Source organism: Hibiscus syriacus, unplaced genomic scaffold (assembly GCF_006381635.1).
Source record: "Hibiscus syriacus cultivar Baekdansim isolate YM2019G1 unplaced genomic scaffold, ASM638163v2 tig00000991_pilon, whole genome shotgun sequence".
In the NCBI taxonomy this organism is placed as follows: Eukaryota; Viridiplantae; Streptophyta; class Magnoliopsida; order Malvales; family Malvaceae; genus Hibiscus; species Hibiscus syriacus.
This window is the reverse complement of record NW_024061840.1, coordinates 1,416,145-1,488,233: the sequence shown is the minus strand read 5'-3', so window position 1 is coordinate 1,488,233 and position 72,089 is coordinate 1,416,145. Positions and strand designations below refer to the sequence as shown.

At 32.7% G+C, this 72,089-nt stretch overlaps 3 protein-coding genes and 1 pseudogene across 3 annotated transcripts; all 4 read left to right on the top strand.

Moving 5' to 3' along the window:
* The first annotated feature begins 4,227 nt into the window (after window positions 1-4,227).
* LOC120119438 (la-related protein 1A-like) lies at window positions 4,228-11,787 on the top strand. The gene is made up of 15 exons (XM_039139256.1): window positions 4,228-4,561; window positions 5,568-6,087; window positions 6,295-6,454; window positions 6,955-7,045; window positions 7,250-7,321; window positions 7,695-7,980; window positions 8,059-8,248; window positions 8,388-8,454; window positions 9,100-9,225; window positions 9,289-9,632; window positions 9,806-9,943; window positions 10,179-10,242; window positions 10,716-10,861; window positions 11,005-11,109; window positions 11,260-11,787. Exons 1-15 carry the CDS (start codon window positions 4,340-4,342, stop codon window positions 11,399-11,401), a joined length of 2,673 nt encoding a protein of 890 aa, XP_038995187.1. The 5' UTR covers window positions 4,228-4,339; the 3' UTR covers window positions 11,402-11,787.
* Window positions 11,788-19,699: 7,912 nt separating this feature from the next.
* LOC120118806 (leucine-rich repeat protein 1-like) lies at window positions 19,700-52,712 on the top strand. Its single transcript, XM_039138779.1, has 7 exons — window positions 19,700-19,771; window positions 34,649-34,767; window positions 50,936-51,014; window positions 51,140-51,269; window positions 51,776-51,845; window positions 51,959-52,030; window positions 52,391-52,712. The coding sequence occupies exons 1-7, from the start codon at window positions 19,700-19,702 to the stop codon at window positions 52,455-52,457; spliced, it is 609 nt and encodes a 202-aa protein (XP_038994710.1). The 3' UTR covers window positions 52,458-52,712.
* A 3,857-nt stretch (window positions 52,713-56,569) lies between these two features.
* On the top strand, window positions 56,570-59,418 carry LOC120119430 (annotated as a pseudogene).
* Window positions 59,419-62,324: 2,906 nt separating this feature from the next.
* On the top strand, window positions 62,325-63,165 carry LOC120119421 (NDR1/HIN1-like protein 13). The gene has a single exon (XM_039139235.1). It carries the CDS (start codon window positions 62,345-62,347, stop codon window positions 63,125-63,127), a length of 783 nt encoding a protein of 260 aa, XP_038995166.1. The 5' UTR covers window positions 62,325-62,344; the 3' UTR covers window positions 63,128-63,165.
* The last annotated feature ends 8,924 nt before the right edge of the window (window positions 63,166-72,089 follow it).

Here is a 72,089-nt window from a genome sequence, read left to right as displayed (position 1 = left end):
CAGGTTCAAGAATGGCAACAAGAAACCACTTTTCGATTTTTCTTACGATTTCAACTTCACAACGAAGAATACCGTACCCAAAATATTAACCCAACTTCACGACGAAGGAGTCATTTGTAACACGACAACACCGAAGTCTTCAGGTCAAGTTTCAGCCTCACAACGTAGTGTCTTGGGCTAGAAGACGATCCAAGAACTACTTGTCAAAGCTTTGAGTTTAGTTTTAACTTCGCGACGAAGGATATCGTGCTCAGAATTTTCCAGTTTAACTCAACCTCACATCGAGGGAGTCATTCCGTGATTTAATCTGACAAACCAGCCCTAACATTAGATTTCAACTTTATGACGGAGGATATTAGATTTCAACTGTAGACACATCATTTCGTCCCGATAATATACATTACACATCTATAATATTAATATATATAATATATATATATATATATATATATATATATATATATATATATTAAACATTTATATATGTATATCTATTATTTATGTTGTTTGTTTACATTTTACAGGTCCAATAACAGACCAGGCCCAAAGTCAGCAGCCTTGCAATACACCCATCACCCCACAAATCCAGCAGCCCAGAAGCCAAATCATCGAACCAACACGCGACCCAGTTCAAAACCGAACCGACCCAAAAGACACTACCCGAACTAATAAGCTAGGGTTTTCAGAACCCTAGCCTTTTCTCTATAGTGCCACAACCCCACCGAAGAGCCCTCCTCATGCCTCACGTAACCAACGCAGATTTCCTCGGCACCACGGACACAAAATCAACCAACAAACAAGTTTAGTGCAACTAGAACTCCTAAAAATAGGATCTTTTTGTACTATAAATCAATGTAAATCGAACACAATAGGACACGACTTACACGAGCAAACACGAAACACATAAAAATTTTAGGATAAATTAACGAGCAATCGGAGCAAGAACATTTGTAAAAATTTTGAAAGTTATTCGAAATAAAATGTGCTTTTTTACCTTGCATGTAGGCTTTTTTTGGCTTTCTTTATCTTCGTGTTGACTCGAACAACCCTCGAAAAAGGTTTCGCCGATGATCGGGGGAGGGCGATCGAGAACTTCAAACTCAAATCTAGCCCTCCCCGAGTCATTTTTGAAGAAACCAACATGATTTTCGAAGAGAGTGAAAGAAAGGCTTTTTAAAAATGAATTTTTTTAGAGGCCACCACCGATGAACTACGTCGGCACTGATGTACGACGGCCAGCTAGGCGGTGGCGCCAGTTTTTGAGTTTTTTCACGTCTATCGTGTTCTTCGTGATGAAGAACACGATGAACTGGTTGGGAGAATTTTGGGTGGGAGGCTTTGATCTGTTTTGATGCAAGGGTTGAAAATTGAAAGTGTTTATGAAAAATAACATTTATAGTCGACCCGTGACCCGACCTGTGGACCTTAAGGTCCGCATGTTTTACCAAATAAAAGGGATAATTTCCCTTTTGGTCCCCTATTTTGTCAGTCGTTCACTTTGAACCCCAAATTTAACTTTTTAACCTCAAATTTCTTTTAAAATTGATCCTCGATTTGATTTTCTTTCAATTCAATCCTTTCACATTTTGATTTTAATCTTTTTATTTCTTATTTTTATTTATTTAAATACTATATATATTATATATATATATATCATGTATTTTATTGATTGATATATGTATATTTTATCTTTTGTTTTTTTATTTTCATTTTTTTCGTTTGTGTTTTTTAAACATCTTTATTTTATATATATATATATATATATATATATTTATTTATTTCTTTTATTTTATTTATTAAACACATTTTGATTTTTAATCTTATTTTTTATTTTGTTTCTATTTTTTATTCCATTATTTTTCTTTTTTTCCTTTGCTTTTTGTTTTATATTTGTTTTATTTTTATTTTTTTTGTTTTGTTTTGTTTTATTTTTGTGTTTATTTTATTACTTTATTTCTTTTTTTTTTTGTTATTTTTATTTAGCCATTTTCTTTGGGTTTCTACATTTTTTTTATATTCTTCATTGTAGTAATTGTTCACATTTAGTGGTGTAATTAGTATTTTCATATTTGTGCAAATTTCTTTGTTCTTCGATTCCGCACTTTATTACATCTAACACTTTCCGTAATTTTGTAAGGGTACGATTTAATTAAAGGTAAGAAGTTCAGATCGATTTTTACCTTTTTTATTTAACTTGCAATTTTCTTAATTAAAGACAATTAGAAATTAATTAGTACCGAAAGGGCAGTTCAAGGGTGCTAACCCTTCATTGACTATAACCGACCCCCGAATCTGATATATCACTGGTAAGATGCAGATAAAGTAAGGAATCGAGGGATCCGATCAACCTATTTGTTTTAAAATAAATGATCGGCGGCGGCTCTAACCATTTCATTCAAGTCGAAGCCCAATTCCGGACCCACCCGAAAAACTGTTCCTACAATCACAATCGAAGATATTTGATCGTATTTAAACTAAAATAATTGATGAAAACTCTATCCCCTCAATAAACTTTTAAAAATTTAAGATATTTTTAAACCACTACAAAATAGCTTCCACAACAGTAATCTGTGAAATGGTTGTGATGACGTCGCTTAACGTCCTCTCTTTTGGCCAACATGCTGTGGAGCTCTGATTTGTGATGAAAACCCGAATCGGCCAACTTCATGCGTTTGAGATGTGCCTAAACATCAGTGTCTATTCTTTTATATTTGATGACCTCTTGTTTATTTGCGGAGACAAGATGGAGCAACTTGTTTGAGTTGATAGTATTTAGATTGATGGGGTAAAGAATTTGTTCTTAGGTTCGCTGAGTTGGTGGGACCAAACCAGACAGGCAAAAATCACCCCATTGTCCTAAGAATGCAGCTGGTCTTGGTTGTCTTTTCCCTCACCTCTCTCAAACTAAACTTCTCTCCTTATCCGCCTGCTTGCCTTCTCTTTATTTGTGGCCCCTAAACACATTCTTTCTAGACTTGTCAATTTTAATCTGTATTTAAGTAAGTCTAGAGTTCGAGTCATTATACATGTAGAAATCTCTACTAAAAGACTCATCTACTAAAATCAGATGTACAATTTGAGTCGGTCCAAATTAATCAAAACAAAGTCTTGTGAACTGAAAGGACAACCGAACAAACAAATATAAAATGACTTAAAATTAAATGATTTAAAAATCAGAATATATAAAGTTACAATTCACAGCAATATATACATATTGGCAGACATCGTTTTCAACATGCACAGAGAATCTACCTTAAAGATAACGTTCAAAAATAAAGCAGTTCGTATTTTGTACTTTTAATGTCCTGTCATGACAATAAACTGAAATTGGTAGTATTTTTTTAATATCGAAAGTTATCTAATAATTTATCAGTTAAATTTAAACTTTCCATTTAATAGGATCATGCACATTCTAACAAGATAATAAACAAGATCGATATGGAAAAAATAAATATATTTCAATGATTTAATTATAAGAAAACTGTCTGATATGATTTTAGAAGTTAATTTAATTTCATGTTTTTAAAAATAATATAAAATAAAATTAAGATTATCATTATAATATATTTTCAAAAAATATCAATTAAATTTCATTCGATTGATATTTTCAGTACAATATATAAGAAAACGTGAAATAAAGATTTCGAATTATGAGTGTGGATATGTAGGGGTGAAATATTGTATCAAATTATTAAATTTTAAAATATATAAATAATTTTTTATTTAATAAAATTTGGGCCATTTATAAATATAAAAGGCCCTATTATAATAACCGGGCCACCTTTAGAATCTTTTTAATATAGGGTTTTTGATGTGACCCATCCTACAAAATGTACTTCAAATCACTTCTTTTTCCTACTTCCACTCTGTTTTATTTATCTTCAAAATCCTCACTTCATTAGCTCATGTGTGTAAATAGTAAAAACCTTCTCTGATGATAGTATTCTGTCTCTTGATGCTATAAAACAACCAAACTCAAAGCAGACATACATGCCTTTTTCTTGGCTCTTTTATAAAAGTTTTTAACCCTCACTGCTCACTTTTGCAAGTTTTCTTGGTCTCTATCTGCAACTGTCAATCTTTCTCAATCTTCCCAAAAAAAAAATCACTTTTAATCCAAGTACTTTCACTGTTAAAAGCCCACCCAAAACCTTGATCTTAAATAAAACGCTTCATTTAGTCTCTCAAAGATCACCTTTTTTTTTATCCAAAAAAAGATTACTTTTTTTTGTTTGTTACGAATTGAATTGATTTTACCGACTTTGGGTTCTTTTTTTTCCTATTGTGGTTATTTTGATTTGTTGGAGGTTTTGGTATCTGATTGCTGGTAGAGCTTATTATGGTAATGGCTGATAATGAGGCAGGGGATGGTCAGAACGAGGCCAAGTCACCGTGGAAGACTACCGTAATCGATGGGCAGAAAGCGGCTGATGCTCCTGTTAATGTAATGGGTACCCAATCTTGGCCTGACCTTAGTGGGACACACCAGACACATGAAAATCCTCGGGCTGCTGCTGATGAGTGTGCTCCGGCAGCTCCACACCCATCATCAATAGAGCAGGTTTTTCATTGCTCTATTGGTTTTGAATTTTTCTTCAGTTGGTGATTCATGCTTGATCTCTTTTATGAGTGTAGAATTTGGAATCATTTGATAATCTTTAGGTGTAATTTGGGTTTGTTTTGGTAAACTTAGTATGTCATGTGGAATTATTAGCTGTAAATGTAGCTCAGCTGAAAAACTATTTCAAATGGACAATTTGAGAGACTAGGTTTCAGCCTCTTTTACTTGTTAATTTGATTTGAATGAATATCAATTTATCTCCAAATCCATTAGTAGGGCAGGTCAGTCTTTTCATTTTTTCCGAATAAGTTTATCCTTAACCAGTGATCAATCACTTTTTTTGAGTGTGAAATTTGGGTAAATTTAAATATCTTGAGGTGTGATTTGAGTTTGTTTTCGTATACTAGTGTGACATGTGTGATTATTAGTTTGTAATGTGATTTCACTGAGAACCATTTCAAATGGGAAACTTGAAAGACCATGTTTTTAGCCTTCTTTAACTTACAAATTTTCTTGAATATCAGTTTATCAATATTGACTAATAATATTTATTTCCCTGAATAATATGTTGAGAGGACCGATGGTCTATTGTGTATCCAATTTCTTAAGTTTCTTTGATAATTTTATGCCAATTAAATGTTTACTAAGCTATATTGACTAATGAGTAATGACATGATGATTGGTGGAGTTTTCTCATATTAGGAAAAATTAAAATATAATTTCAGGGTGTCTTCAATGAACATGTATGGAATATAACTTCAGTGTGAAGAAATCCCTGCATCATTTAGCCATCTCTGACTCTTAATAACTCTGGTTGTCTCTGTGTGCTCTTCTTTGCATTTGCTGTTACCATTATGTATGATTCTTTTGCAAGTCATCGTTTTAAGTGGGACATGGCTTATTATGTTGTTGTGAATATACTCTTTTTGAGTATTAAGAAGAAATTTGTATTATTGTCTCAGTTTTATCTTAACTTCAGTATTTTTTTTTTCTTTGGGTGTTTTAGAGAGAAGCTAGGCGGCCGAAATCAAATGGATCTGGACACACCAATTCTTCGTATAAACATTCATCAGCACGTCATCAGAAGTCAGACTCTAAACGCAATCCTAATGCTGGACCTTGTTTTCCCGTACCTTTACCTTATTATCAACAACCGGTGCCAGCTGTTTTCCATCCTATGGTACCTACACCACACATTGCAGTTCCTGGACCTGGGTATGCTTACCACCCTTTCCCTGGTATTGAGCCTCAATTGGTAAAATCTGGATCTGAGACAACGATGCAAGCCTTTCATCCTCCAGTTCAAGGTCTTGATGCCAGCAGAAACATGCAGCTTCCTCCCCGAGGAGATCCCAATGCTCATCCTGCCAACATCTCTAATAGAAGACCCAACATGCAAGAACCTGGTGGCCATTTTAATCCTAGAGAACCCTTTCCCATGCAGCCTGGTGTTGGACCAAGATCTTTTGCTAGACCTCCATTCTTTGGTCCAGCTCCAGGGTTCATGATTGGTCCAAGTTACCCTGGTAACAACTTATTCCCCATGCCTTCATTTAAAACACTACAACATGTTTTATTACTTCTTATTTGTTAAGCTTCATTACTACTTATACCTGCCAGCAAGGTAAGGCCTGCATTTCAGCCTCAGGTGAGGCTGCCTTTTGTTCTTGTTTGAGCTCTTGCTTTATATTGTTCCTTTCATAGAGTAAACCCTTTTTAATTACAACTTCCAGGAGCTGTATGCTATGTGCCTATTGCTCCTCCAGGCTCTATAAGGGGACCACATCCTCCACGCTTTGTTCCGTACCCCATAAATCCAGAGACTAATGTGCTTCCTCCAGAGATGGTAACTTTGAGAGCTAATATAGTGAAACAAATCGAGTATTATTTCAGGTTAGGAAGGCCTCTTTGCTTCTTATATTTGTTCATTTGATATACCTTTTTGTCTGCATGGTTTTTTTTACACCATAGTCTAAACTTGTTTCTAAATTCGTTTACTTCTACATCTATCATTGCCATTATCAATGTTGGTATTTGCACCTTTTAAGTCTGATTGTGTACTCATGCTATTTATGGGGATATTGAAAGACTAAAGTTTTTGTGAAAAACTTGATGGTTTGGTATCCACTTTAGAAAATTTTCAACCTGACTTCATATCAATTATCTTTTATATGTCGTTGGATTTTTTGGCATGGTAATCATATTCTTAGAGACTTAGACATTTTCCTTAAGTTTCATGCATTGTGTAATTGATCCAAATTGAGAGGCCAAAATATGAACTTTGACCATTTTCATTATTGACTGCGGTAAATTTAAGTGTTTTTTCAGTGATATATAATGTGCATTTGTTTGTATTACTCGTTTACTCCTGTTTTTTGTTTCTTTTTTTGCAGCGATGAAAATCTACAACGTGACCGTTACCTAATTTCCTTGATGGATGATGAAGGTTGGGTTCCAATATCCACAATTGCAGACTTCAAAAGGGTATGTTAATTCTCTACTAAGCTCTTATGGCATGGATCATATGCTACTGCTGTTTTTGTGTTGGAGTTTTCTTTCTTATTCATGGCTGTGACATTATTAACTGGTTGAATTAGATTTTCTAGTAGTTTTTTCCTTTTCATTTCTTCCTAGCCTAAGAACTGGTAGCTTAATTCTTTTGTGTGGTTTTCACTTTCTGAGTCACAGGTTAAGAGAATGAGTACAGACATACAATTTATCATTGACGTGCTTCAGAGTTCTAGTTCCATAGAAGTGCAGGTTAGTCTTTTATTTTCATCTGGGTTCGCTGTTTCGAAATCTTGATTTTTTACTAATGCATGTAGTTGGGATCGGACAACATAGTCAGTTTTGAGCTCTCAATTGATATACTTTTATCTTCTCCACATGTTTAGCCTTAATTTACCTTAAGGTTTAAATTGGGGGATGTGATTATGAACTGATAGTGGTGTTAGTGCTGGTATTTATACCTTAAGGTTTAAAGTGTATTATCTTGTGTTTCAAGTAAATTTGAGGGGGCAGACTTGTCTTGATATTTTTTGATTGTTGTGTATGTACATTGGCAAGTGGTACTGCTTTTGATGCTATTCTTCGCCTCAATGGCCTTGTCTCTACTTGGTAATTGATATTATAGGGCAACAAGATACGAAGATGCGGTGAATGGTCCAAGTGGATACTGGCTCGTTCAGCAACAACAGTGTCATTAGAAGCTCAGGCTACTCAGTACCAACCGAAAGAGAATACTGATTCCTGTGGAAATGGTACTCTGAATGAAGATAATTCAAGGGACACCTGCGAAGAAAACGTTAAATGTCCTTTGGATTGTGAGAGCTTTGATCATGCATCACTTGAGGGAAATCCTACGGAAGTAATGTATAAAAGTAACAGCAAACATGCAGCTGTGCAAATGCAATTAGACGGTGAGAAATGAGCATTTTCTGGTGGAAAGGGTAACTTGAACATCAAATTAACTGTTGATTCCCACATTAAATTCTCAGATAATGATCAGTCACAAGGGATTGACTCCATAAAGTTCAATGACCACAGAACCGAGAGTGTGGAATTATCATCAGATTTAACAATACAGAATGTTTCTGTCCTGTCAAATGACTTTGCACATACATTTATGTTGGATGAAGAACTAGAGCTTGAACAAAAGACAACAAAAACTCTTTCAGCATTTAACAGGTATTGTTTTTGTATTTAATTGGCAAATCTACTTTATTGTTGAGCTGGGGAAATTTTTAGTTCAGTATTGAAAGCATACTTCAGTGCTTCTCGAAGCTAATAATGATCCCATTAATATCTCAATGGCATTTTTGTTTAGAATGGATGATGAAGAGGATGAGATGCTCAACGATCAGGATGTTCAGAGACTAGTGATTGTCACCCAGGTATTGTGGTACAGCTTCATTTGAATTCTTATTCAACCTTATCATTATATTAAATGTTTAAAGATAGGTTCATTGGATCAGCCGACTTTATGTTTTTACTTGTAGAAAATTGTAATAGTTTGTCTAACTATGACAGCCTTTCAATAGTATCATATTGATTGTTTATGTCAAGAGAGAAGATAAGAATGTCCGACTTAACTTTTCTATCAATAGAATTCCAAATAAGAAAGAATGTATATATATATACCCCTTCTAAATCAGTTTTTTCAGATGCTTTGAAGTATACACATGAATAATGTAATGCTTCTTGTGAAGTTGAAGCATTTAAAACTTGATTCTAGAGGGATATTGCTCTTTCTCAGGTGAAATTTATGAATAACCAATTTTTCACATAGCAACGGTTTAGAATTTAGAGACTATAACAGTGGATTCGACTCCACTCCATTTGACTTTTCTCCTCTTGCATCTCTTTCCTCTCAGTTTCTGCCGCGTATTTTATTCTTAATTGGGATTGGTATGTCCTCTCTGATTGAGGTGATGCCTGCAAATATGCATTTTCTTTGGCGATAATTTACTCGTATGAAATGGTAGAATGGTTCTGTTTCCATCTTGATGGAACTGCTTATCCTTTCTTCTGATGTGCAGAATACTGGGGCAGCTGAAGGATCAAAAGCTGGTGCAAAGGATTCAAAGTCCATATCCAGTGAGCTTGCTGCTGTGATAAATGATGGCCTTTACTTCTATGAACAGGTCAAGGCACTGGCTTTTATAATTTATGTCAAATTTTCTAATGGTACATATTAAGAAATTTCTCCTTTGGTGTTTCGTTGCAAGCAGGAGCTGAAAACTAAACGATCTAGTCGTAGAAGGAATAATTCTACTTATGAGAATAAAAACGGAAATCCAAGGTCTCCAAGGGGTGCATTGGGAGTATCAAATCTGAAGACTGGTGAAAATGCTGCTGGGAGCAGTACTCTTGAAGCTTATGGAGGATCAAGTTTGCAAAGGAAACAAAATAAATGCTTCTCCAAGCAACAATCATTCCATAAGAAGAGATTTTTCTCTAGCAATCTAAAGAACAATGGAACTAGCTGTAGTTCTATTGCAATAATTTCAGAAAGCCCACCAAGTAATTCAGTTGGATATTTCTTTGGTTCTACTCCTCCAGATACTCATGGGTTAGTTCCAAATGACCATCTCGTCGTTTTAAATTTCACAATTCCAACTACCGTATGTTCTTTTCCCTTGGTTTCATTGTAACTTTTATTGCTTTTGAGTTCTGAATACATGCTAGTTTCTACAGTTTTTCTGAGCTAATGGATGTCTTTAGTTTCAATTTTAACAGCCCTAGACAGCCTTCGAAGTTGAGCTGTTCACCACATGGGACTCTTTCTAGCAGTCCACCAGTCGGTTCCTTGCCTAAGTCATTCCCACCCTTTCAGCATCCAAGTCATCAGCTATTGGAAGAAAATGGTTTTAAACAACAGAAGTAAGGAATGATGGATTTTATCCCTTAGTATATGTATGCTTTTGCATATACTTGCTGTTTGGCACAGTTCCACATATAACATCATATGTTGATATTTTTGTTGCAAGAAAAAAATACTGTGGTTTGTGCTTGAGCCCCTCTGCGTGCACTTGTACTTCCTCAGAGGATGATGATGGGATGGAGGCGAAAGATCACGTGTGAAGAAGTTGACTAATTCAGTTGTTTTTGCTTTCAGGTACCTAAAGTTTCACAAGCGCTGCCTGAGTGAAAGGAAGAAGTTAGGAATTGGTTGCAGTGAGGTCAACTTCATAACTGAACTTTCTTAGCTATTAAATAACTGTTTTACATTAAATGAAAAACTGTTACCATCTTCTATCGATTAATTCATCAAAATGCCTCGAGTAACTCGAAATATTTACTTGCATACCTCTTGTTGAAATCTCAGTTACAAAAAAAATGGGTTGTATGATCTTTTCGACTTCCCCCCTCATTATGACCATTTGTAATAGAAGGAAATTGGATCACTGTGCCTGAAAGGGGACCGAAGCCCTGGATATATGTTATTGTTAATGTTGTTTTATTCTCTTAGATACATCTATGTATAGTCTAATAAACTGAATGGTATTTGTAATGCTTCATATCTGTTTGCACATTTTTCTTTCTAATTTCTCTAGTTCTTACCATTATAACTGCAGCCAATCTACGCTAGCTGTTCATTTTCATGCATTTCTTCAGATTAGAAATATAACTTTTCCATTGGTTTTGCATGCAGGAAATGAATTCACTATATAGGTTTTGGTCATATTTCCTTAGGGACATGTTTGTCCCTTCTATGTATTATGAGTTCCAGAAACTCGCTCTCGAAGATGCAGCTGCTAATTACAATTATGGGATAGAGTGTCTTTTTAGATTTTATAGGTAATGTTGAAGGCTAAAGGAAGTAAACTATGCTCACTTTTTCAGGGTGTTTGAAGCAACATTTCTGAAGTTTTGAATTTTTTTGTTTTCTTTACTTCTTTCTTTTCTACATGAATGCTGATTAAGTTCTCCCTTTTTTTCAGTTATGGTTTGGAGAAGCAATATCAAGACGATATTTATAAGGATTTTGAGCAACTTACCCTTGATTTCTATCATAAGGGCAATCTGTATGGCCTTGAAAAATACTGGTAATTCTTTTTTCCATGAACACTTATCTTTGTTACCCTTTGTAAATAGGTTCTTTGTAGAATTAACTTTTAGTTATGTGGAGATAAAAGAATACTAAAATTCTTGCTTACAAATCTAAGGCTGCTTTTTGAACTATCCATCTATGGCAGGGCATTCCATCACTTCAGAGACCAGAAAGAACTTATAAAGATACATCCTGAACTAGATAGGTTGCTGAAGGAAGAATACCGGCGGTTGGAGGATTTTCGTGCCAAAGAGAAGCATACCGGCACGAGAGAGGATCTCCGTTAATTACAAGTGATGTCCTCGCTCCCTAGTGCCATCGAACCCCAATTTTGACTATCGACCCTGACGACCGGATCAAGAGTGTAGGAAGCATTCATGTTCTGTAAAATGTCATCTGGTTTTTGAATGCTGTGGAAAGACGAATTTTGTCTATTGTACATTGGAGGGGGTTGTACACGTCGCCGTTCGTGCGGCAGGCGATTCCCGAGGTATTGTGTATTTTTGTGATATTCGTGTAGGCTTGGTGGCTGGAGGTATATCATATTTGTTTTTATGGAGTGATCTGCAAGCTTGCAGAGATGCCATGGCATGCCTTTTTTTTTTTTTTTTATCATTAACTTCTCCCTTACATTGTTGTACATGAGGGAAACTAGGCAACTTTCAAGTTTTAAGCAAAAAAAAAAAAAAAGTAGAAACTTTGTGAAAGTTGAACAATAAGAGATTTCATTTTTAATAATTCATGAGTTCAAAAAAAAATCATTCATTTTCCTGATCTGTTTACCCCGAGTTTTGTCAACATGTTTACTATGTAGCATCCTAATAGTAGATTAATGATTTCACCATTATGTTTTACCGGATGTTCTTAAAACACAAATTAAATGCTTAAATTAGTCCGTTCCAATTAGTTTTATTTTTAAAATATTTTTCTATTTGAAAATGGATTAATTAATATTCTTATTAACACAATCAAATTGAAAGTATTCGTTTAACAATGAGACTAACTTTTTTTTCTATCTAGGTAATTACAATGTAGTATCTGTTAAAAAATATTAACTTTTAAAATGAGACTAATATTTTAAAATGAAAGGATTGTTATAAAATAATCTAAATGGAACAATAAGAACACGAAGAAGAAGTGATATATGAATAAAGGGAGAGAATTATATTATTATCTCAAATAAGTTGTATAGATTACTTTCTCCAAACTCCATATTTAGCACGAGGAGTATATATCATATAGAACTTTACCTATAATGGATATTAAAGTTCTAATAATTAAATATATCAAAATCCTATCTTATAAATAAAGATATAAGATAAATATAAACATCCATATAAATAAATATTCATAATAGATGAATTATTATCATTGATTCATTAATTTCTACGACTGATTATTGAAGAATAAAAAAGTAAATGAGACCCACCGTTTCACGCCTTCTCTTATCTTATTTTATTACTTAATTTTTAAAAAAAATTAAATGAGTCAAGTTATTTGATTTGTTATTTAAATTTACTTTTTAATATTTAAAATATTATAGTACTCTTTAATTTTAATTTAATTAATTTTCTATAAATATATACTATATATATATGTTTTTTCATTTGTAAACACATATTATGCAGGGCTAAAAAATTTGATTGTAACTTAAAAGTTAATATATTAATTATTAAAAATTTTAAATTATTTAAATCTTATTTTATAGATCAAACATTATTTAAATTTTTAAATAAAACTTATAAAATTAAAATTTGAATCAAATTAGATCAAAAATTTTAATACTAAATCAAGTTGAAAATTTATTTAAAAAAATCAAGTTAAAACTTTTCAGAGTTTTTAATATTTGAATTTATAAGATGCATAAAATACTATCAAATGAATAATCTTTTTGGTGAAAATTTGAAAATATTAATGCAGTCAACTCAAAGGAAAATCTGCGGGAAGTTCTGCTGTGTGGCGGTTAAAAAACGGTGTGACCGGTTAAATAAGTGACTGGTTAAAATTTAGACCGGTTATGTTATATCATTTAACCGAAATATTATCAAGTACAATAACATGTTGGGTAGCACTTATATAATGTAATAGATAACGCTTATATAATAAAATAGGTTAATTACTAGAAACATTATCAAGCACAATAACATATTAGGTAGCGCTTATATACGTAATAGGTAGCGTTTATATAATAAAATAGGTTAATTACTTAATTTGTTATTACAACATATTAGGTAAATGCCTAAAATGTTACCAAGAATAACATAACCGGTTATTTACTGAAATATTATCAAGCACAATAACATATTAGGTAGCGCTTATATAACGTAATAGGTAACGCTTATATAATAAAATATGTTAATTACTTAATTTGTTATTACAACATATTAGGTAAACGCCTAAAATGTTACCAAGGATAACATAACCGGTTAATTACTGGAAACATTATCAAGCACAATAACATATTAGGTAGAGCTTACGTAACTTAATAGATTGCGCATTATTAAAGCTGATGGGACCTTAGAAATCCGAAGATAACAAAATAGGTAATTACTTACTTAATTTGTTATCAGTTATGATAAACTTACCTTAGGAATAAATGTTAACAAAACTTAAACTGATGGAGCCATTAGGAATCCCACGATAACATAACCGGTTAATCACTTGATTTTTTATCAAGCTTAATCAACATGGTAATTGTTTACGCATATTATAATGATACCGATTGACTTTAACCGTTTTCATTGGAAATTAATCTATTACTTTAAAGTAATAGATTTCAAAATTATAAGTATGGATATATATATATATATATATATATATATATATATATATATATATATAATGTGTGTAGTTAAATGGAGCGTTAGAACCTTGTACATTGTTTACTTATATTTTCCCGATACCGAATGAATTAAACTGTTTTCATTGGCAATTAAGCTATTACTTAAAAGTAATAGGTTTCGGAATTATAAGTATGGAATTACTTAAAAGTATTGATACATATATAAAAGTTTATGATATTATCATTATACCAGTATAATTTTACCGTGTACCTTGTAAATTTAACTATTACTTATACAAAGCTCATAAAGAGTTATCAGAATGTTGGATTTACACAAAGACATATAAAATGCACTTGAAAGATGTCAAACAAAGGAAATCATCAATTGGGTGTCAATGCTATTACTGCTTACTTTTAACCAGTACTTGGATACTCTGGTACTTTAACCTTGCCAAACTATCTATAGAATAGAGTCTCCCGCAAAGCATGGCCGGAATTAGTTCTGTAATTGGGATTATCCAGGTTAATCATGTTGACTGCATAGCCAATAAAACATGGGGTCCAAATGGTAAGCTAGGAATTGATAATGCAAGCTTTCTTTGAGGGTTTAGGGACTAAATCCCTCCAACATAAGGAGTGCATGATTGAACATTACATATAATAGTTGTATTCAGTTGTTGAAGAATTGTTCTTCATTTTATATAAGGATAGTTGTAATGATATCCATTCACGTTTCGGGACCAATTAGTTAGATATATGCAGTACCCTATATCCTCGAGGCAGAGCACAAGAAATCTGGCACTTAAAGATTTACCAAGAGCGATAGCTTTTGCTCTGAATGAAGACCGAACCTAGAATCAACTTTGTAATTATGCCTATCATGCTGAAGAGAACCTGCTCAATTATAGGATTTGCACACAACTGCAAGCATTTTAAACCCTAAACCCAACTACTCTGCTAAAATTATGCAACAAAGATCTCAGGATTTCCCATAAAATGCTTGTTAACCAAAAATTACGATGGTCGGGATTTCCCTCGCGTTTAAAGTTGGAAAAAATAATAGAAATTAAGAATAATCAATGATAACATGCATATTGTCTAAGTTAATAAGTTTTGAAAAAAGCAAGTTGTTACCTTAGAAATGGAATTTGATGTTACCTCCCGATGCTTCCATTGAGTAAGTTGTTGTTTGGATAGAACAAAGGCTCGGGCTAATATTTATGGTGGAGCCGAAATTTATATTGAAATTCAAACTCAAATTGAAATTTAAATTTAAACTCCAATTAAATATGAAATGAACATGAAATGCAGTGTTAAATTGAACATGGAAATTATATAATTGATTCATGTTGTTCAAGTAACATGCGTTATGAACCATCAAGCGGGTTAAAGACAATATTGATTCAGTTCAAAGCTGAGTTGTGAGTTGATGGGTTTGTTACACTTGTGATATGGGAATAGAGTACTCATATGGAAGAGATAGATAGATTGTTTTGTTATGCACAACCCATCCGAATGGAATATTTACTGTATATGTCACATGTTATACTATGGAATATTAAAATACACAGTTATTGTGTTATATGTTTTAGTATTTTTTTAATCGAATGAAAATATACACACAATAAACATACATACACAATAAATTTATACATAACAATATTCAAATAATGTACCCACAACGAAATTAATTCGATGAAAAAGGGTTATTTCTAACGAAGTCCGGGACATTAGGCGCATTCAACAAATTTTCCAAATACTCTCGTATGTTACTGCCTTTTTCTGAGAACATATATAAATAATTTCAATTATCAAACTAATCAGGTGCAATTTTACTAACAAGAAACTAAATTCGCATAAGCAGGAATAAATTTGTGTCATACCTAGAGTATTGTCATCTGAATAGGAAGCGTTGGAGGGATGTGGACATATGTAATTGTATTTCTATATAAAAACATAAATTGTTAATCAATCAATGTATGAACACCTGTTTAACTGGAAAAAAACATATGGCATAAATGTAACTTACCGGATTATAAATCATTTTTCGTGCTGAATCATGAACTAACAGTGTATTTAGGGCGTTAAAATCAGGATACGTGTTCCAAACATCATTGAGATCTTTACAGTAGGTAACATTATCTTCTTTTTTGCACTTTCCTTGATTCTGTTCACAAACAGTCAAACATAAATATGTAGGAATCATAGACAAATAAATGTCAGCAAAGTGTAATGACATTTATATTACCCAAACGAATAGAAACTGGTCAGACAACAAAGGTAGTTTTTGAAGTACACGGTCGATGTTATGCCTGAGATTGTAATCAAGTTTGAATGTTAATATCTAATTGTATATTAACAATTTTGGCTATAGTAATTCAATTGCTCAACAGTTCTAACCTCATCTTGGAAGACCAAATGGCAATAACAAAATTTTGTACACAAAAATGCATAAATTCATATACTCATGTTATGAGGATAAAATCTACAACATGAAGAAAATGAGATTAAATTTGTACGCTTATATGTAAAAATAATGGATACAAATGAATATAATTAAAACATTTTGAATGTCTTGAGAAGTAGGCAAGGACACCATTGACATAAAAAATTACAAGTTTTCTTGCAGGCGACGTGTAGACATGATATACTTGTTTGGATCATCATCATCATCATCATCATCGGCATCTTCCTTGAGCGCTTGGTTTTCCACATCTGTTAAAAGAAAATAAAATACATTTTACAACGTGTAAATGTTTAGAAACTTAAATAATTAATTACCTAACTCGTTTGATGTCATTGACGTAATTCGTCACGCAAGATGGAGAGTTCATCGCGCAATGATGCAATATCGGCTTGCATTTCGCTCACAAGGGAATCAATATGCTCCCGAAAATTGACCATGTATTTCATCACTGTCTTAATTATGACATCCTCTTCAACTGGAGCTTCTTCCATCATTGTATCTCCCATTGGTTGGTCGTCTTCATGGCTAATGGAGTCCATTTCCTCCTTCTCTTGATCTAATATGACATCCTTGACATGCTTCCAACCAACATTTTCAACAAAATCATATCCCGCTCTGGTAATAAAGAACATGTCAATCTTGCGGGTTAATCGAACAAGGGAGTCAAGCGAAAAATCAACTTCTTCCTTATTCAACAGATGGGTGATGACACATCCATATGGTAGTGAAGTTGAAATTGATACTCCATTTGTGACCATATATACAATTGTCTTAAATATCAATTTAGCGATGTTTGGAGCCGTTTTGGATCTATACTTTGCTAACCACCAATAATCGTTGTCTCGAATCGTTAAATATTTTCCCCCGGTAGGCCGAATAAACCAAGTGAGTATTTTGTGAAACACTATCGACTCTACATCTAGGTGAATTGGGCTATTTCTAGGTGAATTGGGTATTAATTCCTATTATAGTAGTCTTATTAGGCTCACGCTCGAAGGAAGAATTATTGTAGAAGTCTCTAACTAAGTTGGGGTAATATTTTGGTTCTACACCAAGGAATTCAAGCCAACCCCAAGATGTAAATATGGATTTAAAACTATAATCATATTTATCATCGAACCCATGTCAATGACACGTTCGGGACGAATCTTCCTTACTTTGAAACTCCTCTGTCATATTTCTTTCTCCTCATTGGTTCTAAAGTTCAGAGTTTCAAATGACCTGATTTGCTCAGAAGAAGCGATTGGTTGAGAAGGAGGTTGTCGTTGAGAAGAGCTTGGTTGATAAAAAGTTTGAACAGCACCGTGCCTCTGACATTTTGGAGCCATTTGGGTGTGGATGCTGTTTCATTGGAACACAAACACATTAAGGAAAAAAAGAGTCCAATCTGGAAATCAATCAAACCCTAACTTATGGCAAAATATCAATAAATTTACCTGAATATCTGATCGTAACTATTATGAACGCTGGTATTAGTCGGAGTCGAAGAGTTCTCTTTTGTCTTTAGGTTTAGGGTTTTTCGATTTGGAGTTTGTATCGATTCTTTTAACATATAAATAATGAATGGAAAAAACACGCGTAATTTAAAAAAAGTATCGACACAAATTTAAAAAGTGTCGATACATTATGTAAACCTATTTTCTCATAAAATCGATATATTTATACCGACTCCATTATAAATTTACCTATTACATTATAATTATCGGTTTCGATATTTTTTGGATCGATACAATTTTAAATGTATCGACACTTTATGCGTGCACCTAGTTTGTCATTCATTCTGGACAAAAAATATCGACAATTTTTAAATTTGTGTCGATACTTTATGTAGACCTATTTTCTCATAAAACTGGTATATTTCTATCGGTTACATTGTAAATTTACCTATTACATTTTAATTATCAGTTTCGATGTTTTTGAGATCGATACAATTTTAAATGTATCGACACTTTATGCGTGCACCTAGTTTGTCATTCATTCTGGACAAAAAGTATCGACACTTTTTAAATTTGTGTTGATACTTTATGTAGACCTATTTTCTCATAAAACCGGTATATTTCTACCGGTTACATTGTAAATTTACCTATTACATTGTAATTATCGGTTTCGATGTATTTGGGATCGATACAATTTTAAATGTATCGACACTTTATGCGTGCACCTAGTTTGACATTCATTCTGGACAAAATGAATCGACACAAAGTTAGAAAGTGTTGATACATTATGTTGACATATTCTCTCATAAAACCGGTATATTTATACCGATTACATTATAAATTTACCTATTATATTATAATTATCGGTTTTGATGTTTTTAGGATCGATACTTTTAATAACTGTATCGACACTTTATGTGTGCACCTAGTTTGTCATTCATTCTGGACAAAAAGTATCGACACAAATTTAAAAAGTGTTGATACATTATGTATACCTATTTTCTCATAAAACCGGTTTATTTATACTGGTTACATTGTAAATTTACCTATTACATTGTAATTATCGGTTTCGATATTTTTGTGATCGATACTTTTAATAAATGTATCAACACATTATGTTGACCTATTTTTTAATTAAACCGGTATATTTCTACCGGTTACATTGTAAATTTGCCTATTACATTATAATTATTGGTTTTGATGTTGTTGGGATCGATACAATTTTAAAAAATATCGATACATTATGTTTACTAATTTTGTCATTAAAAATGTATTTTTATCACTTACATTGTAAATTTACCTAATACTTTAAAGTAAAAAAGTTGAATTTTGTAGTTATTGTACATACCTAAATATGTTCTACGAAATTAATGTTGTACCCACCCTTCAATTACCACATCCTATTGAAAGCACCACTGAAACATGTTATTCTATGAACCTCTACTTACATCTCCATCAACTCCTGTTGGGACCATTGAACTTGCACAACAAAATTTTTTGCCATATGGATCATACTGCATCAGACAATGTTAAGCCAGTCGAGGAATGCCATGAAGTACATATTGTTGATGAATCTGACAGATTGGTTGGTAAGCTCTTCTCTTCACGTGATCAAGCTTGATACTTTTACAAGGGATTCGTATGAGAATATGGTTTTAGTGCACGTCAGGGAACAACACAGCTTGATATGAAAGGGAATGTGAAGATACAAGATTTTTTTTATTCCAAAGAAGGGTTTCGAGTATCCAAAGTCAATACTGTTGATCGTCAACGTGATCATACGCCAGTCACAATAACGGGATGCAAGGCTAAAGTCGTAGTTACAACAACAAATACAAAAGGTCAGTGGGTTGTAAGTAAGTCTTATCAGAAACATAATCATGCATTGTGCACACCTGCTATGACACCATTTCTGCGTTCTAATAGAGATGTAAGTAAGGTTGATATCGATGAGGGAATAGCATTGAAAGAGGTCGGTGTTGGTACGTCACAAGTAATGAACTATTTAACACAGCAGGTATGGGGCTATCATAATGTTGGATTTACACATAAAGACCTCTACAATGCACTTCAAAGAGGTAAAGTAAAGGAAATCGTCAATGGGGATGTGAATGTGTTTATTACTTACTTTGATTATAAAAAACATGATGATCCTGGGTTTTTATGACATACTCGGTAGACGAATTAGGGGCATTGCATAATCTTATTTAGTCGGATTCTACATCGAGATCAGATTACATATGCATCAGTGATGTAATTGTATTTGACACAACGTACAAAGATAATTTGTATGGTCGACCAATTATGCCTATTGTCGGTGTCATTCATCACCATAACACAATTGTGTTTGCTACTTCCATAATCGCTGACGAGGCATCCCAATCTTTCGAGTGGGTGTTAAAGACTTTTTTAGAAGCCATGATAAATAAATCGCCTATTTCAATAGTCACCGATGGGGATAGGGCAATGCAGAGGGCTATCAAATCTGTTACCCCTTATGCTAAGCACAGATTATGTTCTTGGCATCTTTCTCGCAATGCAAAAGCTAACATTGGTGACCCAAAATTTACAGCAGCATTCTAAAAATGCATGGCTTCCTAGTGGACAAATGATGAATTTGATATTCACTGGCGTTCAGTTGTTTCAGAATTCAATGTCGAAAAACATCCATGGGTGATTGAGAAGGGAAATACTCAGTACTTGTGGGCACAAGCATATCTAACCGGTCATTTCTTTTCCAATATTCGCTCAACACAAAGGTGCAAGTCTATGAATGCTTCACTTGCGATTGCACTGAAACAGAAGAAGACATATTTAGATGTTGTTCGTGCAATTGAATAAGAAATTAATAGAATGCGTATGAACGAGTTGAAATCGGATTACTTAAGTTCCCAGACGAAGCCCTTCCAGATCAAAAAACTGATTAACCTTGAAAGCCATGCTGTTGAGATTTATACGCGCAAATCTTTTCGTTTGTTCCAATAAGAACTTCAACGGGAGATGTTGTACCGGATTCAGGAAAAGATTTAGTCCTTATCAGATGAATGTCAAAAATTATATTTTGACAAAGTACAAAGAAAAAAAATAAGACATTTGAAGTCAATTTTTATTTTGGTATAGAAACCCTAAATTGCTCGTATAAAAAATTCAAGACCGTCGAACTTCCATGTCGCCATCAACTTCACGTTTAAAGCACTTAGATTACACACATTTGCCCAGATCTTTGATTCAAAGTAGATGGACTAAGGATGCGAAGGCTTGTGCACCCAGTTTTGTTGACTTGAATGTGCCTCCATAAGTCATTGCAATCCGTATGGTGTCTTACCTTGTCACACTCGGTGAATTTCATATAGTCATCCAATATGGAACCCCAAAAGCTCACAAGACCATCAATAATTACATTGCCATTGGCATCCAACACCTAATGATGTATTTACGTGAAAATCATTATTAATTTACCGTCTATAACACTACTTTTCAACATTTATTAATTTAACTCACCGCTAAGTGGTATGGAAGGTAGCCAATCCTCCCGAGTAACTTTTTCGAGTCGTAAACTAATGTCCAGCCGACCAAATCAATAACCTAAGAAAAACAATTAAACAATCAGAACATATCCACTCACTAGGTTTTAACATTTTTTACTTTCTACTTTAGCACAGCCAACCCATTCCATAGGATTCAACGTTGCAATTTCGGATACATTAGCAAATTGATTTCTCATTGAGATTACAACATGTCTGTATGAAGCATTAAGATTAATATTTTGTAATGAAATATTTAAATATCACTCAAAAAGCAATATATTTCACTTACGACGATTCTAACCCACTATTCCATAAATAATCACACATTGCAGCCTCGTAACCACTAATTCTGCTCGGAATTTCCACTTTTTCAACCTACAATTTTGCATACAAATTTTTGTCACAACAACATAATAAAAATCAAATTAAGTTTTCTTTTATTCAACTTACATTCTACTTCTTATTCTTCTTCGGTATAGGACATTCTGAATCCAAATTTGCATCAATAACACTATCCGGTGTATAAATCAAATTCACATCCTTCCTTCTCACTTCCTCCATCTTTTCTTCTTCCTCCATCTTTTCTTCTTCATATTTTTTCAATTCATCGTATTTCTCCTCTACATAACTCTTCATCTCTTTTATTTCACCATTCATCCAAGTTTTTCTCAACCACTCCCTTCACCCCCGTAAGTTCACCCCTCAAATCCACAACTTTCTTCACCAATCCATCAATTTTTCCACCCATCACCATCTTAACTTCGCCCCTCAACTACACAACTTCTCTCACCACTCCATCTATTTCCCAACCACTTCCCCCTTAAGCCTCTCAACTGCCTCTTCGACTCTTGATTGTCTTTGCGAAATATCAAAAAGGAATTTTTTTACATCCGCCAATTAAAACATCAAAATGTCAAATTTACTCTGTTTTCTCTCACCGCCATCCCCCTATTACCATCTCTTCTTCCTTCTCCTCTTCCTCCACTGTCTCCACTGTAACACCCCTAACCTGTATCCGACCCGGATCCAACTCCGAGGTGTCACATTGACTTTTAAAGACTTTGTTCTTTACAAATCCACTAAAATCTTAATTTCATTATTTAAGGAAATGAGTACTTTACATTAATAATTACAATCAAATTGTTTCTTTAAAATGATCAGAGCATATTTAATTTAAAATCTTGTAACTACATGCCAACTAACTCCATAAACAAAATACATAATTTCAATATGTTTCTGATATGATCCTCGTAAGGAAAATACTGACCTGTATTGCTCCTTGCTACTTCCATTCTCGCTTCTCATACCTAAGTATGAAACATTCACATGCTAAGTCTATGACTTAGTGAGGCATTAACATTTAAATATGAAATCTCAACTCTAATTACTACTATGCACACTTCATAGAATTATAGCAATTTAATTAAACTCATAATACCTGCAAAACATAAATACATGCATATACATATCATTTCAAATTATATATTCTTTGATGTACTAGTTATACCTAGACACACATATCATCATTTACATTCATAACCTTTTTATGTGTTATCATCGTTTCTCCTTTTTTTATTTTTTCATGTTCTTCTTATCTTTAATACATATACAAATCATATAATATCACATCACCAAACAAACATTTAACATCACATAGAATTTTCGTATAGTATATTTTTAATGGCCCATGTACACATGTGAGAATTATAGATATGTGAGTCTATAGAGGTTGTACACTAATGTTGTCACCACAGCTCGTATAAATGCACCGGAGTGCCACATAGAATTGAACCGAAGTGCCGCGTAGAAATGCACCGTAGTGCCATATAAGATGTCCCTAAGGATCACGTAGAAAATTCCTTAAGAATCATATACATATGACAAAGATCAAATATGTGTCTCAAAATACCTCATACATGTTCCAAAGAATACATATATGTCCCTAAGGACCACGCAGACCCTCGACTCTTGGCATGCCAACTATACCCCTAGCTCTTATGACACATATCATGGGCATTATCTTTTATATCCTTTTTTTTCCATATTCATGTAAACAGATCACATATTCATATAAACTCATAGCTTCATTTACATATACATGTAATCACGTAGTTCATGTAAATTCTCATATAATTTCGTATTCATATATCTCATAGCATATAACACTTCTCATGTGTTCCTATAAACATGTCATACATATCAGGCATGTTTACACAACTCATTTCTATATAACTTACATGAATCTATATTCTTTTTCATATACTCATATAATCATATAATATAATATTTCATATAACCTCATGTATCACATCACATAGATACATACTCAAGTACTCATAGTTACATATCACTTAAATTATTCATATTTACATAATTCATGGTCATATAACTTCTATCACCAAGTCACTTATCTTATCTTATCTCTTATTCTCATATGTTCATATTTATCATATAACACATAAGATTTATTGCATATTTATATCGCATTCCTACATCACTAATTCATAATATAATTTATATCATATCATCTATCTTATTCTTTATTTCTTAGTATGCACTTACATTACATAACCTATATTATACTTATAACATATATATATGTATATATATATGTATATATATATGTATATGTATATATGTATATATATGTATATATATATATATATGTATATATATATATATATATATATATATATATAATATATATATATATATATATATATATATATATATATATATATATATATATATATATATATATATATGTATATTATATATATATATATATATGTATATATATATATTATATATATATATATACATATACATATATATATATATACATATACATATATATATATATATGTATATATATATATATTACTTCTATTATTTATTTTATATACAAATTAATCTATTTACTTAATTCAATTCCATATAACTCCTATAATCTTCTCATATCACTCCATAGCTTTTATCATACAACTAATGTATCATAATTTTATTTAAGCATATGATCTTTCCCATCTATCTTATGTTCATATTATCACTTAATTGATCATACTACTATGTACTTGCCCAACTCACCTTCTTATTATTTATGTAACCTTTTCCTTTGCTTACTTAGTTCATATCATTTCTCATAAACTCACTTTTACCATATTCTCATATTATTACTTAAGTTATCTCATATAATGTATTCACGTAGTTATATTTCATTTCTATATATATCTCAAAGATCTTATCCTTTATATTCATATAATTTATTATCATCTAATATGGTTTATATCATCATAACATAGCATATATTCACATCAACCATATAATGCATATATACAATAACATGTCAACACATATAATTCATACACACATATACTTCTATTTATGAATTCATGCATTTTACTATTGGAAATAGACTTGTCGCAAGTCTTATTTCCATTTAACATTATATACTACTAATATGCACTCACATTGATCTCACTAAGTTCCAATCCACTTTTATGCTTTCCTTTCTTCCGATCGAATCTTAACTTGATAATCGTTCCAGAACTTGTTCGTTCTCGATATCTACACAATCAAGTATTTATACTATCAGTATCCAATTTATATACTATAATCTATCATTTCTTAGACCAAAAGAAAGGTCTATTTCTATTTCCCTTTTGAACTGCATCGATACATTCTACAGTGTATCGATGCATTCTTTAACATGTGCATCGATGCACTACCATGCATCGGTACACAAATTACCTTCGATATTTTAAATCTTAAGGGGGTGCATCGATGCACTAATTGCATTCGATGTTCATTTATTTGAGAGTGCATCGATACACATTGAAGATGCATCGATGCACACTACCCAGAATTACATTTTAAGCACAAAAATGTCTTGTTTTGACCCCAAATTCTACTTATTAATCCCTCTTTATACCTTAAAACTTATCTATACATATTTAAACCTTCTTATAATACTATAACACTTCACCATATCTCATAATTTACCATAATTCTTGAATCAAAGAATTTCATCAAATTTTTCATGTGTTCTAAATTCAATTCTATCACCTCTAACTTCTTAATTAACCCCTTGACAAGTCAAATCCATCTTTAGAACTTCAAAAACCTTTCTATAACAAAAGTTCATTTCTACACCCTTCATATAATTTCCTTTTTAATTCTCTATTCTTGATGTTTAAAGCTTATATAAGCTTTCCTTAAGCTTATATAATACACAAAGAATCAAAATCAACTTATAAATCCAAGAATTAAACATCTGAAATTAAACTCACCTTTAACTGAGGCTTACGGGGAGAAGAAGAAGCTGAAGAAGAAGACTCTGGATAGATTTCCTCATTTCCCACGTTTTTATATTCCTTAAAAAGAGAGAATAAAAATCTTTTCTTGGAAAAGACCATAATACCCTTGTTACTTTCCAACTTTACTATTAAATCCATGAACTTTTAACTTATTTCAAAATCAAGCATATAGTTTTCAAAATTTCCAATTTAGTCACTAACCCTGAATTTCGGGATGTTACAAATCTCCCCTCCTTTAAAGAAAATCTGTCCTCGAATTTTCACTGAACATATAAATAAGAACATATCTTCTAATGTTCTCATGCTACCTCATTTACTTAATCTTTCCTTCCTTTATTTCTTTAACTACCTTTTTCCTTTATACATTTATCTACTGTCACTTATCATATACACATTAACCCATAGCCTCAATTCATTTCTATCTTTTCTCTCATTCGATTCTGCATTTTTCCTTTGACCTTTCTAAAATTCATATAATGTCACTCATCACATAGACAGTAACATCCATTTCCATTACTCAACATCATAAATCCATCTCTAACTACCTTATAAGAATAACCAAATTCGTTTTCCATCATCATTTAACCAAAAACACGACCTTAAATCTTCTTTAAATATGATTAAACATACACTTTAAAGAATCCTTTCACATCACCTTGCACACTTTTCTTACTTCTATATCAAAATTATCATCTACACTTCCATATAACATTTCTGATCCTTTAACTCAATCCCTTTCATTTCTTTATTCCTTTATTTATTCCTTATACACAAATTATATCTTTCCTTTCATGTTCACATACTCTTGTCCTATCACCTATACTCATCTCTGTGTAACAATCTTCATTGCATCCTCATAACTTTGATATCCTCATTTACTTATACAAAATTTTATTCTTTATCCTCTCTTGTACTTGTATTTTCTTCTTTAAAGCCACTTTTAAAAATGCCAATGCTTATCTCTTTTCCTACATCATATCTGTATCATCAAAATACATAACCACATCCAGATTCATATCATACTTGATTAACTTCACTTTATCTTTTTTTCAAATCTTATAACTCTATCACCTTTACTCTGACAGCTAGTCAATAGCAACTGTTCAATCTAGGGCACAAGCCCTAATCGACCAATCATATACATCCTTTTCAATCGAAATTATCTCAAAATTAGTTTACTTAACTTATCAAATTCACCTTTATTCTCATACATCCTACAATTTCCGTTGTTCAAACTTAACTTTCTGACTTCGTTTATCTTATAAACTGACCACTGATGTATTCGTTCTTAAACTCTTCTTATCAATCTTTAGCTTTACTCAAAATATACAAATCCTCACTTCCTTCACTATATCACATTACTAGGATCCAAATATACAATTGTATCCAGATCCATTTCATATTTGGTTATCATATCCTGACAATATCTTATAATCTTATAATTCCGGTACATTTTTATCACGTACTTTGGTTAGACAACGCTAACTCTTTACGTCTTAACTGCAAACCCTTATCATATTCACACTCTTGCTTATACACAATATTATTCCTTTGTTTCAAATTCATAAACTCTATCTCCATATATCTCATACACTTGTCACTGATGCATTTATTCTTAAGCTCCTCTATAAGTACTCACCACGTCATTTGTTCTTTTTAATGTTCTTATGATGACACTTATTCACCATATTCTATCTTATCCAGGTACTAACAAAACTAATCCATATCATTTTTCCAATTCAAAACAATGAAGATCTTCTATCACTATTCTAATATGATTTCAATCTTCTGAAATCAACCTTTAATCTTATATACACTTTCTGAGGTTTCTGCTCTTCATCCTGCCTGGACAGGGCAGGTGAATTGCTATCACCATCAGATTTGTCAGCTATCGATTCACTTCGACAATTTCTATAATCAATTTCTACTATATCATACAAATTGTATTCTATTAGCAAGACATTATACTCCTTACACTATCAGATCAGAAATATTCACTTTGAGTTGGCATGTAAATATTTTTAAACCTCATTTGACTTCGGTTTAAGCCTAGAATCGGCTAAACCTTAGCTCTGATACCATTAAATGTAACACCCCAACCCGTATCCTACTCGGATCTAAGTCCGAGGAGTCACGTTGACTTTTCAAGACTCTGTTCTTTACATATCCACTAAAATCTTAATTTCATCATTTAAGGAAATGAGTACTTTACATTAATAATTACAATCAAATTGTTTCTTTAAAACGATCAGAGCATATTTAATTTAAAATCTTGTAACTACATGCCAACTAGCTCCATAAACAAAATACATATGTTCAATATGTTTCTGATCTGATCATCGTAAGGAAAATATTGGCCTGTCTTGCTCCTCGCTACTTCCATTCTCGTCATACCTACGTGTGAAACATTCACACGCTAAGTCTATGACTTAGCGAGGCATTAACATTTAAATATGAAATTTCAACTCTAATTACTACTATGCACACTTCATAGAATTATAGTAATTTAATTAAACTCATAATACCTACAAAACATAAATACATACATATATATATCATGCCAAATTATATTCTTTGATGTACTGTTATACCTAGACACACATATCATCATTTACATTCATAACCTTTTTATATGTTATCATAGTTTCTCCTTTTTTTATTTTTTCATGTTTTTCTTATCTTTAATACATATACACATCATATAATATCACATCACCAAACAAACATGTAACATCACATAGAATTTTCGCATATTATATTTTTAATGGCCATGTACACATGTGAGAACTATATATATGTGAGTCTATAGAGTTTGTGCACTAATGTTGTCACCACAGCTCGTATAAATGCACCGGAGTGCCACGTAGAATTGCACCGAAGTACTGCGTAGAAATGCACCGTAGTGCCATATAAGATGTCCCTAATGACCACGTAGAAAATTCCTTAAGAATCATATACATATGTCAAAGACCAAATATGTGTCTCAAAAGACCTCATACATGTTCCAATGAATATATATATGTCCCGAAGGACCGCGTAGACCCTCGACTCTTGGCATGCCAACTATACCCCTAGCTGTTATGACACATATCATGGGCATTATCTTTTATATCCTTTTTTCCATATTCATGTAAACATATCACATATTCATATAAACTCATAGCTTCATTTACATATACATGTAATCACGTAGTTCATGTAAATTCTCATATCATTTCGTATTCATATATCTCATAGCATATAACACTTCTCATGTGTTCCTATAAACATGTCATACATATCAGACATGTTTACACAACTCATTTCTATATAACTTATATGAATCTATATTCTTTTTCATATACTCATATAATCATATAATATAATATTTCATATAACCTCATGTATCACATCACATAGATACATACTCAAGTACTCATAGTTACATATCACTTAAATTATTCATATTTACATAATTAATGGTCATATAACTTCTATCACCAAGTCACTTACTTATCTCTTATTCTTATATGTTTATATTTATCATATAACACATAAGATTTATTGCATATTTATATCTCATTCCTACATCACTAATTCATAATATAATTTATATCATATCATTAATCTTATTCTTTATTTCTTAGTATGCACTTACATTACATAACCTATATTATACTTATAAACATATATATATATTACTTCTATTATTTATTTTATATACAAATTAATCTATTTACTTAATTCAAATCCATATAACTTATATAATCTTCTCATATCACTCCATAGCTTTTATCATACAACTAATGTATCATAATTTTATTTAAGCATATGAATCTTTCTCATCTATCTTATCCTATATGTTTATATTATCACTTAATTGATCATACTACTATGTACTTGCCCAACTCACATTCTTATTATTTATGTAACCTTTACCTTTGCTTACTTAGTTCATATCATTTCTCATAAACTCACTTTTACCATATTCTCAGATTATTACTTAAGTTATCTAATATCATGTATTCACGTAGTTATATTTCATTTCTATATATATCTCAAAGATCTTATCGTTTATATTCATATAATTTATTATCATCTAATATGGTTTATATCATCATAACATATCATATATTCACATCAACCATATAATACATATATACAATAACATGTCAACACATTTAATTCATACACACATATACTTCTATTTATGAATTCATGCATTTTACTATTGGAAATAGACTTGTCGCAAGTCTTATTTCCATTTAACATTATATACTACTAATATGCACTCACCTTGACCTCACTAAGTTTCAATCCACTTTTATGCTTTCCTTTCTTCCGATCGAATCTTAACTTGATAATCGTTCTAGAACTTGTTCGTGCTCGATATCTACACAATCAAGTATTTATACTATCAGTATCCAATTAATATACTATAATCTGTCATTTCTTAGACCAAAAGAAAGGTCTATTTCTATTTCCCTTTTGAAGTGCATCGATACATTCTACAGTGCATCGATGCATTCTTTAACATGTGCATCGATGCACTACTCATGCATCGGTACACAAATTACCTTCGATATTTTAAATCTTAAGGGGGTGCATCGATGCACTAATTGCATTCGATGTTCATTTATTTGAGAGTGCATCGATACACATTGAAGATGCATCGATGCACACTACCCATAATTACATTTTAAGTACGAAAATGTCTTGTTTTGACTCCAATTCTACTTATTAATCCCTCCTTATACCTTAAAACTTATCTATACATATGTAAACCTTCTTATAATACTATAACACTTCATCATATCTCATAATTTATCATAATTCTTGAATCAAAGAATTTCATCAAATTTTCCATGTGTTATAAATTCAATTCTATCACCTCTAACTTCTTAATTAACCCCTTGACAAGTCAAATCCATCTTTAGAACTTCAAAAATCTTTCTATAACAAAAGTTCATTTCTACACCCTTCATATATTTTTCTTTTTAATTCTCTATTCTTGATGTTTAAAGCTTATATAAGCTTTCCTTGAGCTTATATAATACTCAAAGAATCAAAATCAACTTATAAATCCAAGAATTAAACAGATGAAATTAAACTCACCTTTAACTGAGGCTTACGGGGAGAAGAAGAAGCTGAAAAAGAAGACTCTGGATAGATTTCCTTATTTCTGACATTTTTATAATCCTTAAAAAGAGAATAAAAATCTTTTCTTAGAAAAGACTATAATACCCTTGTTACTTTCCAGCTTTACTATTAAATCCATGAACTTTTCACTTATTTCGAAATCAAGCGCATAGTTTTCAAAATTTACAATTTAGTCACTGATCCTGAATTTCGGGATGTTACATCCACTGCCTCTAGTTCCTCCTCTGCCGCCTCTATCTTCTTGCCAATAACCTTCAAAATTAAATTACAATATTAATACATTGATTATATCCTTAATATTATTTAATTACATTTATTACCCTTTCTTGCTTCCTCGGTCTATCCAACTTCAACTTCTCCATCACTCTAACCACCTCTTCCTTCCCCCATGCACGGATGTGTGCCACTCTGTTTCGTTCATATGTCGGCACACAATTACAGCCCGACCAAAAATCAAACAGTGCAACCTACATTTATAATAAAATTTATCATTTTATATAATAACTATACTAGCATTTTAGGTATCTCTAAGATTGTTATGCACCCTTAGAGGTATCTCCTGCTGCCCTTTTGAAAGCTGATTATTGATTTAATCAATCTCGAATGGAAATATTCGGCCCAATTGAATTCGTCATTCAAGCCTTCATTGCAAATCAGCTTCATATTGTCCTTGTTCATTGACGTATCACCCATTGGACAAAGAAAGATCCCGACAAGGTACAATAGAATTCGGGCCTTCAGGTCATCCCCCCGTAAGATCTACTTTTGATTTCCTCTTCAAGTTCAGCACATGTCATCTTTTGCTTCAAATCATATTTGGAGGCAAGTGCTTTCCAGTTCTTACTCTTAGTGACTTCTACAACACTTTTGCCTTCATTTTCTACCCCCAAGATGGCTGCAGCACATGAGACCCCCAGAGGAAATGAATAATCACCATATTTAGCAATACATTGTTGGACATCGAATTACTCCATCAAGGATCGACACAATTCCCTTCGAATAGGTTGATCCCTTACTCCTATCAACAATCCAAACCTCATTTCTTCCAGCACATTCAAGTACTCACTCTCCTTAAGGTGTTCAATTAATGAATTCACCATTTTTATGTTGCACCTTGTCGACACTTCCTACATTTTTTAACAATATATAATGTTATTGTTCTTATATATCTTGTATCAAAGTATTTACAAGTTTAATGAATACCTTCTTTTCATGTGATTTCCTCCAAGCTTTGTATTCTTCACTATCCATCTTTGACTGTATGATGTAAGGTTCATTCTCAACATCACTCATCGACTTCCATTTCTCCAACACATCATTTTTCACCTAATATTAAGCATAAACGTTTCTTAATCAATACATTAACGCTAAATAATACTCAATGTCAATTTCATTTTACATATCGAACCGATGTGATTTCCAGCTTCCTTCATCCTTTGGCATTCGATCATACTGTCAACATTTAAAATTTGTTATCAATTTAAAGTTCTTAAATACTTTAATCCAATTACCATTTCAACTATAATAAAAAAATACATTGATACTTACTAGAAGTACATATATCCACCCATTGGTTGCTTTCGACTCTCGGCCTCAATTTCAAAGTCATCTTCGCCACCAACAATTTCAAGATCCGTTGACTTCATTTTTCTTTCATATATCAGTTTACGCAAATCAAAATCAAATATTGGTTACATACACTTTATTCAATATGCAAATATCGATAACTACTCTTGTATTAAAACGGTTTCCTTCAAAATAATTTGAATGGCCACTACTATAAGTATCGACACATTTATACAACTTACACTATCATTTTCTACCTATAATTTTATAAACAGGTATCCATATTTATTTTCTATCTATAATATTATATAATCGGTCCTAAATCCTTCTTGGCTTCGATTCGAAATCCCCAAACCAAACCCAAAAACTCTAATCCCTATTTCCTTCAAACGAATGAGAACACTCAACACTCCAAGTATCAGCACATTTATACAACCTATAATATCATTTTCTACCTATAATATTTAATAAAAGTATCGATATTTATCATCTACCTAGAATATCACTTTTTACCTATAATCGGTCTCAAATGCTTCTTTACTTCCAAAATCCCAAACAAAACATAATAGCCTTATTTCTGATTACTATAATAATAAAAAACTAGAGTTTCGACAACGTATTTTTTGATTCGACTGTAGCAACAAACAAACAAACTTCGCTTTAAAAATACCTTCTGAAATGCAGCAACAATTACGCTTCGATTTTTTAAAAACTTGGCCGTGTTCTATATATTTTCAGAGGAAATTTAACTATGCCCTTTATATTTTAACCGGACATGTTATTTATATTTAATCAATACAACTACCAAAGTGTCGCTACTTTTATGTCAGGTATCGATACTTTCGATAGGATATTTACCTATTTCTTTAAAAAAGTATCGATAATATTTTACTCGTACTTATTAAAGTATCAACACTTTCAACATATTCAGCAGTGCTTTACCGGTTTTGTCATTTAGAGACCGATTTTATCATATTTTTACCTGTTTATATTGTTATGGATCGATATATTTTTATTAAGTATCGACACTTTATAGGCGCTATTACTGCTTCTCTTTTAAATTCCAAAAGTGTCAATACTTATATCAAAGTATCGACACTTTCAACATATCCGGTAGCACTTTACCGGTTTTGTCATTTCGAGACCGGTTTTGTTATATTTTTACATGTTATATTGTTATGGATCGATACATTTTTATAAAGTATCAACACTTTATAGGCGATATTACTGCTTCTCTTTTAAATTCTAAAAGTGTCGATACTTATATTAAAATATCGACACTTTCAACATATCCGATAGTGTTTTACTGGTTTTGTCATTTCGAGACCGGTTTTTTCATAATTTTACATATTATATTATTATGGATCGATACATTTTTATAAAGTAATGACACTTTATAAGCGCTATTATTGCTTCTCTTTTAAATTCTAAAAGTGTCGATACTTATATTAAAGTATCGACACTTTTAACATATTCGGTAGCGTTTTACCGGTTTTGTCATTTCAAGATCGATTTTGTCATATTTTTACTTGTTATATTGTTATGGGTCAATACATTTTTATAAAGTATCGACACTTTATAGGCGCTATTATTGCTTCTATTTTAAATTCCAAAAGTGTCAATATTTATATTAAAGTATCGACACTTTCAACATATCCGGTAGCACTTTACTGGTTTTGTCATTTCGAGACCGGTTTTGTCATATTTTTACATGTTATATTATTATGGATCGATACATTTTTATAATGTATCGACATTTTATAGACGCTATTACTGTTTCTCTTTTATATTCTAAAAGTGTCGATATTTGTATTAAAGTATGAACACTTTCAATATATTTAGTAGCGCTTTACTGATTTTGTCATATTTTTACATTTTTACCTAATTTTTAATATATTTAGTAACACTAAACCGAATTTATTAAATATCTTTTAATGTATCCGATAATATTATATATTAATCGTATATTAGTTCTTCTTTCATGATAAACCCCGAAAACTGCATGAAATACATTTTCATAAAAACCAGCAAAAGCAGAAGAGGTGCATGTTTCTCGCTGCCATTTCCAAAGCCGATTGTACTTTAGAAATTTGATCAAACTAAAAAGTAACAGATTCTTTTAAGAAACAAATAAAAGCCGACTCTTCTTCCTCCTCTTTTCCATACCACAAAGACCTGATCCCAACAGAGCAGCTGCAACTAGCATCATCCATGGTGGCACCGACCTGGGCATGGGCTTTTTGTTTAGCCTTTACTTCGGTTCCTTCTGTTTTCGGAAATTCAGAAGGCGGTGCTCTTTAGACCTTGAGAAGAAGTCTAACGGATCCCGATAACGTGCTCCTGAGTTGGGATCCCACCCTTGTTAACCCTTGTACTTGGTTCCACATCACTTGCAATCAAGATAATCGAGTCACTAGAGTGTATGCCACTTTTCTCTTTCTCACTTTTGTTGGTTTTTTTTTTGTGGAAGACCTGGTCCTTTTTATTTTGGGTTCATTTATTTATACGGGATTTATGAAGACTTATTTTTTTTTTTTTTTTTAAGAGCTTAGTTTTCACTGAGTGATAGTAGTACAAGTCGATTAATTTGGGTTTCGTGCTTTATTTTGGAGGGAAGAAATGGTGGTTACAATTTTACTGCGAAACTGTTTAATTACCTGAGATTGTTATTTTTTTCGGGGTGATGCTTGGTTTTAGAACTAGTCTGGGTTCATTTAATTGATTTCTTTTGTGGTTTGCTTTGCATAATTATGGGCTTTTATGTCAATGTATTGGTGGGAAGCAAAAAGTGGATGAATCCACTGTAAAACTGTTGGATAGTTGTGTTTTACTTATAAACATTTTTCGAAGGATGGCAAATACGGCGGTAAAAACCTGGATTATCATGGGGTTTTTTGGGGGGTAATGTTTTGGGGTCTAAATAGTGTTTTAATGCTTGTCTTTGTAGGGTTCGGGAATACAGGAATTATCATGCTTAGGCTGTTATCAGTGTGCTTGAAATGATAAAAAGTAGTTGCAGAATTGAGCATCGGGCAATATTTGAGTCTGTTACTTTGTTGAAGTTCCAGGTTTCTCTAGATGTTCTTGTGGTCTGCATCTTCCTTTTGGAAGAACATGTTTAAAAATTTTGACATAAAAACGGTACCCTTGTGTGCTTGGTGGCTTGGACTGTACTGTTTAGAATGTAGTTTCCAAATTGTTAAATGGTATTATGATGTGATAGGTGCCTTATTTGATTATTATTTGCTTTTAAATTCCTCTTTAATTGTTGGTTTTTGTGATTTATTTGTTCGTTTTGATTCATTTTCTGTGTAGGATATTAGATTTGAAAAATGCACTTAAAAGGCAGAATTCTGTAGATTTTTTTATTTTCTGAATCAAAGTTGGATTAGTGGGCATGATTTTGGGAATGACACATCTGATGAGACGATGAGTCAGTACCTTCTAGAAGGTCCAGTCAACGCTTCTAGAAGAATGAATAGATCAGTCGCACGTTTATGCAATTCGAATTTGAATTAAACTCATGTTTTAGGATATTATTTTAAATATTATATTTTATATTATCTTTGTTTTTAGTATTTTAGTTTAAATAATTTTAAGTATTTTCATTATGATTTATTTTTTTATTTTAAGAATTATATTTATCTTGTGTTTAGGATTTTGAAGGCTATAAATACCCTCTCAGGTTAAGTATAAAAACACATCTCTACAATTGAGATTTTACTCTTATTATTCTTTCTAGTTTTATAAAGTTCTCTCATTTCTTTTCTTTTCAAGTTTTCATTTTTTACTTTATTTTAAGTTTTATTTTTAAACATGTTAAGTATGATTTTTGTCATGCTTAGCTAATTTTCTTTTAAGCCGAAGGCTAAATCATTGGCTTAATTCCAAACGTGAAAATTGTAAGGCACTTAAATCGCTTCGGATATCTCTCTCTGTTTCCTGGGCTTATTTTCAAATCAAAACAATTTTCAAAACCAAAAAGTCGACGTTAGTATGGATGTTGTTATGGTTAACGTAGGAGATCGACTTATTGAAGCACATTCGACTTCCTGGGAACACACTTAGCAAAATAACCAGTTATTGTTGAAACAACATAATCCGAGTCGACAGCTTTTCAAGCCTCAACGTTTTTAGATCTACAACATTGTTGTTGATTAGATCAATTCATAAACAGATATTAAAGATTGAATTTGTGTATTCAGTATGCAAAGCATAGTCACAAGGATCCGTCCTTATACACAAGTAACCGGCGTGAATCTTGAAGTAAAGATCCATTTCGATGATCCAAGAAAACTGAGTCAAAGCTAAAAGCAATAAGTCTTCTTTTCAAATTCCAATTACTATTTTATTCTATTATTTTTATTTTTTATTTGTCTTTATCTTATCTTCAAATTTCAAAATCCCCCTATTTATCTTATTCATATCTCACCTTATATTTTTATTTATTTTTTTAATCTTAAATCTCATCCCTATTGTAACCCCTCAGACCGATGTGGGTGGCTCAATCTGACTCGGAGTGTCACATTAGGGCCACCGGAGCGACTCACCGTAAAAATATCAAAAAAATTAAAATTTCTGTTAAAACACGTAAAATCGTAAAACAATTTATAATACAAAAGTAAAATTTACCAATATTAAAAAATAAAACAAATTCCAGACTTGTATATAAAATAAAATACAACCTATATGTCCCTAAACACATGCACCGTACTCCGTAAGCAATGCTGTTGGAACTCCTTATTGAAGTCGATAGTTACGTTGGTTCAATCCTTTTAACCTGAAAAGGTAAAAGGTGAGTAACATAGTGAGTTTTAGGAAGCTCAGTAATACAGTACTACCAGATGATGCTGAAGAACATGCAAATAATAGATAAACATATGTTTCCTTATTGATTCAGACATCTACAGACTTTTTATCTGAACTGAGGTCCCACTGATTTCTCAAATAGAAAGAGAAAACAAGCTTTCAGTTCATAGGAAATATTTTGGATAATTGGGTTCAGGAGATCAGAATAGGTTGTCTAGTGTGTTCCCACAAAACCAGTGAAAAGGTACAGATCTTTTTAAAATAATGGCAGTTTAAAACGTATTTTTCAAAACTCATAGTAATCCCTCTAACCGAACGCCATATACAGCTCCCCAGAACTGCATAACCTAAAGGAGCACCTTGGGCCTGAGAGCCTACCCAAGAAAGATTCTTGGGGCCTTAGAGCCTACCCAAGGGTCGACTTAGGTCCATAAGGAATTATCATTCGGTGTCGAACCTATACAAGTAATTACCAGCAGTGACTGAACCTACCAGAGATAGGAATTACTAATCGGTGCTAAACCTATACAAGAATTACCAACAGCGACTGAACCTGTCAGAGTCTTCATACCATATCCCAGAGTACCCCAAATAAAATCATTTTCAGTCATTAAATAGAGGTATCTGAAATCAGAGCAGAGATCAGAACAAAAATCAGAGAAAACATCCATGTGATCAGGGAACACACTAGTGGTTCCAGATATTATTCGGAGGTACTTGATAATCTTATCTGACATGGAAATACGGATCTTCAGTATACCGATAGAATGTCGTAAATTAGTATCACTATCGAAAGAGCTCATTATCTGACAGGATCATCAATTATTCATAATGTGATTTATCAGGATCATATAGTATGCGGACATTTTTCGGATGCACTAAGTAATCAGAAAGGTATTCAGAATCCATTGCATCTGAGTTACTTGTGTTTTCATATATGACCGGAGTGATTCCATTATTTAGGAAAATAATAGGCATTTTGGGCATTAGGTTCTTGGAGAATCCATAGTGATTTAAGTTGATAAGGGAGAAACGAAGATTCAGGGCATTTACGATTTGTGTTAATTTATCGGAATATTGAGTTAACTCGAGCTGAACAACTCTCAAAACTAATGCATATCGACCGGTTAATTCGTTCCCCTTCCAAGGTATTAACTCTTTAATACCAACAATTCTTGTCCATAGATCATCTTCATAATCATCGTTGAATAACAAACAGATATTCCAATAGTCTTGATTTCATTTCCATGTTGCAACAATATCAATAAATGTCGACGTACTTGATTCGTGGTTCACAACCCATAGGGACAGTACATCATGTAAGTTCATCAGCATTTCCAGACTTATCCAAATCACTTACTTAATCCTCAGTCATTGAGGTTACTTAGCTCATTTAGTAGTCAAGTCTATCTCGGTCACTTCGAGGTTTTCCATAGTAATTCGGATGTCTATGAAATTTGGATACATATGGTACTTCCGTTCAGTTCAATTTGGTCATATATTAAAGTCATTTCGGTATTCTAAGTTGATTTAATCATTCAGAGGTTGAGGGTATTTAGTTATTCCATGGCTTGGAAATACTTTAAGGGCATTTTGGTTATTTTACACTTCAAGGGCAATTCTATAATTCCAATATAGATCCGAATTTAATTAAATGATTCCAAAGTTCAAGTGGATCAAAACATAAGTTCTTAGATCGTCTCCCTTATCATAACCATCCATTGTGCTTTTCTACACTTTAAGTGTATCATCATCATTCCACTCAATTCTGTCAGTGGCATACTTTCAATAACTTAGGCTTGAATGAATTTTAGTTCCTTTAACGTTATAGTTATTACAAAACTCGAGGACATTTCAATAATTCCTTTAAATTCAATCATATGCATTTTCTCTGATAATTAGTCAAGTATGTCCTTTCAGAGTTATTTTTCACCGTCTGGGGAAGTCTTGGCCCTTTTCCATTACAAGGGCATTTTCGTAATTTTATCCCATGGTTCTCTTTTCGGTAATTTCATATCCAAATAATCATGGTATTTAACCTTTAAGAAAATTTATCAAAATTCACGGATCTTAAAATCAAATCATTTATTATTGAATCACCGAACTTATTATTATTATTATTATTTTCGATTGATATTCGGTAACCGACTTTTTACAAAATTCGGAAAGAGTTTAGGAAGTGATCACTATATACATATGACCAATTATACTCATCCATGCAGAAATCAATACCAACATGTTCCATAAAGCATGAAACATGTAGTAATATTACCTCGATTTTTATACTATATCGATCGACCATTTAAACTTCATTCGATCGCCCTCGAACTTGAATTCAACATCCAATAATTTCTCAGATACATTGCAAACGAATTTACGTAAGAAACTGAACTTAATAGAGAAACTATATTGAATATAAAGGTAATTCACTGTAAACAGCATATTAGGTGTGAATTTGGCAAAACAAACTTTGGATTCAAACTCAGGACATCGAAAAACATAAAATAGGGATTTTCAAAAATTTAAATTTCGGTCAAAGTCAACTGTTAGACCGGTCAACGGGTTGACTTGGTCAAAGTCAACAAGTTGACTCAGCGACTGGGTCGAGCAGACGGTCAGGTTAACCAGACCTGGTTCTAGAAATTTCCCCAGACCAAAACAAACCCACGCGCGGGTGGCGATGCGTGAAGCCGGTGGCAGGCTCGGGACGGACGACCGATTCTTCCTAGATAAGTTAATCACTAAATCAGAGTAACAATCAATCTAAAAACATCAACCAACCCATCCAAAATAATCAGGAAAAATATTAATAACTTACCCACCTCGGTGGTCGGTGAAAACGATACGGTGAATGAAAACCCCGATCGGGTTTTTATCGAAACTAAAAGGGAAATACATTGGTATAGCGGTGATACAAGATGGTCGCCGAATCGGCCAGAATTGACGAAAAATCAAACGGCGATCTGGGTGTTTTTGTCGAAGATTTGCTAGGCATTACACGTCTTTTGGCGGTCGATCCGGGGATGAGGGTTGAGGGGTTTTGGTCGGGGTGAGTCACTAGTTCAATTGGGACGGGCAGTGACGTACACCGCCGGCTAATTGACGCCGAATCAGAGAAGGCAACGGGCGATTTTCTCACCATTTTGGGTTTACACTTCGAATTGGAGAAGACGATCCGGGGGTTTTTTTTCTAAATGCCCATTAAAAAGGGATAATTGGGGTTCAAGTCCCTAAATTTTCCACAAGTTCCAAAATCAAGGTACATCTTTTAGAAATTTATAATTTGGTCCCCAACTTTTCCCTTGTTACTACTTTAATTCGATACTTTCAAATTAATAAATTCCGGAATTGACGAAAAATCAAACGACGATCGGGGTGTTTTTGTCGAAGATTTGCCAGGCATTACACGTCTTTTGGCTGTCGATCCGGGGATGAGGGTTGAGGGGTTTTGGTCGGGGTGAGTCACCAGTTCAATTGGGACCGGCAGTGACGTACACCGCCGGCCAATTGACGCTGAATCGAAGAAGGCAACGAGCGATTTTCTCACCATTTTGGGTTTACACTTCGAATTGGAGAAGACGATCCGGGGGGTTTATTTCTCAATGCCCATTAAAAAGGGATAATTAGGGTTCAAGTCCCTGAATTTTCCATAAGTTCTAAAATCAAGGTATATCTTTTAGAAATTTATAATTTGGTCCCCAACTTTTCCCTTGTTACTACTTTAATTCGATACTTTCAAATTAATAAATTTTAGCCCCACATTTAGGCGTGACGCCTATCCAAACTCTACATTTCAGGAAAAAAAAATAACTAAATCAGAAATTGCAGAGTCTCTCTAGGATCGACCTTTACTTTTTCCACTTGCTATAGTTTCTTTATATTTCTTTTAGGACTAAGGAATTATTTTGACACGAAAATGAAATGTGTCAAATTAGTGTTCTTGATGGAACGGAAAGTACTAATTTATTTTTCTTTTTTTTAATTTATGACCAAAATAAAATCGGGAGAATTAGTAGATATTGACCTGGAGATCGAAGCACAAGCGCGAAGAATCCATGCACAAACGCTTCGAGAAAAAAGAAAAAGACAAGAAGAACAAAGTTCAGAAACAAAATCAAATCTGGAGACAAACTCTGAAGCATACACATATAACGAATATCAAATCCCGATGGTAGAAGAAAAACAACAACAAATGATCCGAAGCTAGCCGCAGCTCATATCACTCAGACGACATTATGCATCAATTTTCCTAATGGAGGGACTCTATTTTAGTTAAACATGGGACTTATTCATCTTCTTCCCACTTTCCACGGCCTTCCCAATGAAAATCCGCACAAACACTTATTGGAATTCTACATTTTTTGCACTAGCATGAAACCACATAGGGTTACCGAATATCAAATTAAATTGAGAGTTTTCCCTTTCTCTTTAGTCAGCTTGGCTAAAGATTGGTTATTTTATTTACCTCCAAATTCAGTTAATTAATGGGGTGACATGAGTCGAATTTTTCTTGATAGGTTTTTCCTAGCGGCTAAAGCAAGCGAGTTACGAATGAGTATTCTCTCCATTCCACAAAAGAGCGAAGAAAGTCTTTATGACTATTGGGAACTATTTAAAAAGCTTTGCGCAAGTTGTCCGCAACACGAATTAAGTGAGCAACCTTACTTCAATACTTTTATGAAGGTCTTTTACCAATGGAAATGAAAATGGTAGATGCCGCTAGTGGAGGAGCATTAGTAAACATGGCCCCAACAACAACGAGAGAGTTGATTTTAACCATGGTCACCAACTCTCAACAATTTTCAAGTGAACCCATCCGACGGGTTCACGAGATAAGTACTTTTTCCATTCAAAATAAATTAGATAAGTTAACTGAAGTAATTAATTCACTTATTACAGGAAAATCTGGGGTAACAAGAGCATGTGGGATATGCACGAAGTTGGACCATCCGACGGACTGTTGTCCGATAAAGCAAGAAGAAGGTAATACAAAAATCAATGTCGTAGGAAACTTTTTAGGTCCTCCATAGAGACCATACAACCCATATAGTAATACATATAATCCGAGATGGAGAGACCACCCAAATTTCATATATGCACCGAATCAAAGGCCAGCTTATCAACCAAGACCTCATCCTCAATAACAAACACAGAAGTCATCATTAGAGGAAGTCATAGAAAAGTTAGCAATTTCATAAGAAAAGCTGGTTATGTCCTAATAAAAGCTGGTTGCATAGCAGGAAAAATTTCAAAGTCGAACCGAAACACATTTTCAAGAGTTGGATAAACAAGTGAGCCAATTGGCTTAAACAGTAGGGAAATTGGAATTAAAAGGAAGACTATATTCTCAAACGAAATTAAATCCGAGAGAGAATGTTAGTGTGATCACACTCCGAAGTGGAACGATAATCTCACCTGAAGTTCTAGAAGAAAAAGGCGCACATTTCGAAGAACAAGAAGAAACGCCACCTCTATGAATACAAGGTACATTTGTAACACATTCTCCTTCTTCTTCTCATGAAATTGTACCACCCTTCCCATCAAGATTGTTAAAGCATGATAAAAGAGCTGAAGAAAGGGAGATCTTAGAGGTGTTCTTGAAAGTTCAAGTTAACATGCATCTTCTTGAAGTAATTCCACAAGTACCAAGGCATGCTCGATTTTTAAAGGAGCTTTACACTAAAAGAGGAAATTAATGGGGCACGAAAAGGTAAATTTAGGAGAACATGTTCCAAAATTTTTCAACAAAAGCTCCCACCAAAGATGAAGGATCAAGGTATGTTCGTCATACCTTGTAAAATAAGTATTTTTAAAATTAAATGTTCAATGTATGACTTAGGATCTTCAATCAACGTTATGCCATTTTCTGTTTATAAAATAATTACTAACGGGCCTTTGAAGGAAATGGGAGTAACCATGTAGTTAGCTTATCGGTTCGTGATCTATCCAGTGTGAATGATGGAAAAATGTCTTAGTGAAGGTCGATGTATTATTTTTTTCCTACAGATTTCTATGTCATTGACATGGAACATGATAGGTCGGATACTTATTCTGAAGTAGTTTTAGGCCGACCCTTTCTAAGAACCACACATATAAAGATCGATGTTAGAAGTGGTATACTGACAATGGAATTTGATGTTTTCAAATCAATGAAATACCCAGATCAAGTTGAAAGAATTAATTATGTTGATATTTTAGATCCTTTAATTGATGAATATATTGAATCTAATTTTTCTTATAATCTTTCCATGGATCTTAAACTTTTCCACAAAGAGGAAAAAATGGAGTTTGAAAATATTTTTTCAATCAATTATGATTTATTTTTACTTTCCTCTAAAACTAAAATTTTACCTTTTATTTTGCAGACACCTGAGGTAGAATTAAATCAATTACTGGAACACTTAAATATGCCTTTTTAGGCGAAAATAGAACCTTACCAGTGATCATCTTAAATAAATTATCCGAAGAATAAGAGGAAACTTTGGTAACAATATTACGTATGTACAAAGAAGCCATAGGATAGACTATTTCCGACATTAAAAGATTTAGTACCTCAACTTGCATGAACAAGATCAAAATTGAAGAAAGAGCAAAGCCATCACGAGAAGGACAATGCCTATTAAATCCACCAATGATGGAAGTAGTAAAGAAGAAAATTTAGAAACTTCTCGATGCTGACGTAATCTATATGATATCGGATAGTAATTGGGTAAGTCTGATTCATGTGGTACCCAAGAGAACGAGAGTCACAATGGTCGAAAATCAAGAAGGAGAGTTAGTGCCAACACGAGTTCAAAATGGATGGCGAGTTTGCATTTATTACAGGAAGTTGAACTCTCTTACTTGAAAAGATCATTTTTCTCTTCCCTTTATAAACTAAATTATTGAAATACTAGCTGGGAAAACTCATTATTGTTGCCTTGATGGTTTTCAGGTTTTTCTAAATCCCAATAGCACCAGAAGATCAAGAAAAAATGACTTTTACTTGTCCCTTCAGTACATTTGCATATAGATGAATGCCCTTTGGCCTTTGTAACGCACCGGCCACCTTCCAAAGATGCATGTTGAGTATATTTTTTGACTATGTGGAGAAAGGCATCAAAGTCTTTATGGATGACTTCACGGTCTATGGTAATTCTTTTAGTGAATGTCTTGATAATTTAACTAATATGCTTAAAAAATGCTTAAAATATAACCTTGTTTTAAACTATGAAAAATGTCATTTTATGGTTATATTGTTTCCTCAAAAGGGATTGCGGTTGATAAAGATAAAATAGATATTATATGCTCACTTCCTTACCCTACAACTGTGAGAGAAATTCGATCTTTTCTTGGCCATGTAGGATTTTACCGCAGGTTTATTAAAGACTTTTCAAAGATAGCACAACCTTTATGCAATATTCTCCAAAAGGATCAAGACTGATTTTGATTCAAAATGCAAGGAGTCTTTCAATTCATTTCATCCCCAATTATTCAGCCACCAGATTGGAATTACCCCTTTGAACTTATGTGTGACGCATCGATTACTAGCGTTGGAGCTGTTCTCGGCAAAAAAAAGGCAAATAGCCACATGTCATTGCCTATGCATCCCGAACTTTGGACTTGGCTTAAAAGAATTATTCAACTACTGAAAAAGTACTTTTTGCTATAATTTTTTATTTTAAAAAATTTAGATGTTTTTTGCTTTGTACTACAATTACTGTTTTTTCGGATCATGCAATTTTAAGGTATTTAATGAGAAAAAAGGAAGCAAAACTAAGGCTTATCCAATGGATCTTACTTTTACAAGAATTCAACTTGGAAATTAAAGACAAAAAGGGGTGTGAATACTTGATAGCTGACCACTTAAGCCAAATTCCCCTTTCCACACCTAACCCGCCACTTAGAGAAGAATTTCCTGAAGAAAATTTGATGGTGGCGCAAAGCATAGCTCCATGTTTTATAGATATGGTTAATTATTTGGCCATAGGTAAGTTACCATTAGATTTGCCGAGATATAAAATTAATAGAATTAAACGAGAATCTCGATATTATATTTAGTACAATCCTTATTTATGGAAGCACTACTCGGATCATGTAATTCGAAGATGTATTGCCGAAAATGAGGTAAATTCAATTTTACAATTTTGTCACTCTTATTGTTGTGGTGGTCATTTTTGGCCCAAACGTAGATCCCATAAAATTTTTGAATGCGGTTTCTTTTGGCCTCACATCTTTCGGGATTCTTTTTTGTTCTGTAAAACTTGTGAGAGATGTCAATGTATAGGTAATTTAAGACGTTGGAATGAAATGCGTCTTAACCTTGTACAAGTTTGTGAAATTTTTTTATGTTTGGAAAATCGATTATATGGGTCTTTTTATTTCGTCATTTGGAAATACTTATATTATTTTAGCTGTAGATTATGTTTCTAAATGGGTGAAAGCTAAGGCTACCCAGAATAATGATGTTAAAACCATAATTAACGTTTTGAAAAATTTTGTTTTCCAGGTTTGGCACGCCATGGGCTATAATAAGCGATCACTTCATTAATTGATTAATCGAATCGATGGTGAAGAAATTTGGAGTAACTCAAAGAAGTGTTATCGCTTACCATCCACAAACAAATGGACAAGCAGAAGTATCGAATTGAGAAATAAAAACAATTCTTGAGAAAATTGTTAAACCAGACCGTAAGGATTGGAGTCTAAAATTAACCGATGCACTGTGGGTATACTGAACCGCTTATAAAAGTCCCATTGGTATGTCTCCATACGACTAGTTTTCGGTAAACCATGTCACTTATCGGTTGAATTAGAGCACAAGACATATTAGGCAGCTAAACATTGTAACATGGACGCGGTTGGTGAAACTCAGAAATTACACATTCAAGAACTTGAGGAAATCTGGAGAAACGTCTATGATAGTTCTCGGATATTTAAATAAAAAAAAAGAATTCCACGAAAATAGAATTTCTTTGAAAACCTTTTCTGTCGGTCAAAAGGTTTTACTATTTAACTCTAAATTTAAACTTTTTGCACGAAAACTTATATCAAAGTGGCTCGGACCGTTTACAGTAACTCAAGTATTTCTTCATGGTGATGTTGAAGTTGAATATAATGAAGCAATTCGGTTTAAAGATAATGATCAAAAGGTTGAAACCGTATTATGAAAATGCTCCAGTTAGTCTAATCGAAGAAATAAATTAAGAGGAACCCGCAGTCTGAAAAAAATCAGGTCGTCGAGCTAACGACGTTAAACAAATGCGTCTGATGGGAGGCAACCCATTTTGTTTCATTTTCATTTTTTATTATTATTTTTTTGTATACTTTATTTCATTTTTAATTTATTTCATTTCATTTTATTTTATTGTATCATATGCTTTATTTTATTTTATTTTATTTTTCTGTGAACATATTCGAATTTCGATCGAATATATAATGAAGGAGCAATGTCTCACGTATGGAGACAAGAAACAGACGCATGTTATCATAGCCCAACCCCATGTGGTGCACTTAGTATTCCCCAAGTTAAAAACTTTTCCTCTTTTGTCGAAACTTCTAATTTAGGGGTTTAATTTTTTTCAATTTTCAGTGAGACCCACCTTATCTATTCACCTATCACTATCTACACTTTTCTATAATTTTAAACCAATCTCAATACACTCTCTTTTGGCTGGTTATACCTAACCAAAACCAAACCCCTATTTTTTTTATTTTCCCTTTTATCCCAATTTTGATTCTACCTTTTTAGTTTGACTTAATGTCAAACTCTCTCTTTTTATTTTTTATATTACACGTGACCTAGCCTCCCCATAAAATAAAAAACCATCTCATCTCTTCCAATTTTCCAAATCCCTCAGTCGCATAACACATTCACTATCTTCTTCTTTTAACCAATCGGTCTCCTCACACCTCACCGCCTCACCGTTGATTCGTTGTACCACCACCTCCACTCCAGCCTACTTTGTTTTATCTTCTTTGCAAGATGGTGTGAACATGCAACCAAGAAATCAGGGAGTTCCTGTGTTGCTCAACCTTGGAAGATGACACGCCGCTCTGACTATCGTCGACGTTCTGAGCAATTCTAACTCGCTTCCCACTCCAAATCCTCCTTGTTGTAGTAGACGTCGACCGCAAGGCTCTCCACCGAGAGTTCTAGTGCCCATGTATGAAACCACAGCCGCTTCTTCGTTCGCCGGTCGTTCCACCTTTTTCCACCATCATGCCACCGATCTGAGTAATCCACGACCGTCCATACCTTCATCACCGACCACCCCAACATTCTACTTTATGTCGTATATTCCATGTCATACACTTGACACTTTAATAGCAACAAGGCTAGGAGTTTTAATAGTATTCGTCACTGTAGGTTTCAACTTTGTAAGTATATTCCATGTCGTACACTTGACACTTTACATTTACGTGATGCTGTGATGCACTATTTTGATGCAATTGGTTGGACACTCTATTCAAATATTAGATGTGATACTTATTACGAGTTAGTCTTTGAGTTATATACCACTTTTATTTTTCTGTAGCGTTGTGTTGTTTCTATCAATACACCCGATGTTATTGCTTTTCGGCTGCTAGGTCAATACTTTAAGATGTCATTAAATGATTTTAACTTCTCTATGGGGTTCATGACTGATTTCACAGACCATGGTTATCTGATATTTTTATGTGACATTTAGCATCCCGTTTATTTCCATTGACCTTTGACACTATGAATTTTACTTATGATTTTGCTATGGATCCACTTGATGCTAGGCATTTTGACTCGATAGGACTTCTCACAGGCACTCTCGCTGTCCCTTACATTATACCTCCCGACACCATTACACCTCGTAATGGGCGCGTGTACATGAGGAGAACTGAATCACCTCCGGCAGCTAGCACACAATCGGATATATGATACGAGATGCAAGGTGTGTCTGGTCCCCTTAACGCTATTGAAGCCAACCTTGCTGAGGTTCTTTCTTACCTTCTCACGGGCTCGTCTCAACGTGGTCATGGCCGCGGTCGCCACTAGATTGGTTAGTATTTCTTTTTCTTTTACCCTCTCTTTATTTTTTTAAATTGAGTTATTCTGAAATTGATATGTTGGAATCTTTAGTTACTCATCTTGAACTCCACTTTTTACTCCTGCTTCCTTTTGTATTATAACCATGTTTTGATCAAATTTAATTTGTATGAAGGTGATTGGTATAGCTGGTGAATTTTTTGTTGAGTATAGTTATTTCATGCTTTTGTTGATAGAGATGAACTTGACTCAGTGCATGTAAACATGTCTTGCAAGATTCGAGCCTAAATGAGCATATATTTTCTTTCTTGCTCATTGTTTGATTTGAGTGTGCCGGACTAATTAGGATATTCTAGAACTTGTAATCACAATGCATAACGAGATTAAATGTTGGGCATAATGTTTTAATGTGATAGGGGCACCTAAGATAAACCCATTTTCCCCAAAAATCTTACCCATTTATATATTCACTAGTGAACCACATTTGAGCCTATTTCCCTTTGTTTGATTTTCAACTCACCAAATTAAACCTGAAGCCTTTCTTTTTATTTTTCCCTCTCTTTTCACACCCTTGCCTAAACTTTAGATCTTGTATCATTCTTGTCCCACAAAAAATGAAAAAAAATCGTAAAAAAGTACATTGTTCACTATTTCGAACTGGAAAAAAAACACTTTGTTCAAATGAAAAGAAAAAGAAGAAGGAGAAATTGATCGTTTCAATTGTCTTTTATCTATTATTTTTTCTTGTTTTATTTTTTATTATGCTTCATGTTAGTTCGTGGATTGTTCCTAATTATTTTGATCTCTTGTTTTGACATTTTAAACCTTTCTTTTCGGCCTTTTTCCCTACCCATACCTTAGCCACGTTACAACCTAGATTAAAGACCCCTTGATTATTGCATTATGTTCACTTTTAGTAGTGAAGGCTTGATTGGATTTCAAGCCTATGGTAATATTTTGGCTAGTTTTGGTTTTAGCGATTTCATTTACCCTAAATACTTTGAGCGGATATGTGTGAATCTTTGTGAGTTATTGAGTCATGTTTCATTGAAGTTGGCAATTAATTGGAATATCTTGTTTGCTTTAAATTTTACTAGTTGTGTCTTAGCTTGATTGTAACTTGAATTCGGCAATTGTCATGGACTTAGTTCGATTGGAAGTTTAAAAATAAAAATAAATTGAAATTGAAGATGACAACTTGTGGTTTTGATATGTTAATTGAGGAATGCTTGAGGACAAGAATTGAATAAGTGAGAGGGAATTTGATAGGTTCTTTATTTGGTTATTATTTTACTTTTAAATTTCTCATTAATTGTTGGTTTTTGTGGGTTATTTGTTCGTTTTGATTCATTTTCTGTACATGACATTAGATTCTGGAAAATGCACTTAAAGGGTAGAATTTTGCGGTTTTTTATTTTTGGAATCAAAGCTGGATCAGTAGGCATGACACATCTGACGAGGCGATAAGTCATCACCTTCTAGAAGGTCTAGTCAGCGCTTCTAGAAGAACGAATGGATCAGCTGCACGTTTCTGCAATTCAAATTTGAATTGAAGTCATGTTTTAGGATATTATTTTAAATATTATATTGTATCTTCTCTTTGTTTTTAGTATTTTAGTTTAAATAGTTTTAAGTATTTTCATTAGGATTTATTTCTTTATTTTAGGATTTATCTTTACCTTGTTTTTAGGATTTTGAAGGCTATAAATACCCTATCATGGTAAGCCTAAAACACATATCTATAATTGAGAATTTACTCTTCTTCTTCTTTCTAGTTTTATAAAGTTCTCTATTTTCTTTTCTTTTCAAGTTTTCATTTTTCTATTTTATTTTAAGTTTTATTTTTAAACATGCTAAGCATAAGCATGACTTTTGTCATGCTTAGCTAATTTTCTTTTAAGCGAAGGCTAAAGCAATCCTTCAATTTCAAACGTGAGAATTGCAAGACACTTAAATCGCTTCAGATATCTCTCTTTGTTTTTTGGGCTTATTTTCAAATCAAAACAATTTTCAAAACCAAAAAGTCGACGTTGGTCTGGATGTTGTTATAGTTAACATGGGAGGAAGGATCAGCTTATTTAAGCACATTCGACTTCCTGGGAACACACTTAGCAAAATTGTTTGCTAAGAGGAGACTGAGATCGGAACCAATTATTATCGAAATAACATAATTCGAGTCGGTATCTTTTCGAGCCTTAACATTTTTAGATCTACAACATTGTTGTTGCTTAGATCAATTCACAAACCGATATTAAAGATTGTACTTGGGTATTCGGTGTACAAAGCATAGTCACAAGGATTTGTCCTTGTAGACAAGTAACAGGCGTGAATCCTGACGTAAAGATCTATTTCGATGATCTAAGGAAACTGAGTCAAAGCTGAAAGCATAATGCTACTTTTACAATAAGTCTTCTTTTCAAAATCCAATTACTATTTTATTCTATTTATTATTTTTTATTATTTGTCTTTATCTTATTATCGAACAGTATTTTCAAAATCCCCCTATTTATCTTATTCTTATCTCACCTTTTATCTTTATATTTTTATTTATTTTTTTAATCTTAAATTTCATCCCTATACAAACTCTACCGTTCATAAACAAAAATATAACTACATCAGAAATTGCAGTCTCTATGAGATCGACCCTTACTTTCCACTTGTTATATTTTCTTTATATTTCTTTTGGGATTAATGAATTATTTTGACACGAAAATGACACGTGTCATAATATTTTTTTCGATGCTAATCTCTTATGGTTTATTTTGGTTCCTTTTTTAAAGAGATTTAGGTAATACACACCTATCAGGACATTTGGTACCAGAACTTGGGAGGCTTCAACATTTGCAATATTTGTATGTTCTACTTTTCTCTTGAAGTTTTTTTCACTTGCCCTTAATATCTACATTTGTACAAATGTTAACTTGTTGGATACTACTGTAGATATTCAACGTTATTTATTTCGGACTCATTTCTTTAACGCATGGAACAAAAATAACATCCAAGGAACCATCCCTACTGAACTTGGGAACTTGAAGAGCCTTATCAGATTGGATCTATACAACATCTCCGGCACCATGCCTCCTTCGCTTGGGAAACTGAAGTCTCTCGTATTCTTGTGTGTGTTCAAGTCCATTGTTTGTCTTTTCATGCAGGATTAGACTATTGTGAATGTTTTTATTTCTCACTGCTGCCTTCCCTTATGAGCTTGACTAGAAAAATCGACGACGGATTAGATGATAGATAATTTGGGACTTAACTAATCTATAAGCGTAACATAATGGCTTTATCTATTTGTGTTCCTAATTTCTTTTGTGCTACCATGATTACTCCATTCTTAGTTATCTCGTGCCGTAAACTGGAATATTAGTCATTTTTCATTTCTTATTCTCTGCATATTAGTTCATGTATCATTGTAACATCTAATCACTGGTCTTTGAACCTGGGTTCAGCCCAAATTGTTCACCATCCTCCCTTAGAAGTTGAATTCCTACAAGGCTAGATTTCGATCCTCTCGACACTTCTCAATTCTGCTACCAGCCTACCCCAATTGCCCCTAGGCCTTGGTCTCCTTTGTACCAAAAAAATGTAATCGCTGACTCTCATTATTGTTTCATTTTACATGCGACTTAATGACAACAGACTAACTGGACCTATCCCTAGGGAACTTATTGGGGTTTTGCCTAAAGTTGTGTAAGTCTTGCAATTTTTTGGACAATTTATTTTATAGAATACAATTCTCTGGTCCTATTTTGCAAAGCATTAAACTTGCGGTTCTATTTTTTTTTTTACCTATTTTCTTCCAGTGATATGTCAAAGAATGATTTGTGTGGAACAATTCCTACCAGTGGACCATTTGAGCACATTCCTCTAAACAAGTAAGTTCGCCCGTGTTTTTCTTTTACTTGCTTTATAATTTTCGATCGAGTTGCACAATGATTGTTCACCTGGAATTTAGAAGTATCTGCATGTTTTGCTGCAATTATATTACCTTTATAGCACCTCTGCTTTCTTCTAGTCTCGATAGATTCTATTCCATTTCCTTTGGGTAAGCTTTACCTTGTTATTGACATTTCTTCTCACATGTGCGCCTATTCCTCATGTCATCCCCACTTGAAGTTCTATTCTTGGGTTTTTCTCTGACTTATTTTTGTTCCCTATTTTAAGTTTCATTTCTTTTGTTTTCTTGTACGCAAAGTCACTGATCTTAACGTTGTTCCAAATCGTATAGTTTTGAGAAAAAACCCTCGATTGGAAGGTCCGGAGTTGTTGGGGCTTGCTAGTTACGACACAAACTGCTCGTGAAGGACAAAGTGATGCTACAAAGCTTGGAATTAGTTGTGTACTCGCAAGATCTTGAGTGTATTATCACACTATAAATGTGGTTTGTGAGATGCAATCCTTCATATAAGTATCTGTAAATCAGAATTTATTAGTATTTGTAACTGAAACTATGATGCTCTTCCTAAGGTGGTGTAGACAAGCTAGTATTTGATGTAATAGCAGCAACAAGTTTACCACTGGTGTGCATCCTTAAAATAGCTTCCCACTTATTTGCCATATATTTTCATGTCAATTTGGAACTTCTCTAGGTTTAAAGCATGCACCTGAAATTGTTGTTAACTAGATCAATTAATTGGGCGGTTCGAGTTGATTTTTCCGGTCAGTTTTTCGGGTTTGGTCATCATTGATTCGATAGTGGCATATGTGATTTAAAATTTTGGGGGTTAGGAATTTAGGAGGTTTAAGTATTTTGAGTAATTTAGGGATTTAAGGGAGATTTTAGAAAATTACTTATTTAAATTTTTTTATTAAGTTAAGACGATTATAAAATAGTATAGGAGTGATGCAGTTAACCAACTGGGTTATATAGCTTGGGGCATATTAGGCCTTTGGTTTTCTTGTTTTGTTTTGTTTCGTATTGCTGTAGCAGTATGTTTGGCGGCTTTTTTTTTGGTAATAATTAAGAATTCATTCAAAAAGAAAATAAAATTTACTCTGAATATTTTTAATCATTTAATAATAAATGTTCAATCATCTAATAACGATTTTCTAACCATCGAAACAATTTAATTCGTTAATTATTTGAGTTTTTTGAAAATAAACTTAAAAGAGATTTTGAAAATATATCATGTATCAAGCATTTATTGGATAATAGAATTTTTTTTACAGTCATTCAACATTAAATGATAATAGAAACAAAACTGTTAAATATCTATTTTGATCGAATTTTTAAAATATGTAAATAAAATAAATATATATATATAATCTATAAAAGTTATTTTTAATTAAATGATATAAAAGGACCTCTAAAAAGGGCAAATTTACTTGAGTAGTAGGGTGAGATAACCTTGGATAAAAAGGGCAAATGATATCCGAATTTGAAGGTTTTTGATTTAATTCAATTTGATCGGATATATATATTTTTTTAAAACGAGTTTAGGTCGAGTTAAGTTTGGATTTAGTGTGAAAATATTCGATACGATTTGATCCGAAAAATATATAATATTTTTTATTATTTCGGGTTAGGTTAGGTCGGGTCGGGTCGGGTTTTTAAGTTATATATCGGGTCGGTTGAAATCTTGTTTTGGTCATGTTGGGTCGGATCTCGGATGGAATATTAATTATTTTCGGGTCGGATCGGGTAGACCAAAAAACCGACCTAAACTGACCTATGCCTAGAGGTGGGTATACGGGCTACCCGCCCGTTTAGCCCGCGGGTTTTGACGGTGCGGGCTTAAACGGAGCGGGCTAAAAAGCCCGCATTCATAAACGGTTTTGAATTTTAAGGCCCGTGGCCCGTCCATTTAACCCGCGGGCTAAACAGGCTTACCCGCGGCCCGTTTAATAAAAATAATTTTAAATGCTTTAAATGCAATAAAAATAATGTTTTAACTTACTACACCTTTAAAAATGATCGAGTAACTTGAAAAGGAAGGTAGCACCGTCAAAATAATAAATAATATTTAAATTTTATTTTAAATAGCCGGAAATGATTATAAAATAATATTTTTTTAATTTTTTAATCATTAATATATATATATATATATAATGATATAATTACTTAAACTCAAATTAAAAAAACAATATTCACTTATATCACCAAATTGAAAAAAATAAAACAGTAACCATATTATACTTTTATAAAACACAATTATTCAATGCTATAATATGAAGACACAGAAGTGTCTGAAAGCATAAATTCAAACATAAAAATTCAACAAAATCAAATATTATACAAATCTAACAAGAAAGTTGTCAAGTGTTCTTAATAATTGTATTTTATAGATACTTTAGAGAAATACTAAAACATAATATGAAAATATAAAATAAAATACTTACAGTATAAGAGTAAATTTGAAAGATACAGTTATATTAAAATTGATAAAATATAAGTCATTAATTTGTTAAAATATATTTATTTTGTAAAAGTCTTTAAAAGTTGAAAAGTATGTTTTTAATTTTTTCTTTTACTTTTATTTTTTATTTTTAATCCAAATATTACGTGTCATGTGATATATTATTAGAATATCACGTTATTTTTTATAATTAAAGAACAAAATGGATAACATACTTCATGAAAAAAAAATAAAGGTCAAAATTAAATAAAAAATCTTTAAATACCATAATGATAATGATGTATATTTAAATGAAAAAAATCAAACAACGGTAAAATTATGACAAACGCCCTAATAAATTTAAGAACTACAATAGTAATAAGTAACATCATATTTATAGGTAATTTATTTTCTTTTTCTATAAAATTCTTTAAGTTTATTTTCTCTAAAATTTTATAAATTTTAAATTAAGCGGGTTTAACGGGTAGCCCGCGGTTATACCTATTAAACCCATGAGTTTAACGGTCCGGGTTAAAAAATCCGTAATTTAAACGATCTTCAATTTTTGAGGTCCGAAGCTTGCACGAGTCACAGTTAAACGGGTAGCCCACGGACCTTAGTCTATATAATCAGCTCTACCTATGCCCATCCCTACCTAAAATAATTTGGAGGCAGCTCCGGTGCTGTCCTGTAAAATACATCTCGGCCAAATTATGATCTAGATCCATTTATAATACTCAAAATTTCATCATTATATTTAACTTATTATTATCAGTAAATAAATCAAATAATTAAAAACTCAAACCTTCAATAGTGATTTGGTATCCACAAGTTCATAGAATTATTATTTTAGTTTTAAAACTTTAATTCAGAAACTTTAAAATTCATTTCCTAAAACTTAAATTTTACATAAGATCTCTAAATTCTAAAATAAATAGTCTTATGTAACGTAGCTTTTATGTCAGACAATTTTCTTTGAAATTACATGAAATTCTTTTCTAAATAATTTAAGTGATTATAAAATAATATATGTTAAAAAAATTAACTATTAACAACACATATATCTCGTAGACGTAGTTACTCAAATCTGATTTTTTTTATAGATAATAATATTTTCTATTACTGTTGAGGTTACTTGGTGTAATCTATATGCAATTCTTATATGTTTTAAATTTAATAATAAATATAATAGAAATGGTATATATATATATATATATATATATATATATATGTTTTTTTAAAACTCTTCTTATAATGAAAAATCTTATGTTTCCATGACGAGTTGGATGGAATATTTTAAGAAAAATATGCCACTATCTTAATATAAATAATTTAGTTTTAATTAGGAATGGTTAATCCGAAATTAATAAGTTCTAATTGGAACCAATTTTATAAGGTCAATTTAAAAAAAATCCAGGATCAGGTCGGGTTCGGGTGGAAGGTAAAAAAACTCTAACTTGATCTAACCCATCAATAATAATGTAATTTCCTTTAAAAAATTATTATTATTTAAATTAAGTCCTTATTTTAAACGGAGTAGGGTGAAGGATATATATTTTTGGATTTAGTCGGATGAAAAATATATAATTTTAGAATTAGAATGAATTTAGACAAAGGATACATATTTTCAAATAGAATCGGATAGACTAAAAATCCAACCTTACCCAGTACATCCTAGTCCATAGTTTTAACCATTTAAATTAAGAGAACATAAGAATTTCAAATTGGAAAAAACTGATATAAAAAAGATCGAATTATAAATTCTAAAGTTAAAAATAACTTTTTTACTATTTTATGCATTAAAAATGTTAAAAAAAATATATCAAAGAAAATACAAAGAGAGGGGTCAGCGGCTTGCTTGGCCTCTTCCACATACGCCTAATTTAGATAAACTAATGTGATTTTAAAGGTAGAGGGATCAAAAAAGAAATTCGGCCTTTTTATATATATTAATAAAAACAATTTCTCTACGAAAAACGTATACTTTTTTGTCTGAAGAAGCAATCGGACTGGATAAACCCGACGTCTGTTTACTTTTCTTCGAAAATAATAAAATTGATACTTTAAATTCTTTTTCTTCCTCCTTGCTATTTAATCCAAAGTCTTTGTGCTCTCAACTTCATGATGTTTTGATTTTTATATTAAAAATCCTCAATAATTTCTCCCACTTTCTTTCTTTTTCTTTCCATCCTATATATCCTTTCGCAGTCGCCAACAGGAAAGACAAGTAGCCACCACCCTCTATTCAATAGCAGTAGAAAAAGTTCCAATATGTATAACTGAAGGGATCATATTCCTCTCTTTTTTTGGAAAACCTTCTAGTGTTTCGGAGTTCACTTCTTTCAGCTTTGTGGAATTAGCGAAAATCTGGGTTATTCCAGGTAAGTCTTGTTTTTAGATATGGTTGAGTGGATCTATATGTTCTACTGCTTTTTTTTTTCTGATATGGGTTTTGATCATTAATCCTTATACTTTTGTTCTTCTGATATTTTTCTGTGTTGGGTTTTTATCTGTGGTTGATAAAGATACTTTTTTTTGTTTGCTTTATACAGTTGAGTTTTTAATTGTTTAATTGTGCTCGATCTGGGTTTTTGATTATTGATTGATAAAATCGAGGTCTTGATTTTATCTGATGTTTAAAAAAATAAAAAAATGATAATAATTGCGTGGAGATCTGAAGTGTATCAGCTGAGTTTTCATTAACCAAATTATTATTAATTCAGGTTAACAAAGAAATCTTTGAAGTGATTTGGGTTCTATCCTGGAATAATGATGGTGTTCGATGATATGGGAATTTGTGGGGATATGGATTTTTTCAGTGCTCCCTTTGGAGAAAAAGATGTGGCGGTTGCGGCGGCGGCCATGGTGGCTTCACATACTGAACCGGATGCCGCGGTGGAAGATGATTATAGTGATGAGGAAATTGACGAGGATGAACTGGAGAGAGGATGTGGAGGGACAAGATGCGTCTCAAACGCTTAAAGAACAGAACAAAAGCAAGGAAGGGGTGGTCGATGCTGCGAAACAGAGACAGTCTCAAGAACAGGCAAGGAAAAAGAAGATGTCGAGGGCGCAAGATGGGATATTGAAGTACATGTTGAAGATGATGGAAGTGTGCAAGGCTCAAGGTTTCGTATATGGGATAATTCCGGAGAAAGGAAAGCCGGTGACCGGGGCATCTGATAATCTTCGGGAATGGTGGAAAGATAAAGTCAGGTTTGATCGTAATGGCCCTGCTGCTATTTCCATGTACCAGGCTGATAATTCGATTCCCGGCAACAATGATGGGTGTAACTCGATTGGTCCGACACCGTACACCTTGCAAGAGCTTCAAGATACAACACTCGGTTCTCTTTTGTCAGCGCTGATGCAGCATTGCAATCCTCCTCAGAGGCGATATCCTTTAGAGAAAGGTATTCACCCACCGTGGTGGCCTACTGGAAACGAGGAATGGTGGCCGCATCTTGGATTGCCCAAAGATCAAGGCCCTCCTTATAAGAAACCTCATGACCTAAAGAAGGCTTGGAAAGTTGGAGTTCTCACCGCCGTAATCAAGCATATGTCTCCAGATATAGCCAAGATTCGCAAGCTTGTGAGGCAGTCAAAGTGTTTGCAGGACAAGATGACAGCAAAGGAAAGTGCAACTTGGCTTGCCATCATTAACCAGGAGGAGGCCTTGGCTCGAGAGCTTTACCCTGAGTCCTGTCCACCTTTATCATCGGGTGGAGGAAGTGGGTCTTTGGTTATAAACGACTGCAGCAAGTATGATGCTGAAGGGATGAAGAGGAGCCAAACTTCGATGTGCAGGAATTCAAACCTGGGAATCTTAATTCATCTGAATTTGGGGTGGATCGAATGAGGGCTGTCCAACAACCACCTTATACTATCAAGGGAGAAGTCAATAATTCAGATTTTATGCGAAAGAGGAAACCGTGCAATGATTTAAACATGGTGGTGGAACACAAGATCTACACTTGCGAGTTCCTCCAATGTCCCTACAGTGAAATTCGATTGGGTTTTAATGACAGGACTGCCAGGGATAATCATCAATTAACTTGTCCGTATCAGAACTCCTCTGCACTGTTTGGTGGTTCGAATTTTAATGTTAACGAAGTGAAACCAGTGATTTTACCTCAAGCATTTGCTCAATCCAACCCAATCGCCCCTGCGGTTACTTCCGTTCCGACATTTGATCTTTCAGGGCTTGGAGTTCCAGAAGATGGGAAGAAATCAATCCATGAACTCATGTCGATATACGATAACAACATTCAAGACAACAAGAACATGAATCCAAATAACAATCCAGTTTCAGATGGTCAAAATATTTTTCAAATGAAAATCCAACAGCAACAGGATGAATACTTTCACATTCAAGGAGCCAAGGTGGAAGGAAACTTTGAGGAATCCGGCATTCTCAACAATCATCAGATGGTTCCGCAAGTAGGTCAATTTAACCGGTTCAAGGGCTTTAATTCTCCGTTCGAGACCAACCAGAATAACTATAACTTCTCATCGGTCTTTGGGTCTCCATTTGATCTCTCTTGTTTCGATTACAAGGAAGATCTCCAAGCAATCGGGACGGGCACCACCATGGCAAAGCAGGATGCTTCAATCTGGTTCCAGTAAGACGACCTAGCGAAAACATGCACTAGCTGAAACTTTTCTATTTTACTGTGGTATTGTATTTTTCCGCCTTGCGTGTAGCCTTAGAAGTTTAGCAAGTATAGTAGCTAGAAACATAGGATGTCACTGTCTTATAAATAAGTTAGGTTTATTGTCTTTGTATGTGTGTTTTTACCTTGATTTACGCCTTTTGTCTTCTTCTTGGAACCAGTTTCTACCACTATCATGTGTAGGAATCTGATTACGAGTGTTTTGTTGGGTACGTAGTGGATATGGATTATGGAATGACATCCTGTTATTGGCCATCCCCCATGTGAGCTTTACACCCACAATTGTTGATGGGAAGAATAAGATGACGATGACGATGCCTTAATTGACCATCATCATCACCATCTCACTTTCATGAATAATGGAACCTGCATCTTCTCATCTGGTGTGATGCTTTCATTTTTATTTTTTTTACGTTTAAAACATTTCTTGCTTTATGTGCAAAATTCCTTACAAAAAATTCATACATTTAAATTTGGTATTACATAACCTGATTTAGCTTCAGTTGGCCAAAAAGGGATCGAAAAATATATAAATTCAAAATGAAATAATATTTATGAGAAATGAATCTAACAGATATGATAATAGTAATAAATTATTACTTATTAGGTTTGACATTTTTTAGGGAATCATGTGTGTTACGAGACCTCCGTGAGCTACTTCTGATTTTTTTAAGCTCCCTTTTTTTCCTGATGTAATAAAATATATAATATGTTATCCATCTATTCATGTTTTTCAATGTCGGATCCAAAAATATATTTTTGGACACATATGTATTAATAAAAATCCAAATAGGATGATACAAATAAAATTTTAGTCTGAACACTTTAGTAAAATAAACAATAATATAAAAAATTCAGATTTTAAGATGAAAACATCTTTCCTCGATAATACATACATCTCCTTAGCCATATTGATACAATCTTTCTCTACCAATTCTCATTTCCACTAATCACACCTCCTTAAACAATTAAAATAATGTAACTAAAAAATATACTCATCCAAAAGTCGACCGCATTACTTTCTTAAACAATCAGAAAAAGATAGTCGGTAAATAAAACTATGTAATGCAAATTGTTACGAGTTCAATACGTATATTCTCGTGATATAAACCACTTATCATCCATGAAAGTGTTCTATCATTTTTCTACTTTTAAAACCTTTTTTTAGGAGAAAGGTAGCTTACTTTTATATTCTATCTCAAGAATTATTAATGATTTTATTTTTTTAAGGGTAAAGTATAAATAGTCCCCGAACTTTTAGGGCGTTGCATTTTGATCATCCAACTTTATAACTTGCAATATAGTATCAAACTTTTAGTTCGTTTTCATTTTGGTCTCTTTCGTTACCTCCCGTTACTTTTTACTGACGTGGTTGTTTCTTCTTCTTTCTCTTCTTCATCTTCCTTCTTTCTTCTTCTTCTTCTCCTCCTCACACACTCTCTCAATGAAATCTCATATCTAAAACCTTATTATTTCTTGAATTCTCTCTCTCTATTTTCCCAAGAAAATTAAGCTTCTCTCTCTACTTTCTCGGGAAAAGAATCAAAGAGATTATTTAGTTGTAGTTTATATTTAGGGTAAAATAATCTCTTTGATTCTTTTTCCCGATAAAATAGAGAGAGAAGCTAATTTTTCTTGGGAAAATAGAGAGAGAGAGAGAGAAAGAATTCAAGAAATGAAAAGGTTTTGGATATGAGATTTCATTGAGAGAGTATGTGAGAAGAAGAAGAATAAGAAGATGCCACATCAGAAAGTTAACGGGGTTAAGTCCCACGTCAACAAAAACTAACGGGAGATAATGGCAGGGACCGAAATGAAAACAAACTAAAACTATATTGCAAGTTTCAAAAATTAGATAACCAAAATGTAAGCATCCTAAAAGTTCGGAGACTATTTATATACTTTACCCTGTTTTAATTAAACATTTGATTATTGAAATGTCACATTTTAAATTTAGGGAAGATAGTTGATAAAGTTATACTATATAACTGTTTTATGTACTTTTAGTTATATTAATCTATGTATATATACATATAAATTGATAATACTTTAAATATACACTTAAAAATGTTAGAAATATTATAATAATACATACATTTTAAATAAAATTATAATATTATTTTATTTACCTTAAATTAAAGGTTGTTACCGTAATAGAATAGTGGTGAGTAAAACTCAACTTGACTCGATGCTAAAAAAGCATGACTCAAAATTTTATAAACTTAATTTGACTTGAAAAAAATCAAGTAAAATTTAAGTCGAGTCCCTCCACTTTGCATGATATATGTATATTGCGTATAAAAATATAAAGAAATATATATGTATATCATATATGGTTATAGGGCCAGCCTTGCCTTTAGGCCCAGCTTATTATCGTACATCCCCTTATCCCATTATATATGAGAATAGGGTTTTATTGTTGTTGTGTATATGGTTATAGAAAGTCATTTAATTTAGAATTCATCAGTATCAAAATATTGTAAATATTTATTATTAAATTTAAATAAAAATTCGTATAATTCAACTTAAATCTTAGAAACTTGAATAAAATTAAATTATTAAACTTAAATTTGTTTAGTCGAGTGGATCAAATGTTGATTCATACCCTAGAAGTAGCCAACAGGAAAAGGAGGGGAAACGTGGCGGATGTGGAAGAACCCGTCTCAGGCTGTTTCAGGTATTGAAAAAGGTTTGGGGGGGCTATTTGGCTGGTGGTTGCCAATGGCTCCTTAGCTTTGAAATTTTCTTTACAAAACGGGTAGCCTGCCTTGCCCAACTATAAAAGGAAGGACCAAATGTAAATCCCATCATTAATTTCGCATTTAATTATGGATTCTATTTTCTGATTTTTCTCCACATGCGTAAGAAAAAATAGAAACAGGTGTGTACAAAGTGGCGATTGGCGAGTTGACTGCCAACGCGCTTCTACTGTGATCTTAGACACCAAGTAAAATAAACCTAATGAAATGGAAGAGAAAAGGACAGGGAGCAGTGCCAACTGTCTTACATTCCAATCCCACGCGGAAACCAACCAAAAGAAGATAAACGCAAGCTGCCAAGAAGGTGAGGAAACACACTACGCTCTTTGAGCTCAATAAATACCCAGCTCATTATCATAGTCCAAAATATTGTCTTTGATTCTTCAACAAAGCTCTCTCAAAAACGCACAGCAGACAGCACGATGGCCGAAAGAGTCCACCCCCGCGGTTCACCACCATCCTCCGATGAACGTCCGTCTCCAAAACCTGCACCGACTATGGAGGATAAGCCTATTCCACAACCCGGAACTTACGTCATCCAAATCCCCAAGGACCAAGTCTACCGCGTCCCTCCTCCGGAGAACGCCCGCCGTTACGCTCATCTTTCCAAACGTAAGTCCAGCCGCGGCACCTGTTTCCGCTGCTGTTGCTGCTTCTTGACCACGATCCTCTCTCTCCTCCTCGCCGCCGCCATTGCTGCCGCCGTGATCTATTTCGTTTTCAAGCCCGAAGCTCCGAACTACTCCGTTGATAACGTGGCCATCAAGGGATTCAACCTGACATCACCGTCTCCGCTCAATCCAGAATTCGACGTCACCGTCCGAGCACACAATCCCAACGACAAAATCGGCATTTACTACGAGAAAGGCAGCTCCGTTAAAATCTACTACGAAGGCGTTAACCTCTGTAACGGCGCCTTGCCGGCTTTTTACCAGCCGACCAATAACGTAACATTGTTCAAAACTGCATTAAAAGGCTCCCGTATCGAACTAACCAACGCCACGCTTAGGTCCCTTTCCAATGGTCAGAAGCAGGGAACGGTGCCGTTTACTTTGAAGCTGAGGGCGCCGGTTAAGATTAAAGTTGAATCCATTAAGACATGGAAAATTACTGTTAAAGTGACGTGCAAGTTAACGGTCGACAAGTTAACGGCGGCGTCCAAGATTGTATCAAAGGATTGTGATTATGGAGTTGATCTTTGGTAATGTTTGGATTATAGTTGGGTGTTTGATTTCAGGGATAATTTTGTTCTTTTTTTGTTAGAATTCTTTTATCTCTATATATTATATAATATACTTATCATATTTATGTTTTGTTTTTTCAATTATATCATAGTTATGTTTATACATGGTGGATATTCTACAAATGGACACTTAAATAATGATCTTACATGATATTGTTAATTTAATTTTTTTAATATTTTTTTGATAGAATGAATTTAGGGCGGTAAATAGGGAGAACAAAACTTGATTCGACTCGAAAAATCAATTTTTTTATTATTTTGAGTTATCCGAGTTAACTCGAATTATCAATTCGGATTTCAAATCGAGTTTAAATTTTAAAATTTCGTATAACTTGAAAAACCTAAAATTGGGATGATTATTTTAACAAATTTAAGATTTGGTCCTCGATTTCCTATTCCTTTAGTTCCTCCATTTTAAGTTAAATTTGTTTGGACCACATGCTCCTAAACCATCGTGGAATACATATGTAGTTTCAATCCCATTTTTTGATAAAAATTCTATTCTTTTAAATTTAGTCCCTCAATTTTGTATGATTTCCATATTTCTTCAAATCATCCTTTATTTTAATTACGTTTTACCAAATTTAAATCACATACTCCCATACCACTATAGAATACCTATGTAACTTTTATTGTTATTTTTCTACTAAAAATATAATCTCTTTTTTAATTTAGTCCTTTAAATTTGCATTTGACTCAATTTAGTCTTTTAACTACAATTGTTTACAAATTCTTTCTTCAATAAATACTTTGACTCATTTATACTCCCATTAATTTTTTTATCCTCAAAATAAATTTTTTTGAAATATAATTTATAAATATATTTCATAATTTTAGATTACATGTGATATATTAATGTCGTAATGTAAAAAAGAATATGAATATATATAGGGTTAGCATCCACTTATACTTAATGTAAAATTGTTAGTTTTACACCTTTTTTGGATTGTTGGATGAAGGGAAATCAAAGGCTGAGATTAACAATACGAAATGAGAAGACATTCGTTGGTTCTCATTTTGTTATGTTAATCTCAGCCATTGATTTTCTCTCATCTAATGATCCTAAAAAGGTGTAAAACTTTTTATTTTTACACTATGTAATTGGATCCTAGCTAATTACACTGTGTAAAACTCTTTTAGTTTTATACCTTTTTAGGACCATTGGATGAGAAAAATTAAAGGCTAAGATTAACATTAGAAAATGAGAAGATATTCACTAAAAAAATAAATAATTATCTCAATATTTAATTTCTCTCAATTCAACGATTCTAAAAAGGTGTAAAACTAAACACAATGTAAGTGGATAACGCACACATGGTTAGGATCCACTTACACCTAGTGTAAATATAAAAGATTTACACCTTTTTATGATTGTTGATTTGAGGGAAATCAAAGGATAAGATTAACTATTTGCTCCCCACAATGAATATATTCTTATTTCTACTGTAATCCCACCCTTTGATTTTCTTCAAGCTAATGATCCTAAAAAGGCGTAAAACTAAAAGAGTTTTGCACCAATTTATAGCCATTAAATTTAAATAAATAAAAAACTTAGATTTAATTAAAATTTATAATTCATAAATAAATATTTCTTTAACTCACAATAAATAATTTTTTTCTTTTGAAGATTAGGATTTAGTATTTAAACTTTAAGGTTTAAGATTTAAGATTTGGGATTTAAGATTTGAGTTTAGGTAAGAGTTTTAGGGTCTAAGATTTTAGGGTTTGAGATTTGGGATTGAAGAAAAAAAGATTGTTTTGTTGTGAGTTAAAAACTATATATTTATGAGTTGCAAATTTTAATTTAAGCCATTTATTTATTTAAATCTAATAGTTATAAATTAATGTAAAACTTATTATTTTAAATAGTGTAAGCGGATTCTGCGCCTATATATACACAAGAGAGTGTGTGGTTAGATAAAGTTGAAAATTTGGAGTAAATTCGTACTATAATAGTTTAAATAATTATAATTAAATTTGTATAAACACTCAAATAACTCGAATCGAATTTCTTAAACTTGACTTGACTAGGAAAAAATAAGTTAATTTCGAGTTTAAAATACGACTCGATAACTCGAATAACTTTAAATTTTTTTAACTAAACTGATCGAATGCTCACTCCTAGCTGTAAATGAATTGAAATTCAACGTACAAATTATATATTTTCTTTTGAAATTATAATATCAAAAGACTTAATACTCACATTTATACCGAAATTAGTTTTAGATAATTTGTTATTTTCTATATTTATGTATAATTTTTACTTGTTAAAATACTTTTTATGATTGAGCTGGCTCATATCGAATAGGCTCAGAAATTTAGGTAATTAAACATCTTCGTCAACCAAGTAAAATACACAAGTGTCTTCAGGGCCTCACAGCATACCACCAACCTTTTAATCATTCCAAACAATGGAGAATCGATCAAAATTTTCAATTTGTCGGCACAATTTTTCGTCCGAGTGGGAAAAAACTAGTATGATTTAGAAGTTTTATTTGAAAAAGTTTTATGAAATGTTGGAACTCGCCACTAATCATTTTAGGATGCGATTGGAACATGAAAAATCGAGTAATTTTAATTAAACATTTTATTTCATTAAAAAATACCAAGTTTGGGACTGTGAAAACCAGAGATCAAGTTCGAGAGTCAGTTACGCATGGGGAATGATTAGCACCCCACAACGCCTAGAAATTGGTACCTAGTCGATTACCCTATATTTTAGAATTTGGAAATTTGGAGTTCGAAGTTTTATTTAATTTAAAAATCATTATGGATGCAAGATTGAAGAGGGTGCTCGTTTATTAAATCCAATAAACTTCACCCTAGCATGAATGTGGGAGATCAATTATTGTGCTCAATAACCAGATATTTCCTCAAGATTTAAAAAATGAATGTGTTTTTAAAAGGATGTTGATCTACTTCGGGAATTACTAGTAGTCACCCAAAGCATGATTGCGGGAATTATACCATTAATTCCTTAATAAGTCAACATTATCTTATGTTTGAAAGAGAAATGCAATCAATCATCAGGTTTAAGAACCTAATTATACTAAGTGAGTTTATTAAGGATTTCTTAATTTAAGGTGTCAATTTATGAAAATTAGAGAACCTAAGGACTAATCCTAAAGTGAGGTCTCTAATATTAATCCTAGATGATTTTAACAAATTATTGAATTGAATAATCGAGATGGTCCCTTGGGCATTTAGGCGAGGGTCAACTTAGATTACTCCATAAATTAAAGGACTAGATTGAAATCTAACCTAAAGTGGAAGCTCTAATTAATTATGTTAAAAGAATGTCTAATTAAAAGCTCAAAGACTAAAGTGTGAAAAGTCAAAGGTTAAGGCTCTAATTATTAACCCTAATTAATTATCCTTTTTATTGAATCAAATAATTGAAATGAGCCCTCAGGCATCTAAATGCGAGAGCTAAATCAAATTATTCCCTAAATTATAGTCTAAGTGTGAGAAATCTAAATCTAAGGTTTAAATATAAAAATCTAAGGCTCTAATTGATAACTAAACTAAGCAACCTGAGCTTAGAGATTAATCCTTAGAAACATAAACAAACAAGCATTTAAAAAATAAAAAAAATGCTAAAACTATACAAAATTGATTTTAAAGATTAACTATTTATTTACAAATTACCAAATAAATTTATAACATGAAATTAATATTAGGGTTAATTTAACAACAAATTAATTAAGGACTAAACTAAAACAAACTGAATAGTCTAGGGACCGTATCTTAATAAAACATACTAATCAACATAGTGACCAAATTAAAACCAATCAAAATTAAGCATAAAAAATTAGAATTAAGTCAGTGACTTAACGTAAATACATGCTAAAATAAGAGGGGTTAAAGCATGATTGTCCCATTTTTATAAGCCTAAATTCACTAATAAATGAAATATGAAAATTAAAAAATCAGACCAACAAGATTAAAATAAAATCAAAACAGTCACTAGAGGTGACCAAAATGCAAAAATACGAAAGAGTTAAAGGGATCACAATGCAATTCTACCAATTATATATCTCAACCAAAATAGAAAAAAAATCACAAAATGAGGACAATAGTTTCGAAACTAAAATAAAAAACAAAACCAGGACTAAAGTGCAAAAACACGATAAAAGTTTGAGGACTAATACGTTATTCACCCCTAACCTTTTAGTATAAAAGACACTTTCTTTTTTCTTTTTTTCTTTTTTAACCTAATAACCTAAAAAATAAAACTAAAACTCTCTCAACTCTCTCAACTCTCTCATTTCCCTCTACTCAATCAAGAACCGAAGCCTTGTCAAGACAACACCGCTAGCAACCATGAGTGGTGGTTGGACAAACCCTAACACCCAAAATAATCTTTTAAAATATGATCTAACCTCCTAACACCAAACCTGACGAATGAGACACTATAAATAACCCTCAAATAATTCAAAAAGGACTCGACCTTTCGGCTTCTTCAAACTCCGGTAACCGTCGACAGTTGAGCGACCTCAAACCACTCAAAACCTCACGATCTACGACTTAATACCCATATCTAGGCCAGAAACTAATATGCAAGGTCCTAGAGACCATTAGAATCTTGGTGAAACGAGCTCCAATGAGACGTTCTCTCCCCTCAGGTAAGCTATTCTACCCCTTTTTTATTTTTTGATTCGAATGTAAAACAAAAAAATTGCTAAAGGAAACAGAATAAACCTTTAAATATTTTCTGGTTTTTTATTGCTTTCTGAAAATGGGGAAGAAGTAGATAATTTTTTACATTTTTCAGTGGTGCTTTAATATCCACTTTCTGATATATTATAAAAGTAAATAATAATAATAATAATAATAATAATAATAATAATAATAACAACAACAACATAATTTCTACTTGTTCTGACATTCATATTCCCCTTGAATGTGAGAGAATAGATTTTTAATGGCCCAGTTTTTTCGAAGTTTTGTTGAAATCTCTAATGAGATTTGGTTTATCTAGGCTTGACGACGGAAACAATCGATGTGGCTGGACGTGGGATGAACTTGGTCGATGGCGGATGCTGCAATCAAAGATAGATAGTGGTTAACCTTAAAATTAGGGTTAGAGTTAACCATAGAGGGATAGGGTTTGAGCTTAATTGGCTAATGGTTTTGTTGGGTTTTAGCTTTGGGCCCAATAAAAATGAGTTTGATTTGTAAATGTAAATAATATTTAATAATATTATTTTTATTTATAATAATAATAATGTGGGTAGATTAATAAATGGTGATTAAAATTGCCCCTGTTTGCTCATTATTGTGAAACGGGACTGGAGCAAAGATCTAAAACACCGTTTTTTATCCAGCTTGAACTGCTAAAATTATTGAACTACAAGTTCTTCTTATTATGAAATCTTCACTCTCATTGGATGACCTCTTCTCATTATGAACTCTTTTTTGGGAATGTTGATCCATATCATTCTGTGATGGAATCGAGTAAAGGTGACGCTGATCGAACTCCTTATATGACAGATGAGCTGAGATTTAAACAAGTTATTCTCATTATAAACTTCTTCTCCCTCATTGGATGAATTATTCTCATTATGAACTCTCTAATAGAAATATTGATCCTCCTTCATCTATGATGGAATCGAACCAAGGTGGAACAAGTTCTTCTTATTAGGAACTTTATCTCATTCATTGGATGAGCTCGTCTCATTATAAACCGTTTTGTTAGAAATTTTGGTCCATCTTCTTCTATGATAGACGATTCAAGGTTGAACAAGTTCTTCTCATTAGGGACTTCTTCTCCCTCATCGGACGAGTTCTTTTCATTATGAACCCTTCCACAGTAAATATTGGTCCACCTCATTCTACGATGGGTGAGTCAAGGTTGAACAAGTTCTTCTCATTAGAAATTTCTTCTCCTCATCAGACGAGTTCTTCTCATTATGAATCATTCCACAGGAAATGTTTATCCATCCCCTTTTGTGATGGAATTAATATGCAAAATAATTATTGCATGTCAATGAAATGTATTTGAGGTACCCAAAGGTTGTGACCCGGAGGTCTTTAATTCATTGTTGAGATCCATTTCTGTCAATGGTGAAATTTGTGGAATGAATCTTTTTTGGAATCCTATCCTTTTGCCTGGGATCACGAAATGAAATATTTGTCGATCTTTTGAATTCATGTCAGACATTCAAAACTTGATACAAAATGAATTTGTATGCTCTTATTGTGCAAATGCTTAAATATAAATGCATGATGTTATTTTAGTGTTTCATATTCTATTATTTTGTTAATCCTTATTGCATTCTATTTGCTAAGTCTTTATCATTGTTGAGCTTCTATCTTGTGACAAATTGTTTCATTTGCCCCAAACACATTGGCCTTCATCATTCAATTCTTTTGCCCCAGTTTCTGATTTTGAGCTTCTAAGTCTGAGAGACTTTTTCAATATACCATTCTAGGGAAATTATCTTGTTTGAAAGTGTTCTTACTCTTTTGAAAAGTTTTTTAAAGAAACAAAACGATGCCCCTTCTTAGGCTCAACATTCAAGAAATAATAAAACATAAGTTCAATGAATATCGAAAGAATCAATTGCTCCTTAAATTTTTAAAGTTATAACCCTTTTACAAGTTTCAAGATCGATGGGTGAGTTTCAGGTTGGCTTCCTATTTTATAAGGTTTCAATCTTTAAGATGTCATGTAACATCCCAAAATAAGGACTAGTGACTAAAATGAAAGTTTTGAAAATTTGAAGTTTGATTTTGGAAGATTGGAAAGTTTATAGACTTAATTGGGAATATTTTTAGGATTATCTAGTAAATATGTAATGAGGTAAGGGTAAATTGGTCTTTGCAGAGGAATATTTTTATTATTTCTTTATAAAGGAGATAACCACGTGTAAATGGGAAAGAAAAGTCTGGAGAGTTGGGTTCAATTTCTTCTTATTCCCGTGAGCTCAGTTAAAAGGTGAGTTTTGGTAAAATGATTATTCCTTGAGTTTTAAGCTTTGTTTTGATTCTTGGAGGATTAAGAAAGCTTAGGGAATGATTAAGGTGACTTAAAACTCTAAGATGATTAAGTTAGAAAGGATTAAAGATGAGAGGGTTATAAGTGAAATCTTGGAAAAGAGTTAGTAGTTGAAGCTGGAAGTTAAATTTGACTTGTCATCAATCAAAATAAAAAATTCAAAGTGTTAGAAACGAATTTAGAAAATGTTGATAAATTGGTAAGATTCTTGGTTTTCAAATTTAATATAGAATATTGGATATTAAGTTGAGTTAAAGTGGTATAAGTTGACTAGAATAAGTGTAGTTATGTTTTAAGGGTTAAGAGGAGGTTATATAAGAAGAATTAAGTAAGTTTGGGTGAATTTTCGGGTAAAAAAAAATGATTTCTGGGCTATGGATATCGGTACTGCTTCATAAGGTACCGATACTTCAAGAGTAAAATAGGGAAGACATTCATGAGGTATCGATACCTGAAGAACAATATCAATACCAAGGGTACCGATACCATAAGGACGATATCGATACCATCTTTGAACGAGAATTACAGAATGCAATATGGGTATCGATACCCAGGCATGGTACTGATACCATAGTTAGGGAAATATCGATACCCTATCCGAGGGTACCGATACTACTCCAAATAGAAAATAAAATTACGTATTTCTTTTGGTTTAAGAGATTAAGGATCGAATTGTGATAATTGGAATGCTGATATGTATATACTATGTTTGATTGTGTAGATATTGATCGGATGCGAATAGTAGATAAATCAATGAGATAAGATTGAGCAAGAAAGAAGTAAGAGATCGGTATTGACTAGTGACGCCAGGTGAGTGCATATTAGTTATATGATGTGTAATGGAAAGAAGACTTGTTATAAGTCTATTTCCTATAGTATAATGCATGAATTCATTAATATGAGCATACGTTTAGCATGATACATGTGTGTTATTGATTATTGCATATGTTAAATGATATGTGTGAGTACATATTAGTGTAATTGTGAATGAGTATAAACGATACAAGTGATGATATAAGAATCTATTATAAGATATATTATATGAAAATGTGATAATGAGCTGTATGAAAAATCATGGGATACATAAAGAAAAGAATATATGATATGTGAAAGTGAACCATATGTCTATATGAATATGGGAAATATTATGAAAGAGAATGCCCATGTTATATGTTATGAGAGCTAGAGGTATAGTTGGCATGCCAAGAGTCGAGGGTTCTACGTGGTCCTTCGGGACATATATGTAATTCTGTGGAACATATATGTGGTACTTTGGTACACTTATTTGGTCCATTGTATTATTTATATGGTTGTTAATGAGTGGTCTTTCGGGACATATGTGATATGTGGTCCTTCGGGACATAGTGATCTTTGGGATAAATTCTAAGTTCCCCTAGTGGGAATTATATGAGTTGTGGTGACAAGATAAGTGCACAACCTCAATGAACTCACATATCTTTAGTTCTCCAAAGTGTACATGGGCTAATAAAGAGATAATATAAATAAACTTAATATGATTGTTATATGTGATTGAGCACTTGGATATGAGTATATGGGTTACATTTATTGCATATGTTATAGATTCTATGTGAAATATATTTGTATGATATATTTGAATGTAAGAGAATATAATAAACTTATATAATATATTATAAGTAATTACATAAGACTTATAGTGAACTCTATAAGTGTATATATATATATATAAGTAATGAGGTGGTGGACTATATGATTAATGAGAATTGAGATAAAATAGATAGTATAATAACTAGGAAACATGTATAAATAAGTATAAGAGTATATTAGATAAGTTGTATAGGAAGATCTATACGTTTAAATAGAACTGTGATCTAAACTTGTTACATTCTTAAGGGATATGAAATTTAGTATAAGGATCTAAGAAATCATATGAGAACATCATGGG

What these genes read in the sequence shown, in the direction of transcription:
- LOC120119438 (XM_039139256.1), top strand. Translation starts at nt 4,340, where the DNA reads ATGGTAATGGCTGATAATGAGGCAGGGGATGGTCAGAACGAGGCCAAG. An exon ending in AATGGTTTTAAACAACAGAA is followed by an intron (nt 9,944 to 10,178) that starts GTAAGGAATGAT and finishes TTTTGCTTTCAG; the next exon opens with GTACCTAAAGTTTCACAAGC. An exon ending in TAGGAATTGGTTGCAGTGAG is followed by an intron (nt 10,243 to 10,715) that starts GTCAACTTCATA and finishes TTTTGCATGCAG; the next exon opens with GAAATGAATTCACTATATAG.
- LOC120118806 (XM_039138779.1), top strand. Translation starts at nt 19,700, where the DNA reads ATGACACCATTTCTGCGTTCTAATAGAGATGTAAGTAAGGTTGATATC. An exon ending in GATAATCGAGTCACTAGAGT is followed by an intron (nt 34,768 to 50,935) that starts GTATGCCACTTT and finishes CCTTTTTTAAAG; the next exon opens with AGATTTAGGTAATACACACC. An exon ending in ACTGAAGTCTCTCGTATTCT is followed by an intron (nt 51,270 to 51,775) that starts TGTGTGTGTTCA and finishes TTTCATTTTACA; the next exon opens with TGCGACTTAATGACAACAGA.
- LOC120119421 (XM_039139235.1), top strand. Translation starts at nt 62,345, where the DNA reads ATGGCCGAAAGAGTCCACCCCCGCGGTTCACCACCATCCTCCGATGAA.